The sequence below is a fragment of the Vitis vinifera genome, chromosome 14, assembly GCF_030704535.1.
Source record: "Vitis vinifera cultivar Pinot Noir 40024 chromosome 14, ASM3070453v1".
Taxonomy (NCBI): domain Eukaryota; kingdom Viridiplantae; phylum Streptophyta; class Magnoliopsida; order Vitales; family Vitaceae; genus Vitis; species Vitis vinifera.
Window position 1 is genome coordinate 17,176,982 of NC_081818.1, and position 60,948 is coordinate 17,237,929.

At 33.7% G+C, this 60,948-nt stretch overlaps 4 protein-coding genes across 5 annotated transcripts; 1 reads left to right on the top strand and 3 right to left on the bottom strand.

Annotated features, from left to right (window-relative positions):
* Nucleotides 1–10,944: 10,944 nt before the first annotated feature.
* LOC100262099 (GDP-L-galactose phosphorylase 1) lies at nt 10,945–14,587 on the top strand. Its single transcript, XM_003633655.4, has 5 exons — nt 10,945–11,394; nt 12,005–12,432; nt 12,554–12,739; nt 12,851–13,111; nt 13,982–14,587. Exons 1-5 carry the CDS (start codon nt 11,289–11,291, stop codon nt 14,300–14,302), a joined length of 1,302 nt encoding a protein of 433 aa, XP_003633703.2. The 5' UTR covers nt 10,945–11,288; the 3' UTR covers nt 14,303–14,587.
* Nucleotides 14,588–28,508: 13,921 nt separating this feature from the next.
* On the bottom strand, nt 28,509–47,912 carry LOC100267259 (protein FAR1-RELATED SEQUENCE 5). 2 transcript variants are annotated; one of them, XM_002273053.5, is made up of 4 exons: nt 47,655–47,912; nt 40,756–40,970; nt 38,158–38,200; nt 28,509–31,070 (listed from the first exon to the last, which is right to left on the bottom strand). In XM_002273053.5, the coding sequence occupies exons 3-4, from the start codon at nt 38,195–38,197 to the stop codon at nt 28,981–28,983; spliced, it is 2,130 nt and encodes a 709-aa protein (XP_002273089.3). In that variant the 5' UTR covers nt 38,198–38,200; nt 40,756–40,970; nt 47,655–47,912; the 3' UTR covers nt 28,509–28,980. The 2 variants fall into 2 exon arrangements, with proteins under 2 accessions (XP_002273089.3, XP_010660320.1); XM_010662018.3 differs by having other exon boundaries at nt 28,509–31,076.
* Nucleotides 38,967–40,811, bottom strand: LOC104881588 (putative pentatricopeptide repeat-containing protein At3g15130). Its single transcript, XM_010662163.1, has one exon. It carries the CDS (start codon nt 40,809–40,811, stop codon nt 38,967–38,969), a length of 1,845 nt encoding a protein of 614 aa, XP_010660465.1.
* Nucleotides 47,913–59,583: 11,671 nt separating the features above from the next.
* LOC100253496 (calcium-binding allergen Ole e 8-like) lies at nt 59,584–60,627 on the bottom strand. Its single transcript, XM_059742639.1, has 2 exons — nt 60,102–60,627; nt 59,584–60,012 (listed from the first exon to the last, which is right to left on the bottom strand). The coding sequence occupies exon 1, from the start codon at nt 60,579–60,581 to the stop codon at nt 60,129–60,131; it is 453 nt and encodes a 150-aa protein (XP_059598622.1). The 5' UTR covers nt 60,582–60,627; the 3' UTR covers nt 59,584–60,012; nt 60,102–60,128.
* Between the last annotated feature and the right edge of the window lie 321 nt (nt 60,628–60,948).

Here is a 60,948-nt window from a genome sequence, read left to right on the forward strand (position 1 = left end):
AGCCATCACTGTCATCTTGTTTAGGCTTCCAGAGCCTTTACTGTCATCTTGTTTAGGCTTCCAGAGCCATTACCGTCATCTTGCTTAGGCTTCCAGAGCCATTACCGTCATCTTGCTTAGGCTTCTAGAGCCATCACTATCATCTCGTTTAGGCTTCCAGAGCCATCACTGTCGTCTTATTTAGGCTTCCAGAGCTGTTATTTTCTAGTTTAGCGAGTTAGTTTTTGGTTAGGATTCCAGAGCTGTTACCTTCTAGTTTAGCTTTTAGAGTTTAGTTTTTGGTTAGGCTTCCAGAGCTGTTATTTTCTAGTTTAGCTTTTAGAGTTAGTTTTTGGTTTGGCTTCCAGAGCTGTTAGTTTCTAGTTTAGCTTTTAGAGTTAGTTTTTGGTTAGGCTTCCAGAGCTGTTATTTTCTAGTTTAGCTTTTAGAGTTAGTTTTTTTTTGTCAGGCTTCCAGAGTCATTACTGTCGTCTTGTTTAGGCTTCCAGAGCCATCACTGTCGTCTCGTTTAGGCTTCCAAAGCCATCACTGTCGTCTTGTTTAGGCTTCCAGAGCCATCATTGTCGTCTTGTTTAGGCTTCCAGAGCTGTTATTTTCTAGTTTAGCTTTTAGAGTTAGTTTTTGGTTTGGCTTCCAAAGCTGTTAGTTTCTAGTTTAGCTTTTAGAGTTAGTTTTTGGTTTGGCTTCCAGAGCTGTTATTTCCTAGTTTAGCTTTTAGGGTTAGTCTTTTGGTTTGGCTTCCAGAGCTTTTATTTTCTAGTTTAACGTTTAGAGTTAGCTTTTTGGCTTGGCTTCCAGAGTCGTCGTTTTTCTCAGTTTAGTGTTTACAGTCGGCCTTGTCATCCAGAGTCACAACTCCTGGCGTTCATATCCACTGGCTTGGCGCATCTTGCCTTCAGGGTTTTACATTGTCCCTCGGTTTTTCCTCACTCCGTTATCCTATGCTTATCGCCTATTCATCTCGTAGTCCACATAGGGTAGTCCCCTTTGGGCGCATTCTTTCTTGTACTCTAGGGTGGTTCGACCATTACTCATTTTTGATACGGTTTTTCGAGTCACTTTTGGAGACATTTTAGAGGGAGTTTGGATCCTTGGTGTGACTTCAGAGGCTCTTTGCTATGCTTTTCTTTTAGGGTTTTAGAGCCTTGTTGTTCATCTGTTGGCCTGAGTGAGTTCGTGTCTTACTATTGTCCCTATGGGGGTCTCCTTTGTTCTTCGGTAGAGTTCACTTCATTACACTCACTATTCACACTTTCTTTTCATTCCAGTATTCATATTCCTTGCACTCGTGAACTCTACCGAAAAGGGGCATATTTGTAGACCCCCCCCCCCCCCCCCCGAGGAGCTGGGAGCCTTTTTTATGAGTTTTTGCTGCTTTTCGGACGGCCTCTCAAGTGGGCTGCTTTCAGGCGGCTGAAGGGGACTGACGAGAGGGCAGAGAAGTGCGGCTAGATGGGACGGGGGATACGAACTTGGCTTGCAAAGGAAGACACGGAAAACAGGAGAGGAATAAAGAAAATGAGGTGAGATCGGCAGATGGGGGTTTTTCTGGAGGCAGGGGACGTCCGTGTGGGGGATATTCAGACGAGAGAGAGGGAGGAAAAACATTGATCTTTTTCAGTAGGCGAGAGAGCAGAGGAGGAGAGGCTGGTGTGGAGAGCTTCCGGGGGGAGGTTCTCTGAGTTAGAAGAGGAAGTTTCGGCTGGAAGCAGGGTAGTAGACTGATCTTCTGGAGTAAAACTTAGAGTCCTGTTGGTCTTTGCTGGAGAAGGACTTCCACAGGTATGATAGTTATAGGTTTATTGATGGTTTTCGGCTGTTTATCACTCTTCTATATCTCTTGTTGATGTTTGACTATCTGTTGGTTTTGCTTGGGGTGGATAATGAAGGCCACCTGATCTTTATTTCGTTAATCTTGAACTCATGTTTGCCATTGTTAATCTTGGTATGCCTTGTCTCTATTATGAAAATGTCCATAGTTGTAGTTGAGATGGTTTTTATCACCTAATCGGAGGGTTCACAGATGACTCATGAAGTAAAGCCTCCTTTGAGAACCTTTCTATTTGTTTTCTTCTATGCTCTGTTTTCATGCATTTTTCATTATTGAGGCCACCTCTGTTTCTGGATCTTGTTCGCTATACGGACTGTGAGAGAGGGAGTTGTTCGTTAGCATGAGGAGGGAGAGAAACAGAGGAGAGGAGAAACTCAGAAGCCTTCTTGTTCATTTCTGCTAGAGGGGAGCTCTCCCAGATCATCCGGAGGGCAAATGAGCTTGGAGAGAATTGTGGGTTTCTTGTTTGAAAGCGCCATGACTGAAGGCTCCAGGGGCAGAGTCCAATGCATCGAAGCACCTCAATAATGCTGTTTTGACTGGCTGGTTGCATCCTTGGATGAAAGTCCATCCAGAAAACCCACCTGTGAAGCAAGCCCCATGAACCCGTCACCACCTTTTCTCTCTCCCTAACCACCACATCCATTTCATACTTCCATGCATGAAGCCCCATGCACAAGGCCACCTCCACCCAGCTCCATTTTCAACCTCCATACCCATCTTACCCTCTTTCATGCCCACGGTACCCATTGTTGGCTGCCCATTCCACTCATCATGCCCGTTTCCTTCAATGATCATACCCGTTGCAGCACCTTCACCTCACCACCTTCCCTAACTGCACCACCAATTCCCTTTCTCTCTCTAAGTCTTCATCTCCCAACTCATTTTCTTACTGATAATGGAGACACATCCCTACACCAGCTTGAGAACCTTTGCATGCGCTACACCCAAAACGGAGCACCATGGTGTACGTTTGCTAAAATTCCACATTTCGGAAAGACATCATTGCTGGCATTGGTGGAATGTGTATTTTCAATGGGCTCATTGCAACTACCATTGCCTATGGCTTTGATAAGAAGGGTGAGAAGAATGCCACCAGCCACACGTTGATCTATATACAATAGGTTATATTTCTAGGTCAACCTATCATGCATTATTTTTTTATATATTGGTTTTCTAAGTGGGATTTTCCAAGGAAAGTTGTTGGGCAGCCCATACACGGCCACTTTTGCATGCCCATTTTCTTTTTCTTTTTCATTTTATTATTATTTTATCCTTCACGCCTACATGTGTTAACAATCTAGTTTCTTTCTCAATTAATTTAGCACTTTCTAATGGTCATATTCTCACTTCCATTCTCACATAATTTCCTAAAAACTTCCAATATCAAAATCTAATTCTTTAAGAAATCTCATTCCTCAAATATTTTTTTTTAGATTCTAATTTTCAAGTTCATTTTAAAATTCCATCTTTTAATAATCCTTCAAAATTCTAACTCCCAAATTTAATCTTCAATTTCAAATTTTTCACTATTCACGTTTATTTATTATTATTATTATTATTGTTATTAATATTATTATCATCATCATTTTAGTTATTTATCTTTAGAAAAATTCCACCTTCAAATAATTTCCAAAATTCCAATTTATGTAATTTAATTTTCATGATTTCTAATTCTTAAATAATTTCCAATTCTAATTTATTTCAAAATTTAATTTCTTTCAAAATTTAATTTCTAAAGTCCCAATTTTCATAATTTAACTTTCATAGTTTCTACTTCCCAAATAATTTTCAAAATTATGTTTTCATTCGAATTTAATCCCTAAAATTCTAATTCTTAAATTTAATTTCCAAAACTCCGATTTCCAAATAATTTTCGATACTCCAATTTTCAAACAAATTTCAAAACTCCAGTCTTCACTCCAACAGTTTTAATTTCACTCCGGTTCTCAAACCTTATGTTTTTCTTGGTTTTACATAAGCACGAATGCAATTTTCATAATTCCAGAATAATGGAATTTGTGAGATTAATTCGTGCAAGATCAATCGGGCTTTGGTGGGGGCCCCACATACATGATTTTATGATTGATTGATTTATTTATTGATTTGTTTGTCACGCGCGATTGATTTATTCCACTCTATGACATGCATATGATTATTCTGTGTTTAATTGCTAACATTCGCTTTCATTGAAATAAACCGGTTCATCACTCCGGTACATTCTTTGTCTCTCCTATTCATTCAGTTATTTTTGTTTTGAGTGATATTCATTTGGTATCCATGCTTGAAATTATTCTTTAATTGTGCACTAACCTCACTTTTTGATAAGCGCATTGTGGCTCGTCACCCAGGTACGTATCTATTCCCATTCCGGTATTTCCATATACATGTTTTGATTCTCCTATGTGCATGATAGTTTCGGGTATTCATTGTTTTCCTCATCAATTGCCATGATTGCTTCATTTTATTAGTAGAGACCCGACTTTAGGGGCTTAGAGGGGTGTTACGGTCTTTACCGTACCTTCCCGATGAGTAACCTGACCCCCGAACCCGATCCGGTTTTTCACAGACCACCTTTTCCAAAATAAGGAGTCACACTTAGGGTTTTTCTTTCTTATTTTGTTTACCCTTTAAAAATGAAACAAAAATAAGTGGCGACCCCAAGTCATTTTCTTAATAAATAAAAATCATAATTCTTCAAATTAAAATCGAGCTCGCCATCGAGTGGGAAACGCATTGAGCAGAAATGCGGGGTCCACAATAGGCCAAATAGGAATAATTTAAAGCTAAATTTAGCAAATTGACATCATGAATATATTGATATTGGAAATAATTAAACCTAAAAAATAGATAAAATTCTAAACAAGTAGGAATTGAATTGAATGTTTCATGAAACAAAATTGAAATGGGATGAATTAGTTTACCTTTTTCAAAACGTGAAGGCCACTCTCCACCAATAAGATTTTTTTAATTAAAAAAACAATTCCAAGGATGCATAGTGGATACCCATGCACAGCAAGTTCTCAAAGTGCCTTTTCAAAACATGAAGGCCACTTTCCACCAAGTAGGATTTTTTTATTTAAAAAAACAATTCCAAGGATGCATGGTGTGGTGGCTACCCATGCACTACAAGTCCTCAAAGTGTTGCGCGTTAATGGAGAGGAATTTCCCTTAAAAACCTGGTGTGGCTGTGGTGTTTAGGTGGCGGGACTGACAAGCTGGTACGGATCTCCAATGGCAATAGGGTGTTGTCGGAGATGCATGGGTACGACACAAAGTGTTGCGGCAGCACGGGTAATGGAAGATCATGCTTCGGAACCGGTCTGTAGCTATCAGGACAGAAGACTCTCTCTTTAAAATTCCGGTGCGGCTGTGGTGTCTTCGATGAGAGGAATTGGACCCAAAAGTGTCTCCGAAACCCAGCTTTATTTCCTTCCTTCACCGGTGCGGCTGTTCCGAAATTGCTCCCAATGGTGCGCCTATCTTTCGCATCCTTATATTCAACAAGGTAGGTATGTACTCATCTTCACCATCGCGGGGTGAATAGTCGGTGAATATCAACAAGCAGTTGCGTTTCTCCGTCCCAAAACAGCAGCCTCTAAAATCCTTTTAAAACATGGACCGTTCTTTGCAAACAGAAGCCCCTAAAAATCTTTGAAAAATGAACTGATTATTGCTCGAACAACGGCCCCTTAATCTCTTAAAAACGCCAACTGATTCTTGCTCAAACAGCAGCCCCAAAATATCTTTAAAATGTAGACTAATTCTTGCTCAAACAACAGCCCCAAAATATCTGAAAAACGCAAACTGATCTTTGCCCAAACAACAACCCCAAAATCTTTGAAAAACGCGGACTGATCTTTGCCTTAATAGCAGCCTCTAATCCCTTCAAAAAAATGTTCTCCTCTCCTCTCCTCTCCCACTTTCCGACTAAATCCTCACCCCAGAAAACTCCCTTTCTTTTTCAATAAAAATCTGAATATCACCTCTCAAAATCCGCGTATTGCCTTTCAAAACCTCCTGTATCTTTTCCGAAAGTCAAATTCATTCAGCCCACCAGAAAATGTTGTGTCAATCTTCCCCATGTCTGCTCCTCCTCGCCCAGAAAATCATCTTTCTTTCCCTCAATCATGCGGCTGCATTTTCTCTATCTTCCTTTAACGTAGACTCACTCTCCGTCTACATCATGACTTGAAAAAACATCTTCCTATCTTTCCATCACGGGCCTCTCTTTCCTTTCTTTATTTTTATTTTTTTTTCAAATGGGGACTGAATATCTCTCAATCACAACCTCCAAGTTTCCTTCCCTAATGAAGCCAAACTCTCCATTTGATAAATCTCCCTACAAAATTCCAAAATCAATAGGTTAAATTAAAAAAAAAAAAAAAAAACGTGTTTTAGGAACTCTCCATTTGATAAATCTCCCTACAAAATTCCAAAGTCAATAGGTTAAATTAAAAAAAAAAAAAAACGTGTTTTAGGAAATGAGTAAAAATTATTGAATTGACAAAAAATATAATATTTTATACAATTATTAGATTAACTAAAAGTATTTGATGAAATTATTAGATTAAATTAAACAAAAATATTGTACAAAATTATTAGATTACATTCGAAGTGTTTTATAAAATTATTAGATTAAAATAAATAAAAGTATTTTACAAAATTATCATATTGAATAAAAGTGTTTTATGAAATGATATAAAAAAAAATACACAAAGTAATATACAAAATGACTAAATAGATAATAATAAAAAGGAAAGTCATGCAAGTCATGCAAAAATGTGAGCCATGAAGCCATGCAACCATGCAAGATGTGCCTAAAAGGGAACCTAGGCAAGGCTGGTAAAACTAAGTGGGCTAGTCATGCCTAATGGATCATGTGTGCCTAAATGGGCTTAGGGTGCCTAAGTGGGCCTAAGGTGGTGCCTAATGGGCCTAGGGTGCCTAAGTGGGCCTAAGGTGGTGCCTAAGTGGGCCTAAGGCAATGCCTAATGGGCCTAAGGTGCCTAAGTGGGCCTAGGGTGGTGCCTAAGTGGGCCTAGGGTGGTGCCTAATGGGCCTAAGGTGCCTAATTGGGCCTAAGGTGGTGCCTAATGAGCCTAAGGTACCTAAGTGAGATTAGGGTGATGCCTAAGTGGGCCTAGAGTGCCTAAGTGATCCTAAGGTGCCTAAGTGATCCTAAGGTGCCTAAGTGGGCCTAATGTCACGAACTTAGTCGTTTACTAAGCTCGTGATGCACTTAGGCAAGTCAAGATACTTGATCTTGCTAAGTCAGCCTTATTCCCAATGCTTAGCTTGCTAGGCTAAGATGCTCACGACTCGGAAGCTTAAGAAGCTTAGTAGGCAATTCTTTAAAGAATGGAAGCTCTTACTAACTCAAGGAAACCTTTACAAGTTCTTGGAAGCTCACTTGCTTGGTTAGGAAGTGATTTGGGTGGTGCCTTGGCCAAATGAGGGCCTCACCTATTTATAGGCACCAATGGAACTATCTGGAACCTTGGAGGGTTCTTTACAAATCAAGAATATTCTAGAACATCCTACCCTATTCTATGTACAACCCTATGTACAAGAACATACAAGAGATTCACAAAAGTCTCTAGAAAGCCTTGGACTCCTCTCATGCCTTCCACCATAGTGTAGAGATGTGTGGACATCTCTAGGCATTTCTAGAACCTTCCACACTCTTCCCACCAATGGCTTAGTGTAGATGGCTCTAGGAGTCTCCAGAAGCTTCCCTCCTCCTATATAAGCCCATAGGGAGGGTCATTTGAAGCATCTTGTGACACTAAGGTGCCTAAGTGAGCCTAAGTCTAAATTAGGGCTACCAAGAGTCGCAATGGGGTTAGATAAATCCCTCAACCAAAGTCCCTAAGGTGGCTTAGAAAAGTAAGCTACACCAGCAGTAATGGGCCACTAGGGAATTGTTGTAAAGTATCGAACAAATACCTAATAGGACATGTGCTAGGGGGGAAAATGGAGGGTCTACACCAACCATCCCTCCAATTAGGAGGTAGTGCACTACAACCTCTAATGGGTTGCCTAAACCCATGAACCGATTATGAACAAGTCATCTATTTGCAAGGAACCTATGACTTAGATCTTCTGTGCAACTCCTAATATACCTATGTCACGTACAATGCAAAAGATGTAGACAGGAATGCTCATAAAGAATAATACATGGAATAAGGACAGATAAAAGTGAAACTAGAACATCGTTAAATAAATAACGAATTCCAAATTTATTACATCATGTTATGCTTTTAAGGGCTCTATCCTAACAACAATATCACTCAATTAATGATTTTCATGCATCCTAATATTCTCAAACTTAGTGGTAAGCTTTTTCAATTTAGAAACTTTAATAGCATATGTACCTTCATGAGTGACTTGAGGTATATCCCCTGCTTCCTTAGTATAAGTATAGTTTGTTAGGACATTGATACCATTTTTCATTTGTTATCCTATGAAACTCATCTAGACAAACTCCATTAAAGATACTAAACAAAGCCCTAGCATAGGCTTCATTCCTTTCATTATCTGCGTTGTCCCATTCTTGTTTAGGTTTTAATGATTTTCCACGGACATCAAGAATCAATGGGGGTCCTTATCCATATTCCATTGAATTTCATACCCATTCACCTAGCATTTTAAGAAAAATTTTGATTCGAGCTTTCCAGTAGGGTGGACTATTTAGAGGAGCCCCAATTTTTTATTGTTTCACACTAGACTTACAGAATTAGTAAAATATCTATTTTATCCTACAGGATTAATAAAAGTTCAATTTTTATCCCGCTTTGATACTAATAGAAAACCAAAGTTCAATAGGATAACACCCAAATGGGAGGTCAATGGGTGTAGTTAAAAAAAATTATAATAAAAAATATATTTTGTGTCCTATAAGATCATAAGAATAATCAAAATATCTAAGCAATCAATATAATAAAAAAAATATAGCAATGAAATCAAGAAATGTGCAATGGATACAAGATTTTTAAGTAAAAAATCCCTTACACTAATTATGGAGATAAAAAAAAAAACCACAAGGTCTAAGACTATTAATCTAAATCCACTATATGAGATCAAGTTACTCAATTTATCTGGTCGTTTTACCCTAAAGACTTACTCTCCAATACCTACGACTTAATCCATGCAGTAACCTCTTGTTGCTCTAGTGAATACATTTCAGCCTCATTGAAGGGATGCAAGTCTTCAACCCTAGATTCATGAATGAATCCTTTGAATAAGATATCAGGAATGGTGTAACTCATTAAGCTTTCTCTCAAGGAGACACCTTTGAAATCTCTCCAATCTCTTTTTAATCTCTAACCCTAAAAAGGTTATAATGTGGTATTTATACATAAATATGCCGAAGAGGTTCGGTTTCATAAGGTTTCCAAATACAATTTACGTAAAATTCTCGAAAATATCTTTCAAATCTCGGTGAAAAAGGCATGAGCACTCAAGCACACTTAACCACAACTTAAGCCGCTCAGGTGCTTGAGTGATGTCAAGCACTTAAGCCTTGTTGTCCGCTTGAGCGTTCCCTGCATTTTTACTTTTTTAATAAAATGCATTTTAATTCCAAAAAATATACCATTCCTCTCTATACCATATAAGAGTCTAACTTGCCATAAGTTAAATCTTCTTAAACGTACCTATGAATTTTTGGTTAGACGAACAGCAACCCTTGATTTTCAATGTAGAGTAAGTCACTTATCTAAAAAGATTTCTAAGGTCATAATTAACTTGGAACAAAATTGTCAATAACAAACAAGACTTAATGTCCTAACAACTACAACTTCAAATATATTGTCTAAGTCCATGAACTGATTTTGAACAACTCATCAACTTGTAAGGAACCTATGACTTGGTTCTTTTGTGCAACTCCTAATGCACCAATGTCATATACAATGCAAATGATGTAAACCTAAAGGCTCAAATACATCTTAATGTAATTAATGGATAGAATAGTGGAAAGTTAAATATATTTTTGTTACATCATGTCTTGGTTTTATAGATTTTATCCCAACGTATATGTTAATTGATCACAAAATAGGACTTGAGACACAAAGATGGTAGAGGTAATTTTGAGAAGTTGATATCTTCTACCTCATTAAATTATGAACACCAATTCATGGAAAGTTTGTATACAATGGATAGTAGGCTATGAACCCAAAAAATTGATTCAATTGGATTTCATCAATTTTTATCTTGATGCAATTTCATAGGGTATTGGAGTATGGTTAACCCTCTTTAGTATAATACTAAGTCAACTTTAGTTGAGCTATGAGGGAGTTAGTATTTTTTTTATGGGTCATATAGTAGTCATCCCTTGAGCTTACAATCTTTACTAGTATAAAAATTTAACATAAATTTAAGATTTAATCGTATGTGTGCATGAGGGTGTTTTGATAAAATTGCAAGGTTACACAAGAACTAATGATTGTTTATTTTGAGGTTTTATAAAGAATTGATTATTTATGTACATAAGAGAATTTTAGTAAAGGTGCAAGGTTGCATAATAATTAATGATTAATTATTTTGATTTTTCTAAATTGAGTTAATTAATTAATTAGAATCAAATAAACTTATTTAATTAATTAAGATCCAGCAAACTAGATTATATGACTTAAGCTCAAAGGGTAGAATTAGTCAACCCATCCATTCCATTCTTCTAAAGAGAGAGTCATAACCTTAATCTTTCTACCTCTTAAGTGTGTAGTCACTCTATATAGGTGCCAATACCAATTATCAAAGGCAGATTTATATGGTGGAAGGTTCGTGGGTTTCTAATACAAATATAGAAAAATTAAATTTAGTTATATTTTGTCTAAGTATTAGTAAAATTAGAGGAATTGATTAGTGGTTGTGGCTGGAACTTTGATTAATTAATTGCCATGAGTATTTCACGCAAAGTATGTTCCCCAAATTAATATACATGGAAATGTAAATTCAAATGAAAAGGAAAAATAAACACGTCCATCGAAATTTCTACGATTGATAAACAGGATAAAATGAGAAGATCCTAATCCTTGAGCGGAACGTTGTTATTCCAGCAGCCAAACAAAGCCGTCCACAATAGAAACCTATATATATGGTGTGTGGGAATGCGTAACGAACTGAAGCGACACAAAGAGCGAAGGAGAGAAAGAAGCGGAGGAACCACAAGACGATTCCAATTCAACTTCTACAACGGCTTTACTTGCAACCATTCGGTGGCTTTTCCAACACCAAAAACCCCAAACGGCCGCCGATAAGCGCCGAGCTCCATCACCTCACGGCGGCAGGGGTGCCCTTCCTTCTCAAGGCGGTTGCCCTTCCGACCTCCTCTTCCTTGCCGGTGGCGGTTCCCTTTGCTCTCTTCCACTCATTCCCTTCGCTTTTCTTTCTTTATTTTGTTCTATAAGGCAGATTAGCGCTATTCGCATTGTCGACTGGCGAGAAATTGAAGAGAATGTTGACCATCAAAAGAGTTCCGACCGTGGTCTCCAACTACCAGGAAGAAGCTTCAGAATCGCTCGGGTGTGGCCGCAACTGCCTTGGACACTGCTGCTTACCTGGTACCTTTTTCATTGCCTCCTTTTTTTTTTCCTTTTTTTTTTTTCTGTTTGTTTCCATTGAAGTTTGGAAAAAATTACTCCAGTAGTAAATATGGTATTCATGTAACAGAAGTTCTCTTCGGAGGGGAAAATTAACTTTAGGGATTTCTGTACAATCATGAAAAAGGACTTAGATAATTCTTGAATCCTGTATGGCTCAAAAACAGAACTGAAACCTTCATAAAGTAATTATATTGCTGAGAGAACCCAAAAAAAAAAAAACTGTAGATAGGGGAAGAAGAGTAATTGGAGATTTTGATTTTTATTCATGTGATAAGCATAATAAAATCTTCCATAACAAGTATATGTTAGAATCTGGGGTCATACTATCAGCTAGCTATTATAAATAGTCATTATGAGAAAGAGGACAAAAGTTTTATTTCTTATGGTCATGCACACATAAAGTGACGGAACAGAGTTTTTTTCCTTTCTTTTTCTGAAAATATTGATTGGAAATGCTTTTCTCTGGAAATTTCAAAAACTGTTGGAACAGATGACGCATGTCTGTTTTTCTTCTGTTAACTGTGTTCCTGACCATGTGTTGGTACATTGAATTGATTGTTGGTTTCAGTATCAAAACTTCCTTTGTATACATTCAAGAAAAATGTGAAGGATTCATCTGAAGCAAGGGTTGAGGTTTCATCTGAGGGACAACCTCCAGCAGCTTTCCTGGACAACCTGTTGCTTGGACAGTGGGAGGATCGGATGAGTCAAGGCCTGTTCCGGTATGATGTGACTTTATGTGAGACAAGGATTATGCCTGGGAACTATGGTTTTATCGCACAGCTGAATGAGGGAAGGCACATGAAGAAACGACCCACAGAGTTTCGGGTTGACCAAGTTCTTCAGCCCTTTGATGAGAATAAGTTCAATTTCACCAAAATTGGCCAAGAAGAAGTCCTTTTCAGGTTTGAGCAGAGCAATGACAACAATGCCCATTACTTCCCTGTCTCACCAGTCACTGCTGATTCAAACTCTTCGAGTGTTGTTGCCATAAATGTAAACCAATTCGATCTTTGTTCCTTAGATTTTCCTCCATTTTATCATGAGATAAGATAATAGACATTGTGTAAGATTTTGTTGTTCTGACTACTGAGTGTTCACAATTTTTTATTCTCAGGTCAGCCCGATCGAGTATGGACATGTGCTTCTAATACCCCATGTTCTTGATTGCTTGCCTCAGAGGATTGATCATGATAGCTTCTTGCTTGCCCTGCATATGGCTAAAGAAGCAGCAGATCCTTTCTTTAGATTAGGTTACAACAGTTTAGGTGCCTTTGCCACCATTAATCACCTCCACTTTCAGGTAATTAATTGATACCACATATTCTTTTTCCTTCTTCACTCTGCCATTTTTGTTATGCCCAATATTCATGTCTGTCACTAAATGATGGTTTAAATTTTTTACTTGCTCTAGGCATATTACTTGATGGCACCATTCCCAGTTGAGAAAGCTCCAACCGAGAGGATAATTAGGAGGGGGAAACTGCCTAATAGTGGGGTGATGATTTCAAAGATGTTAAATTATCCTGTGCAAGGCTTTGTTTTTGAGGGTGGAAATTTGATGCAGGATCTATCTGATACCGTTGCTAATTCTTGCATTTTCCTTCAAAATAACAACATCCCTTACAATGTCCTCATTTCTGATTGTGGGGGGAGAATATTTCTGTTTCCACAGGTGTTTTTTTTTTTTCAACTTACCAGAGGTTTGACTTGTTTACTGGTGGATTATTTAGTTATGCTTTTTATCCTACTCAGTTTTGGAGTTCATGGCCATAAACTTATATGCATGTTTACAATTCATCAGGCTTTCTTTGAGAAAAAGGCCAGACATAGCAGCCACAAATGAGTGGTCAGAACCTAAGTATTTGACACAGTATCTGTGAATTATGTCAGAAGATATGCCCAATGTGCACACTGGCATATGTTTTTATGTTGGTGACTGATTGCACCAGATCTAGGTATCTTTGTTTATAACATAGTTATGCAGGCTTTCTTGGTTGCAATCATCAAGACTCGAGAATTACCTGTGTTCTATTAAGCATGCAAAGCCCCCTCATACTCGATGTTTTCATAGTCAAATGGCTCCTAGTTCTTATATCTCCACCATGACTACTAATTTTTAAGGACCCTAATAGATTTGGGGATGTCTGAATGGGTGATACATTCATCAGTTCTGTAGTCTTAACTATATTTCTCATAACCCTGAAGCCCAGTGCTTTTGATTCTGACTCTTATCCTAGAAAGTAGGGACCCAACTGACCTAACCTAGAGATGGGATGTATCTAGTTGTGCTCTTTTGGCGAGGTTTCAATTCTGCAAACAAAAAGTTTGATCTGACAATTAAGCATTAAGTTCCACATACATACATACATGGGGCAAGGTTGGGCACAAGGAGAAGTCCAACTCACAGTTACGCCCACACAAGCACAAATGCACACTTCCTCACATGTATGCATGGAGTTATGTGACTTGGTGTTTTTTAGTGATGGCTTCTGTTGTTTTTATGAGACAAAAAGAAAACTGATTGCTTCTGGTGAATGTTCAGTGTTTTGCAGAGAAACAAGCACTTGGAGAAGTAAGCCAGGAGCTTCTTGACACACTAGTAAACCCAGCTGTATGGGAGATCAGTGGACATATGGTGCTGAAGAGAAGAGAGGATTATGAGAATGCATCAGAGGAGTATGCATGGAGACTTCTTGCTGAGGTTTCCCTCTCAGAGGAGAGGTTCCAGGAAGTGAAGGGTTATGTGTTGGAAGCATCAGGTTTGCAGGAGGCAGATATGGAGGAGATTCGGGAGAATGAGAGGGATCGGGAGGAAGATTTTAACAAGCCCCCTACTCCTCGAGCTACCCCCACATTTGCCTGAAGATTGCATGGTACTGCCTTGGAGGATTAGATTTTTGTTGGGCTTGTCACACGAGGTTACTTCTTTGACATGTGCGCATTATATTAGGCATATGAACAGGATTCTCAGTATTATGGTAGTTCTGCAAGAAATTGCTTTGCAATAGTATATGCCAACTTTCTAATTAACTGTTATCAGTTTCCAGGGAAAGGATATCCGTTTCCTTGTATACTCTCATTTTGCAGAAACACATATTTGTGTTATTTGCTTCCATAAGAAATAAAGATTTGTTACCTTTTCTCTGGATGGCAAAGCCTAATATCTTTGCCCTGGTATTCCTTACCAGGGGTTTTAGCTCTCATGGCTTCAAGTGGTCTCTTGAAATTTGATCTTTGACGCTGTGTTTGGTCCCAAGAAATATAAAGAATGAAAAATCATGTTTGGTTTTACTATAAAAGATATATATTAAAAAAATAAATGTAATTAAAACTTATTAAAAATTTATACATTTTCAATCTTTATACAAAAAAGTTCAAACAAATTAAATGAGTTTAAAGCAACACATAGAAAAAATGTATTAATTTTAAATCTCTTTTTATTTTTCTTAGCTATTTCTTTCCTCTTTTTATTTTTTTTATTTTTTATTTTTGGTTTCTATTTTCTTTTCCTAATATTTTTTCTTACATTTTTTTCATAATCAAATGTAGCCTCATAATTTACTTAGGCTATGTTTGGTTCCTGGAAAATGCTAAGGAAAGGAAAAAAAAAAATTATGTAAAAAATGATTTTCTTTAATTTGGGTAACATGCAAAATATGATGGAAAAAAATATGAAGGAAAATATTAAAGAAAATATCATAATATTTTCCCTACTATTTTCCTTAAAAAATAATGAGGAAAATAAGAGAAAAAGATAAGGGAAAAGTTGGGGGAAATTTTATCTGGCTCATGGTATCGTCTTCACCGAGTCTCTTGTTCACCTCTAACTTCCTCTTCACCAGTCGTTATGACTTCTCACCATAGTCAACCCTTTCAACGACCACCACTATCACTCTGACCACCTTCCAATGCCTCTGAAAACCTACCCTTTTCAGGCACCCGAGTTCCCATGGATGAAGTGCATTCTTCAAATCAAGTTTCCATGGATGAAATGAATTCTTCAAATCCAGTGAATGTATTTGGATCCATGTCTTTAGATCAGGTGTGAATTGAACTCCTTTCTCTTAACCTCACACCTTATGTTTTGTATATCTAGGTCTTTGAACTCTATTTTTTTTCTCATTTTTGGAAATCAAGAGACTCGGATTTTGCAAGTACAGAAAATTTGAAGCTACTCTTTGTAATTCGATTTTGATTTTTCTCTTGTGTTTTCATTTTTTATTTCTCTATGCTTCCATTTGATTTTGAAAGCTATAATTTAAATTTTTCATTTGCTACTGCACATGTTTGAGGAATTTTAATTCTAAAACCTGATATTAATGTGCTTCCATTTTAATTCTAGAACCCACTATTTTGTTTTTTTTTAATCCTTTTTTTTTACATCAGAGAAGTGGGTGATCTATTTTTTGAAGCCAAATTAGACATAGCTAGCTCAGGAATATTATCTGGGCTTGTGGCTTTCCATGTGGAGTTATTATACTTCTTGCCCATGATCTTTTAGGCTGGGCGTTTCCCCATTCTTTATCTATTTGGAATGGGATTTGTGAAATGGTATTCTATGAAGAAAGAAGAAAAAATGACAAGCACCTAATGAAGTGTTGTGTCATTAAAATTCTTTGAAAAGTTTGAAATAACCTTTGAGGCCTGGATATCACTGTTTTGGCACATTCATTAGTTTGAGGTGATTTTTGACCTTTTACAATCTATCTGCTCTATGCTAAGAATAACTTTGGCTTGAGCATGTCACTGCTGCCACTACTTCTGCTTCCTCTGCTGCTCCAACTCAACCCCCCCTTCCCACCCACATACACATAATTGCTCAAAAGAAACACATTAAAAATCATAAAACATGTTAAACGCACAACATACATGCAAATTTGGATCTCAGCCATGCTTTCTTTATTGGAGACTGGGTCTTAGTTTTTCCAGAAATTCTCATTCCTTTAAAGGAATCATAAATATTCAGCTTTCCACAAGAGCCTTATGGGTTCAAATTAATTAAAAAACATAAGAGTGAGAGATAGGATAATTTAATATATATATATATATATATATATATATATGAAGGCCAATAAGATGTATAAGTTTACTACTACTCCAAAAATTGCCGCAAAGGTTTAGGGCCTTGTGACAATGAAAAACCAATGGATGGCCCACGCCATGACTTTATAGTAACAAGGCCAATAGCTAATGATTCTCAAATCCTAGCATGAACAGTTTCTCATTCTAGGAATATTGATTCTCAAATATGTCTCCCTCTATTTAAGCATCCCAAACCAAGACCAACCCAAACCAAATAGATCTCAAGTAAAGTGGTCCACATATGCATTAACTCGGTTTTGGAGGGAAAAAATAGAGGAGAAAAAAGGAAAGAAAAAACTAAGGAAAGAGATGCAAAGACACAGCCTGAATGGCAGGACCAAATGTCCCAAATGGTTAGGATTGTATTGCTTAATGAAGCACTACTACTAATGCATATAACCTGTCAGTGAGGTATACATCCAACACAAAGTTCAGAAACTAAATTGAAAGAGAAGAGTTCTTTGTTTCCTTCTTTCAAGGTTTGAAAATAACCTTTTTCACATGGGTTTCGGTTTTTCACTACCCACAATTTTTGGTAACTATGATATTAATTCATGGCCCACAAGCCAATTATGCATTGATTTCCCTATAAAATATGTTAATATTTAAAAACATCTCAAGAAATAATTAATATTATGTAGTTGATAATATTTCAGATCTTCTTTATATTATTTTGAGGACCACTTGATTCTAGATTATTTTCCAAACATATATACAATATATACCTTGAGCCACTTAGCCACATCTCTAGCAGAAGATACATACACTTCAATCCTTGAAATTTTCCAAATTTAAAAGCTATAAAAAAAATGGGAAAAATAAAGATAAAAAGAAATTTTCCTTATCCTTAATTTTCATGCAATATTTTCTTCGAAATTTTCATAGATAGAAATCATGCTAATTTCTAAATGTCAAGGTCATGGTCATGACTACCAAAACTCAACAAAAACAATATTAAAATATCAAAAACCTTTCATGTCAATTTTCTTTGGCAACTCCAATCAAACTCATAAAAATAGGCTTGATTCCCACTTGCCCTTTAAGCTGCCATAAGGCAGAATATATTCCAACTATTGAGAACACACCATTACTTTATAGAAATTTGAATGTTAAATAGTTCGATCACCTTGAGTCTTTCGGAGGACTTCATTCTTGGTCAATATATTCTCTACAACTGTTGAGACCAAGCTACTGTAAGAAAGACTGAATCCAAATTATTTTGGTTGCAATAATACTAGAATCTCATGGCATTGTATATAGGAATTCCATTCTGCATGCACATGAAGTTCTAGCACAACCATTGTCACAGTCACACCCTTTTCAAGTTCTAGCACCTATTTCACAAATTTGCTCTCCTAAACCTTCATAGAAAAATGTTTTGGTTTCCATAAGCTTTCTTCCTAATCATAGTACTTCAGTTCCTCTTACTTTTCTTAATGACTTTACTAAATCATTCCTCTTACTTTGCTATCATGTAGACTTAGAATGAAGAGTGGCAAAGACTTAGAAGATGGGTTGCAACTTGTGTAGCTATGTATGTTGCATATGCGGCAATTCTTGTTTCAATTTATCATCGCTCAAACTATTTGAAGAGATCAATCTCTAATGAAGGAGATTATAAACAACATGCTTTGATGGAAAGACTTACACTAATGGATAATGAAGATTGTTATAATCAACTACGTATGGGAAAGGATGCATTCGCAAGACTAGTAAACATTCTTCGGGGAATAGGTCGTCTTAGAAATAGTGTACATAATAATGTAGAAGAACAAGTTGTCAAATTCCTTCACATTGTTGGTTATAATTTAAGGAATAGAACTATGAAATTTTATTTCAAGCGTTCTAGTGAAACTGTTAGTCATCACTTTCATCAAGTTCTTAGAGCTATAATATCTTTAGATGATGTCTTCTTAAAGCAGCCTGATGGATTAAAGTGCCCTCAAGAAATCAAGGACAATACCAAATTTTGGCCTTACTTTAAGGTAAACTTGCTTATCTAATAAACATCATTAGAATATTATTTATATTTCAAAATAAACTAATAATTTTGTTTCTTTATAGATTGCATAGGGGTAATTGATGGGTCACATTTTCGTGTAAAAGTGTCAAATGATGTTGTACAAAGGTATTGAGGGCGAAAGTACTATCCAACATAAAATGTTTTAGCAGCATGTTCCTTTGACTTGAAGTTCACATATGTTTTACCTAGTTGGGAAGAACCTGCATCAGACTCGAGAATCCTAGATAATGCATTAATGAGAGATTTTGATAAATTGATTGTTCTACAAGGTGATTATTGGTGATTAGATAATAACATAATTTATTAGCTCAAGTGACTATTATAATAACAAAGATCCTTTGTCTATGCTTCTTAGGTAAATATTATTTGGTTGATGTGGGTTTTCAGCTAAAAACTAGATTTCTTACCCCATATAGAAGCACTCGTTACCATTTAAAAGAGTATAGTGTTCATCAACCAGAAAATGCTCGAGAGGTTTTCAACCTTCGACACTCGTCCTTGAGAAATGCAATTGAAAGAGCATTTGGTGTTTTGAAGAAAAGGTTTCCAATAATAGCTAGTGGGATGGAGCCACATTACCCTATTAACACACAATTTGATAATATACTAGCATGTTGTATCCTCTATAACTATCTCATGGGTGTTGACCAGATGAAAGATTAATAGCAGAGGTCGATAGAGAGCTTTTTAGCGAAGAAACGGAGTTTGAATCAATGGTCTTGAGTTTAGCTAAAAAATGTAAGGAGAAATCTTAAGGGAGAAAATAGCCATGGATATGTGGAAAGATTACAATAGAAACCATTGATGAGTCCTTTTATTTTATGGTTCTTTTCTTGTATAGTTTTTTGTGTTTCATATTAAGTACGATGATTGTATTTAGAACTATAACTCCTCTAGTTAAAATCACACTTTGAATGAGTTACAATGAAGGTATTATTATATCTCCTCCTCTTGACTTTTCATTTTAAACATATATATATATATATATATATATATATTATTTTAGATGGAACATAGTGAAGGCTTTGAAGTACACAAAAGTGTAAGTGAAAAAAGAAACTTGACTTGGATTGATGAAATGGACAACTTTTTGGTTGATCAATTAATGGAGTAAATGCATAAAGGGTAAAAGATAGGAGAAGTCTTCACCAAGATAGCTTATGCAATAGTTGCTTGAGAAATTGGGGAAATTTTTGAATTGAGTTGTAACTCTGAGCACATAAAAAATAGAATGAAAACTTAAAAAAACAAACTTTTATGTTGCTCAAGAAGTTTTACAAAGTGGTAATGGATTTGGTTTCAATGAATCAACTCAAATGATCGAAGCTACCACGGAAGTATGGACTACCTACACTAAGGTGAGTTAATTATTATTTTTGAGTTATTAGAAATAAAAATTTTGCATGTAATGTAGAACTATAAATTTCTAATAAACATTATCACAATTGAACTTGAGTTTTGTTAATATTTGTTTTTTATGATGTTAAAAGGCACACCCAAGAGCATCTTAGCTCAGATACAAACCTATTAGAAATTATGATAAGTTGTCCATTCTTCTTGGAAAAGATCGAGCAACAAGAAGTCTTGCTATCTGTGCAAAAGAAAGACAACTTCGTTGGGCCCAAGAACAAAATTTGGATGGCACAATTCCATTAGGATCATCACAACATGGGATCAGAGATGAAACATTTGCTTATGTTGAAAATGAAGCAACAATTGAGACATCTTTCTCATTTGCAAATGCATCTGTTTCTGCACCAAAGTCAAACAAAGAAACAAAAAAGTGAAAAGTAAAATATGTTGATATTGTAAGTGAAGAATTAAGGTCAATTAGAGTTGGAATGGATGCAATTGTTGCAGTTCTTGATAGAAGCAACCTTCAAAATTATACAAAAGAGCAATTGTTTGAAGAGATTGCTAAGATTGGAGGCATGAGTGACGTATCTCATATGAAAACATATCAAGCTCTTACCAATGATGTGAGTGCAGCTCGAGCTTTCCTTGCTTGTCCAATTGATAGGCGTAAGCTTTGGTTGTCAGTTAAATTTGGACCTACTTTTTTTTATGCCTAATTTGAGATGGAGATTATTTTTATTTTTAGTTTTAGTTTTGTTTTAGGGCTATACGTGAAGTTTTGATATCAAAACTCATGGATGATAGTTGACTATTAGAAATTGATCTGTTATATTTTTAGACTTATGAAGACTTCTTTTATTCATTTGCTATAAGGGCTTCTTTTTATTTGCTTGTTATGAAGACTTCTTTTTATTCCTTTGTTATGGAAACTTTTTTTTATTTATTTATCTTTTCAACATGTTATTCAATTATCTTTCTAGGGTGAGTGGTGTAGATTTTGCTCACCCATTTTGCCATTGGATTAGTGTAGTTTGTGATTGGATTAATGGCATCTTGTGGATTAATGCAACAGTGAGGGCATAATAGATGTATGTTCCTTTAGCAAGGTAGGTGTATAGAGGTCCTACAGAAAGTATATAAATGTAGTGTTAATTTGCTAGAAATTTGATTGCTTGTGTGTGATTTCTAAGATTGTTGAATTTGGTTTATCTAAGCATTGATTTTCACATAAATTTCTATGAGTAAGGAGCAATGTTTTGAGTTAGGATGTGGGTTGGTTATATGTTTCTGCAATAGTTTTGCAAAACTGATTTTTAGAAAAATAAGAACACAAAATTTACTTTATTATTCAACAAATTGATAACCATCTAAGACAAAGTGTTGATTTTGTTTTTCTTAACTTTTTTTCGTGGTTAACCAAACAAAAGAAAATGAATTCTTTTTTTTTTCCCTTGAATTTTCCATGGATAACCAAACAAGTGAAAAAATAATATTCCTTTCCTTAGCTTTTTCTTTCCTTCCATTTTTTCTCCCAATTTTCTTTCTCTCACATTTTCCAAGAACCAAACATAGCCTTAAGGTTTGTTCAGCAATTATTTTATAAAGTTGTCTAGCCCTTCTAACAAAGATAAAAAATTCCAAGTGCTTGAAAGGTTATAAGTACTTCCTAAAATCAGTATCAAACATACTCTTAATAAAAGACTATTATCATTTTTTTTATTTTGACAACAAAAATGAAATTATTTTTGTATAGAAAATGTGCTTAGAACAATGTATGCATTTTAGAATTGTTTTAAAATCACTTCTTGGATAGAGGTTATTTATTAGGAACGATGGAAATTATATTTTTTTATTTAATTTTAAATATGACTATAGATATCAAAAATTTTAGTAAAATAAATTATCATTAAATTGGCCTTCAAAAAAAATGTGGTTCCCTAATTTAGGATCGATGAGTGATACGTCCTACACACATTTGACATGTGGCATATGTTAAAAATGTAACACGTGACATGTAATGACCTACTCCCAATCTTGTATGTCCGCTTTGGACCTAAAGCCCCCTCATGACTTTAATCATGTAAATTTAGTCTTTCAAATAAAATTTTTCAATTACAGTCAAAAGAGAATAAATAATAAATAAATATTCTCTTGTTAAAAAAAAAATTAATGAAAAAAAGCTTCACAAAGAAGAAAAAACTTTGCAAAATCTCTCTACAAGTCCAAGAAATGACAAAAGTGCTACACATGCAATCTTCATCCTTTCAATGAGTTCATTTGAGAACAAGTTATTTGTGGTCCTTGATTAATCTCTAAAATAAAATAAAAAATAAAAATAAAAAATAAAAAGTTTCACCGTTGTCTTCCAAATTATGGTCAAATTGAAAGAATCATATAGATGTATTATTTTGTAAAGAATATTACTACAAATATTGTACTTCACAATTTATTATTTTTAATAAAATATTTTATTTTTCTATTGTTTTGTTAATTTTGCCTCGCAAAATTTGTGCATACAACAACACTTTCGACAATTGAAAATGGCTTAAACTACAAGTTTTTTGACATATGCATATTCACTATTTTTGTTTTCGAAAACAAAACCAATTTTTTAAAATTATATTGTTTCCGGAAATAAGCAAATACGAAAATAATGCACCTTAGAGGTGATGGAATTTAATGATTCAAATTCTTGTATTTAGATAAGTGAAAGATTTTGGAATTAAGATATTTATTTCTATTGAAGTATTGTATTACCGCACAATTAAAAATAAAATAATAATTTATAATAATATTAGAGTGTTAATATTTACATCATTAAATATCTTTATACATCCTCTTAAATTTAAAAGAAAATTATGACAAAAACAACCTTCAATGAAACAACCAAAATACCTTTAAAATTAATACTATCCGTACACTTTCAAACATCCTTTAAGGGCACCCATAACTATACTTTCTCTATGTTAAGGGTGTCTGAAACTGTACTTTCAAACATGCTTTTAGGGTCCAGGTTTGGAAGTCTGAACACCATGAAATTGATTATTATTATTATTATTATTATTATTATTATTATTTCTCTTTAACCATTTTCTTTTTAGAATTTTAAGACTTGCAATGTTCAAAACTACACTTTTGAACATACTTTCATGGTTAACCTTGCAAGTCTGAACACCACAAAATAGGATTTCTATTTTTTCAGTTTTTTTCCAAAATTTCTCAATTCTAAAACACTTCTAAATTATTCATAACTATTTTTTAACTATCTTTATGAAAAAATTTCATCAAAATTCACATAATATTATAAACATGATATTAATGCATGAATTAAAATAACATATAAAAAGATTAAAATTAGCTTTAAACTTATCTTAAATGTGTTTTTTTTATTTTAAGAATGAATAAGAAATAGGAATCGAAGAGAATAACGATAACGGCATTTTAGGTATATAAAAAAATTTAAATAAATATATTATTAGGATTAAGGTTTGAAAGAGGAATTGTAGAATGATTAGGCGAATCCAAATATAAATTCACATAATATTATTTTAAGTCGATCTATCTAAATTTATAGCAAAAAGATCAGGAAAATTTGAGGCATGTTTGAAAACTGTTTTCTGTTCTCTGAACCAAAAACACAAGAAACATATTTGAAAATTAAAAATTATTTTTTATTTTCGATTCTTAACAATAGGAAACACAGGGTGTTGATAACATCTTTTAATTGTTTTCTTTTTTTTTTCACTAGGACTATTTTAAGAAATAATTATAGAACCATATAGAATAGAATAATTAAAAACAAAACATTATATATAAAAATTATTTTTAAAACATATTTAAAAATATTAAAGATAGGTTAAAAACATTTTAGGTTTTCAAACATACTTTTATTTTATAAAGATTTAAAAAACTGTTATCAAAACTATTTTTAAAAATAATTATTAAACAAATCCTTAGTAATTAAAAATTACTTTTTATTAACGAAAATTTTTATTTCATAAAAGTAAAATATCATATAAAAATCACTATTTCCTCGTCATCGACCCTTTCAAAAACTTCAGATGTGAATATATTCACCCTAATTTTGAATACCACATGGAACTTTGGGTCTTGTGATGATTCTTGTTGATTTCAACTCCACCCCTTCATGTCCAGACCACCTTCATGCTACCATCCTAAAGCGACTATTCAATTTTTTGATGACTTCAATTAAAAAAAATGTTACTATCATAAATTCCTATGATGACACGTTTTACTTCATTTTTTAAAAATAAAATGAAAACAAAAAGTTATTCTCATTCATTCCTTGGATTTTACCAAAAAGATAATTTTTAAATGAAAAAAATCGACGTAAGTAGACTAGAGGATAATGAAATTAAATAAAATATGAAAAATTTTATTTCTTATTAAAAATAAAATAAATTTTATTAATATCAAATAGTAGTTGAAAATAAATTAAATTCAATTTTAAGTTCTTATTTTTCTCTTAAAATTTTCACTAATCAAATAAAAAGATAGTTTTCTTTATCAAAAAGCCTTTCAAATAAATCAAATAACTATTATAAAATCACCAATCTTAAAAATATATGATGGGTTTCAAGAAAACATTAAGGGGTATTTGATAAAACTGATAACTTATTACTTAATAATTTAGGTTGTTTTAAGTTAAATTATATTTAAGTTATTAACTTAAAACATATTATTTAATTATTAATTTAAGGTTATTTGATAATATTAACTTAAAATTTATTCTAAATTATTAAATTAAAATATTTATTTTTATAAATTATAATTGGGGCAAAGTAAGTTGAGTAACAATAAAAGTCGTGGAATAACAAAAAAGATCGTGCAGGGAATTCTGATAAATGAGGATAAGAAAGTAAAATAAACATGTGTACTTAAAAATGAGTTAATTGGTTTTGTTTATTACTTAAAATTATTTTTGACTTTAAATCATATTATTTTACTAAATATATTAAATTTACTTAATAACTTAAATTAAGTTATTAGGTTGATTAATCAAATGTCTATTAAATCAAAATCAAAATAATTGAAAAAAAAATCAATAAATTCAAAATAAAAATTGAATATTATAAATCCTAAATCATCTCTCTCCTCTCTCCGTCGATTGGAAATTTGCAAAATCCCCAAATAAGAGTCATCCTCCTTCTCGTTCTCTGCTCGCCTCAAGACCCCGAACCATGGTACTCAAGTGCCCTGCTATTTTGCTTTCTTTTTTTTTTTTCATTTTTTTTTTTTTTTTTTTTTTTGTGTGGGTGTTGAAGTTTGGGATTTTATTGTAAATTTAGAATTTTGTTTTTTGAGATTCTCCCTTTTTCTTTGGGAGAATTGTAATTTGGGTCCAATTGGGCCCAAAAATTACCATTTGGTCCATATAACTTTCATAATTGATGGAAAGGATATGAGATGTTAAAAGACTAATATATCCTTCAAATTTCTATACATTACCTTTTAAGGATATAAAATAGTGATGGACTAAAATACCCAATGACCTTTCACATAAGCTTTTTTTTGTCTTTATTGCACCACTATTAATGCAACAATAATAATTCTATTTTAACAATTTGGATTTTTCATTATTTTTAATTTTTTTAATAAATAATTGAAAATCAGCATTATTTTCTATTTTAAATTATAAATAAAGAAAAAATATGTTCAAAAACTATTTTAAAAAATATTTTCTAAAAAATAGTAATATGATTTATATTTTTTATATTTTCTTTTTGAAAAAACATTTAATTAAAAAATGAAAACTATTTTTAAAAATAAAAATTGATAACCTACAATCATCATAATTTTTTACTAAGATTATCTTGAAAGTCAATAAAAAAAAATTAAATACCACTTTCAATAATTTTTAGATAAAATTCTATATAATATATTTTATTTGAAATTTAATTTCTAAAGTTTTACTAAAAAATTGTACTAACAATTTTCTTGTTATGAATCAAAATACTTTGCATTAATCTATCTAGATAAGAAAAATTATTAATATAATATTAGAATGTCATATTTTAGTTAATTTTTTTCAATAAATTTATCTTTATAAAAATTTTAAAATAAAAACATTAAAAATTAAAAAGCTAAAAGGATATATATATATATAATAGAGTGAAGTGATAGTCAATTTAATTTTTTTTTAAATATGGTTAATGTAGAAAATATAAAAAATAATTAAAACTAAGAGAAAAATATAAATGAAAGGGTAATATAAATTTAAAATAAAAAATAAAAAATTAAACTAAAAAATAAATACAAAAAAATAAAAAATATTTGGATGAAAAATCCCAAAATTTTTATCATTACTTATAATAAGAGCAAAAAGATTATTATATATATATATATATATAATAGAGTGAAGTGATAGTCAATTTAAATTTTTTTTTTTTTAAATATGGTTAATGTAGAAAATATAAAAGATAATTAAAAATAAGAGAAAAATATAAATGAAAGGGTAATATAAATTTAAAATAAAAAAATAAAAAATTAAACTAAAAGATAAATACAAAAAGATAAAAAATATTTGGATAAAAAATCCCAAAATTTTTATCATTGCTTATAATAAGAGTAAAAAGATTCAATATCTTTAAAAATGAAAAACAAAAAAACATTATTACTTTTTATTTGACATAAAATAGAAATATAGATTGGAAGAAAAAAAAAAGTTATAAATGAGTAATACTTAATAGGGAATATAAAAGGGAAAAAAAAACACAAAAAAATTGAAATTCATATTCACTTGTATCTATATAAGGGTTAAGGGTATTTTAGGGATTAATGAAGGACAATATCCTTCATCTTAATTTTCATACTTTGTTTAGGTCTTGGGCTTAAATATATATGATATATGGATCAAATGTTAATTTTTGGGCCCAGTTGGACCCAAAACACAATTCTCCCTTTTTTTTTTTTGGCAATCCAATTCTTTGTTTTTGAGAAATCGAATAGAATTTGGTTGAATTGGTGTTATGTTATGGGGTTCTTAGTATCAGTTTTAAGTTGAGAAATCAGATTTAATTTATGAATTGGTGTTAGTTCATGGAATTCTTTGTCGTAGTTTTGACTGTGGGATTGAATTTGAGATTTTAGTGAGCATTTGGGTTTTTTGTTTTGGAAAACCTCCTCTTTTTTCTCACTCTCATTTTCTTTTGGATCCCTCCAAGATGAGAACCTTAAAGTCAACTGATGCAGTTGTCTTAGGCTTGGTTTGGACCAAAAACATAAAAAAAAACAAACCTAGGTTCAAGAAAATCTGAAAAGTGAGAACAAGGTCATATAAATTATGAACTAATTATGAGCTCGATCCTTTCTTGGCTGCCAAACTGTAGTTTTATCTTCTAGATTTTATTATTTTTTCTTTCCCAATGTGAAATTTTAGGTTTTTGTTAAAATTTGAATGTGATTTTTTGGAAAATGAAAATGGGGTTTGGGGGGTTTTTGAATGAAAATGACTTTTTTGTCATCACTTAAACAAGTCACATAAAAAGCACATACACCTTCCTTCCATCCAATATTGGTGATACCGTCACTCCAAAAATGTGTATTACATGTAATTATAAAGTATGGAGAGCATATTACTCTATTTTAAACTCGATAGGATAATGTGCAAAACAAGGTATAGGTTGAGGAGTAAAGTATAATAAACAAAAAAAAAATGTTATGAAAATTGAGAAATTAAGAACTTATTTATGAACATTTTAAAAAACATTTTTGAGAATTGTTTTTAAAAAACAAATGAGAGTTTTGAGAATAATTTTTAAAAACAATTCTCACTTGTTTTCAAAAACAAAATTTTGTTTGAGAACTCAAATATAAAAAAATAATTTGGTTTTTATTTATTTATTCTAAGGATATATTTACATTTTAGAAGAAAATAAATAACTAATAACCAAAAAATAAATAACTTATTAACGAAAAGAATCAGTGAAATAGAAATAAACACCCATTCCTAAGCCCTTATTCCATGAACCAAATACTGGCCTAAAGGGAATCCATAAATGTAGGTTAAATGGGCTATTCCCATCAAACCGGCTTGATAGTCTTATCATCCCCATCTCAACAGCAATCCAAGATTTCTGCCGAGATGCAGAAGAAAATAATAACGAATGAAAAAAAATGAATAGACTGTGGGAATCAGTACCCTCAATTGAACGAAGCTAGCCCACTACTCAACCGTTCAAACCCTTTCTTTTTCTCCCTTCTTGCTTCTTTCTTCTGCTCCAGAGAGATGAGCTTATTCGAGTTTGAACTCTTCAGTAAACCCTGGCCATAATTGAAACTCAAAACCCTAAGTCTGAGCTCCACTGTGGCTTAAGGGCTTCTTCATAAAGTGTCCTAGAAGGAAGGATGTACAGTGGTAGATGAAAAAGATTATTCACACATGGAAAATAAGGTAACGGGAGAAATAGTTGATGAACTTTACAAACTTTAATTTATCCCTTTCAAGTGATCCCATGAGGCTACACCAAAGTCTTCATTTGGTTGAGATCTTGAGTTCAAGAGTTCAACTCTTGGAGTGATTAATAGAATTTCAAACTAGCAACCTTCCCAAATCTAATTCAGGAGCAGGAGAATATGAAATTCAACCTTAAGTCAAATTGTTGAATCTTTTCCAATGATTTCTGCAGTCATTCCATCACTAATAAAATCAGTTGATTATATCCATGTACAGTGCATCCCATTCTGAAGACCAACATAGAATTGGTCTATTATCAGCAATACAACAGTAAAAGTCAGCCTAAAAGCAAGTGTTTTTATCCAGTAATGAAGGAAAGCAAAACTGTACAATCCTGATGATAAGTGCAACAGCATTACGATGATGCAGTGTAAGGGACTAGACTTACAGGACCAATTGCTGGCCTCCAGAGTGATCCACCTTATGAAAACGTCCAGTGAGATCCACCTAATCAAATCCCTGAAGCCTTTCTCACTTTGTAAGAATTGTGAGCACTATTGGGATGTTGTTCATTCACAATGGACAGTCATCAGGCATTAAATGAGAGAGAACCATAAGCATAAGTGAAGAAGACAAAGGCTAATATGCAAATTTTATTCAATTATTATAGTCCCGATCTCCCATCATAGTTTGCATCTTCAATATTGTCATCATCTTCACTTTGGGAAGCATCTGTACAAATTTTATTGATTTCATGATATTTTTTCGAATATATCTTTTCCAACCCAAGCATGCTGTCTTTGAATATTCTATTCAGAAAGAGATACCCTTCCTCAGAGTCAGCTGCCCATGTTGACAGTCTAATAGCCTTTTGGGTCAAGTCTTTGTAGCGGCTCAACATTAACAACTTGGGGTCCTCTTTGGTAATGCATCCATCAAAATTTTCTATATTTTCAACCCTTGCATCCTTTGTCCACCTTTTCAAAATGTATTTTTCTGGAACAACTTTTATACTCCTAACACCAAGCACCTTCAAAGCATGGCTACAGAGAATTCCGGCATACTCAAACTTCATACAGCTGCACTCAACCGTTTCATCTGATGAGTTGAATGCAACAGTATGCTGACAAAGTTTCCCAAAACTACTTAGCTTGTACTCAGACAATGGTCCATTCTCATTGCATTGGTCAATAACAAGATCACAAGAGTCTTCAAATTCCTTTTGAAAAATTTCAAAAACTTCGGGAGAGTAGATGTCCCAAGCGTGCTTCAACACAACTGCACTTGTTTCCAGCATTGGGGCACGTTGGCTCACGATATTAGATTGCAATTCTTTGTCACGCAAGTCGACCACCATCCTCTCAAAATGGTTGAAAAACTGCAGTATGTCTACATCAGATTTCAAATATTTTCTCAAACAACTGTTAAAACCCTCACTTAGCCAAGTGCTCTTTAAGTCGCCACAAAACATTCGTCTCCCATATACCATAGCCCATTTCTCTTTTTCTTTGAATAGGTCTGCTAGCCATGCATTTCCCCGAAGACTATATTTGTCCAGTATAGCTTCCCATGACTGGAAAAATTCTTCTTCCTTCACAGGTTCACATATACAATTACGGAAATCTTTGCCAAACTCATCTTGATCCTCTAGAAGATGCCCTAGGTGTCGCATTGCATTTTGCCACATATTCCATATGCATATACGATGATATGTCGCAGGAAATACCAACCCAATTGCTTTTGCAATTGCCATATCCTGAACTGTGAGAATTGTTTTTGGTTTCCTTCCAGACATCGCCTGCATGAATGTTTGGAATAACCAGTGAAAAGATTCAGGGGCCTCATCATATAAAAGAGCAGCCCCGAACACTACCATTTCTTTGTGATGGTTCACTCCTATAAAAGCTGCCAATGGCCTACAAAGTTGATTTGTTCTGTAGGTTGTGTCAAAATAAACCACATCACCAAAATGACTATAATCAATCATCATCTTTGAGTCCGCCCAAAATATGTTTGTTATCTGCTCATCCATATCAAGCTGTACAGCATAGAAGAACATTGGGTTTCCAGTTTGTTGACTTTGAAAATAATATAGCAAACTTCCTGCCTCTCCCCTTTTCATATCTTTCGTCCGTCTAGCATGTAAATCAATTGGAAGATGAGCAACATTTTCCCGAATCCCATCTTCTTTACCCATCAACTTAAAGGTTAATTTCCTCTGAATACTAGACCTGTCCGCTAGGTCAGCTTCGATGGCTTGAGAAACGGTTAGTTTTCTATGTGATGGCAATGCATGAACATATTCAGGGCCTACAACTTCATGATTATGATTTGCTTCAAAGTGGATTACACGATATCTCCCATCAGATTGACGAGATATGGTCATTTGTGCCAGGCAACCTGTTCTGACCTCCTTGTGGGGTTTCTTCACATTCAGATTCCGTTTGTCTGGAAGCCGAAAACCCCGTTTAAAACAAACAAACCTTCGTGACATCACACTGCCATCTATCTTGCTTCTATTTTTAAAATCTTTCCGAACACTAAAGCCTACCAATCCAGCATATGCATTATAGAATCTGTATGCATGATCTTCTGATTCAAATTTCATACCTATTTTTGGCAACCCATCTGGTGACTCAACCTCAGAACTATGACACTGTTGCTCTGCATCAATATCCAATAGACTTGATGTTTGAATTTGGTCTTCCATTTTGCCTTCATGAAAGCTTTCTGACATATCAGTAGAATCAATGTCTGGACCTTAATTGAAAAGAAAGAAAATGAGAGAAGGCAATGAAGGCAAGGAAACAAAATATGAACAGCATCTCATTTTCTTCAAGAAAAGAATATAGAAGCACATACTTCAAGCTTCAAAGCAACTGTCTATAATGTATGGGTTATGTTTGGATGGTCAAACAACAAAACCTAATAAATTACACCCACTAAATCTTTGTGGTCTATATCCATCATTCATTAAATTTATATGGGTTCAACAACTACCATCACATGGATTGAATTTTAACAACAATCTTTTAAAAGTATGATAAAACACAACTTAGGTTGGGCATTGACAAGGAGATAAGGTGAAAAGTTTAATCTTTTAAAAGAAAAAAAAAGTATAAAAATAATAAAATTTATTCCTCCCATTAGAATGTAACCAAGTTCAGAAAGATATGGATTTAGAGATCTAGTTTAGTTTCAGAAGGCCTTCCAACTCCTTCAAAAGTCCCCCACTTCTATCAAAGATAATACTTGTTTCAAGACCCAAAAATGGAAGAAAAAAATCAACCAAAATTATGAACAAGGAACAAAACCTCAACATCAATTGAGAATTCAAGAGTCCAGAAGCATATAGACATGTAGGACATACTAAAACTCTCTTGATTTCACTAAGAAAAATAAGCGAAATTAGTACCAAAACTTGGAAATTTAAAATGAAGTTTTTAAATTGTTAACACGAGTTCAAAATATAAAGTCAAAATCCTATTCCATTTCTTGTCACTTTAGAAACTGGGAAGATGGCCTTGTCAGAGTAGTTCACTGGGATTTATGGCAAATTAAAGAGGAGGGAGAGGAGAGATGTGGGAGGAGGTAGCCTCAATTAGAGGGCTGTGGGAAGAGCCTTGGTATTTGGGTGGGGATCTTAATGTGGTGCCCTTTCCAGTTGAAAAAGGAATTACAGGCGGAAGTCCTTAGCCATAAGTGCATTTTCCAACCTTATAGAAGAGCTTGGGTTGGTAGACCCACCTCTAGTTGGTGACGAATTCACTAGGTGTGGAGGGTAGGAAGGTTCTCCAAAGCTTGGTTGGATGCTTTCTTTTCTTTGGTGATTGGGAGGAGCATTTTTGAGGAGTATCCAACAATTATTGCCAAGGACAATGTATGACCACTGTCCTATTTTCCTTAACAGAGGAGGAGAGATGAAAGGAAAAGGTCCATTTAGATTAAAAAATAAGTAGTCAAAACAGGAAGGAGTCAGGGAGCTAATCAAAGAATGGTGGCAAAAGTACAAGTTTGGGGGCAGTCCAAGCTTTGTGATTGTTAAGAAGCTACAAGCCTTGAAGGAAGACCTTAAAGGAATGGAATAGATAGGTGTTCAGCAAAGTATTAGTCAAAAAGAGAGCTGCTTTGTAGTTGATAAAATACTGGGACAATATAAAGGGTCAGACCTCTTTTAGAGGACAGGAGGAATCAAAAGTTAGCTAAGGATGAATACAACCATTTAGCCATCTTAAAAGAAACATCATGGAGGCAGAAATCGAGGATTCTTTAGCTAAAGGAAGATAACAACAAAAGATTCTTTCATTGTATGGCTAATACACACTTGAATGTCATTTTTTAATAGTAGTACAAATGTCAATAGGGTTTGGATTGCAAAAAAGGAGCTTAAGGGTGGAATTTTATCCTATTTTAAGTTTATGTTTGAAATCCCCAACTGTGGGACCTGACATGGCAGTGGACCTCTTTAGGTACATTGATAAATTGGATGGAGAGAGTCAAATTAAACGAATTTTTTTGCAAAAATTATCGAATCCAAAAGTTCAATAGAAAATTATCGAATCTAAATTAAAGAGCTCTTTTTTGGAGGAGGAGGTGTTAGCATTATCAGAGTTGGGAGGAGATACAGAACCAGGGCCAGATAGATTCTCAATGCCCTTTTAAAAGTTTTATTGGCCTATAATAGAAATGGGGGTGATGCAGCTATTCGAGGAATTTCACTCTAAGGATTTTGTTGAACATAGCCTAAATGCATATTTTTTGTTCTTATTCCTAGGAAGGGTGGAGCAATGATATTTAGGATTTTAAATCAATTAGTCTTGTGGGCAGCCTTTATAAACTTCTAGTGAAAGTTTTGGCAAATAGGCTGAAAAGGATGGTTAGAAAGGTTGTATCACAAGATCAGAATGCCTTTGTGGGGGGCTTAGCAGATCCTTGGTGTAGCTTTGATAGTAAATGAGGCCATTGATTGAAGGAAAAAAAAGGTTCCAAGGCGGGTTTGGTTTGTAAACTAGATATAGAAAAAACATACGACCATTTGATTTGAAAGTTTCTCCATTCAGTTTTGGAAAATGTGAGTTTTGGTCATAAATGGAGAAAGTGGGTACATTTATGTATATCCACTTTGAAGATGTTAGTCCTAGTTAATGGTACTCCCATAGACTTTTAGAGGCTTGCAAAAAGGGGATCTTCTTTCACCTTATCTATTTATGATAGTCATCAAAGCTATTAGTTGTCTAATATCAAAAGCAAAGTAGGGAGGATTCATCAGCAACTTTAAGGTAGAGAGTAAAGGGGGAGAAGGAATGTATGTTTCTCAGCTATTGTTTGCAGAATGATAGTCTTCTTCTCTATGAGGTCAACAAAGATCAATTGAGATAATAGAGATGGACTGTAAAATATGCTTTAAGCTCGTATCAAGTCTAAAAATAAACATGCAAAAAAGTGAACTTATACACATAGAGGAAGTGAAGGAAGTGGTTGGGTGCAAGGTGGGGAGACTCCCTGCTTCTTATCTTAGTCTACCTTTGGGATCATCTCATAAGTATTGTACTTTATGGGATATGGTAGAGAAGAGATTCACAAAGAGATTGGCCTCTTGGAAGAAGCAGTACATGTCTAAAGGAGGAAGATTAGTACTTATAAAGAGCACCCCATCAAGCTTTCCAACACATTTCATGTCTAATTTTGCAATTCTCAGAAAAGTGAGGATTAGATTAGAAGAAAATTTTGAGAGATTTTTGGTGGGGAAATCATTTGGAACGAAAAAAGATGCATCTAATGAGCTGGTCGATTGTTTACAAAGGTAAGAAGTATGGAGGTTAGGGAATTAGGAGATTAAAGATTCTAAATTGACTCTTACAAGGCAAGTGGTTATGGAAGTTCGCCCATGAGAATGATAGCTTGTGGAGGAAGGATCATTCTAGGAAAATTTAGGGAAATGGATGTGGGTGGAGCACCTAAGAGGTGAGGGAGACTTTTGGAACGAGTCTATGCAAAGACATTAGAAAAGGATGGCAAGACTTTAGACTCAAGCCAACTATCCAGGTCAAAAATTGTAGGTGAACTAAATTCTGGTAGGATAAATGAGCGGGGGACAATCAATTGAAAGAAACATTCCTTTTGCTATTCAAACTAGCTTCTTCCAAGGATGCTACAGTTGCAGATTTATGGGAAGAGGGAGGAAATGGAGGCCATTGGTTGGTGTACTACAAAAGACTCTTGCAAGATTGGGAAAGCTAGGTGATGTCTGATGACCCAATATATGGAACTTATTCATTCTATGAGTGTGCAAGAAGCAAGGGAAGACAATTTATTATGGAAAGAGGATACTAGAGGAAAATTCAATCTAAAGTCGCATGACAATTCTTTGTGTTGAGACTAAAGTTGTATAGAAATTTGGGGGCTCTCAAGCTCCTTTGAGAACACATTCTTTTTCTTAGGAAACAGTATGAAAAAAGATCTCGATCATAGATATTCTAATGAAGAAAGGGAGAATGATGATTAATAGACTTCTTTGTAAAGATATTGAAGAATCAGCTTATCACATCTTGATATATTGTGATAGGACAAAAAAGCTACGGATGTTTCTATTGGCAATCTCTGGTCCAAAATGGGTGTTTCCTGCTTTAGTGAGAAATCTCTTCCTTGGGTGGAAGTTTAAAGGGATAAGAGAATGATAGTAGTGCATGTCTCCCCCATGCTTGTTCTGATGCATCTAGAAAGAGCACAAAGAAGAACTTTCGGATCAAAGGTTGAAACTTCATTCAATCCTTATTGGAGTGATCTCACATTTCGATGGAAATGGACAATCACTCAATGTTAGATTTCTCAGCTAGCCTTAACTGTGGTTAGATTTGTTTTAATGAAGGCAGTTTTATATATATGCTTCTTGGTCTGCTCATTTTGAAGCTTTTTCTATACCACCTATATGCATAGGTTGCATCCCCTTTGTTTAGTGCTTTTTAATAGATGTTACGTTTGCTTATACATACATATATATATATGTGTGTGTGTGTGTGTGTGTGTGTCTGTGTGTGTACAGCAAAAGAGAGAGAGAGAGAGAGAGATAAATCAAATGTGAAAAGGACTCTTTTAACAAAGAGGGAGTATAATGTGAAAAGTACACTTTTGGGGAGGTATATTAGTAAATTATCTTTGCCAACTAGTTGTGCATTATTGTGAAATGAAAAGCATCTCATCCAAACACCACCATCACAATTCACACATGTTAAAACAAGGTACCACCAGTATCTACAACACATCCAAAAGCAACACCTAAGAACACCTTCTCATCTACTTTACAGAAGCAGAAATACATATGGGCACTCACAATGATGGAAGGAGAAACACAAAACTTCGCCCTCTTAAAAATCAAAGAATGGTCCATACCACCCAGCTACCTCTCTCTAAATCACCCCAACTGGATCAATATTTATGCAGAGACAAACAAAAAAGAATGGGAAGGTTTGAACTTGATGATAATGGCATAGAAAGGTTGTAGTAGACCCAAATAATTATTTGAATTATAAATTATGTACACAATTACATTGCACAGGTGCACAATAAGGTCAAGGTTAGTCTTCTAAAACCTGGATGAAAGTATAGCCAAGGGTCAAGAAAAACCACTAGTGATTTAAAAGAAAAGGAGAGAGAAAGGAAGGAAAAAGGAAGAAGAAAACTGAGATACAAGAAGTTTGATAAAAAGATTACTGAGAATTTATAGCTAAATTATTAGTGTGCAATTTTTGGTGTTGAATTTGTAGGAGTAAAACTCTTGTGACTATTGTCTAAAATAAGTACTAAATTGTATTAAATTATTTGGTACATGTTTTTTTGTTTTTTTTTTGGTGCTCTAAGGCCAAGCTCAAGTGGTAAATTCGGGTACAAATGAGTTGTGAGGAATTGTTCTATTCTACAAACTGCACATGGCCTTACCATTTCATGCGATATTTCTAATTAGTAGACATGAGCATCACATTTCTCCCCTTTTTAATGCAATTTCCATTATTTGTGTTCTCTGCCAAACTTTCTTTTTCAACTAGATCTCTTTCCATGGTGATAACTCCAAGATCTCATCAAAATCTTTGGTGACATTACCGAAATTTGCCACTTTTTATGACAGAAAGATGATAAAAAAGAACACAGATCTCATCAATCTCAAAGCAAAAATCTTATTAGTATTGTCTAAAATATGTACTAAATGGATTAAACTAATTGTTGAGTGTGAATTTTTTTTTCTACCTTCCAAGGCCTAGCTCCTATTAAGGGATTGGAGTAGAGACGGGGGAGGCTCTAGGTTTAATTTCTTGCAAAAATAAAAAATAAGGAACAAAAATTATTACCTAAAAGGAGGAAAAAAGAAAAGAAGTAAAAAACTGTGAAACTGTTTTATTTTTGCAGACTACACATGGCGAAATCATTACGTGCCACATATCTAATAAGTAGACATATAAGCATTACATTTCTTCCTTTTTTAAACATAATTTCTATTTATGTCATTTCTTGTAACGAGGAATCCACCCCAATAACAAGGAATTTATCCTAATTGCCAATGAAGCAAACCTTGGTCCATATGGGCCTGCTTCTCTACCAAACACCACCTTAAATACCAAGGAGGCTCAAGCTTGAAACTTCTGGTTGATTGCTAAAGGGCACTACAGCTGAGCTACACTCCAAGGGGCATGATTTCCATTATTGTTGTGCCTTGCTCAAGTCTCTTTCTCAACTAGATCTCTTTGCTTAGTAACAGCTCCAAGACCTCGTCAAAATCTTTGGTGACATTGCTGAAATCTACTGCTTTTTATTATAAAAAGAAGATTGAAAAGAAATGTAAATCTCTATAACATCTCAAAATCTCTCCAATGAGAAAAAGTTTGAGGTAAACTATAGCATGCTAAAATATCTTATCCTTGAAGAAGCAAGATTCTAGTCCTTGATTATGAGAGTTGGGATTGGTTCTAAACAAACAAAGAATAAGCTCTTCCAACTAATTTGAACTACAAGGCCTGATTCATATGTTTTTACATAACTCTGCCAAAGTAATTGCCAAACAAGCATAATAAATAAATTGCTTTACTCCAAAAATAAATCTTGGATTCCTTCAATTAGCACCCTGAAGAATTCACATACATTTAACCCACAAAATAACCTAATTTAATGCAACAGGAAGATTTTCATGCAAACAGGCATATCTTTTTGTTTTCTATTTCAAATATAGATAATTATAGGATTCATTATTTTCAGAATTTTTAAGGACTCAAGCACAATTTGTTCTCATTCAAACAAGGATGATTTAAACATTTACAAACTAGTGTAGGCTGCCCTATTATAAATATGTTTTGAAACTGAAAACTTTATATATTAGTAATTAAAAATATTTTCAGGCTATTTCCATATATCATCAAATATTAGTATTTTTATACAGATTAACATATCCACTTACGATTATAAGCTCATACTTCATAGGATAACACAATAATATCCTCTAAATAAAAACCAGAAAGGCTGAGTCTAGGAAAATGAACTTCCCAGATTTATTCAATCCATAATCATTGAATAATATCAATTAATAGCTTGCTTGCATGTGCCCATATAAAACACTATCATCTTTAATAGGACACTTTTTAAGACTACAAGTGCCTTTGGACTAGAATCATTTGGGTGGTATTTTAAAAGAATATATCACATACATATCCAAGGACATGGAATGGTAATTTTCTTGTTGTTTAATGGTAATATTCTCTAATACATAACAACTAACGTTCCACCATGATTATTCAGGGATTACTGCAAAGATGCTAACTTACAATGCTTCCAAGCTACGGTTCAGTAGAAAACTTACCCAATGTTAAGAGAGATGAAAAATAGCAAGCCAGCACCATACCCTGTAATGTGTAGAAATAGTAAATAAGATACATGGCAACATATTAACATCATGTTTTGAAAAATTTTAACAGTGGTAGAGAGGGTACATATGGACTATAACCCTGGCTTGAAAGAAGTGAACTACTCTGTCTGTGTTATGTTGAAGTAATAGAAAATTTATTGGACCCTTTTCATAGGATTTATGCATAAATAAAGATGAAGCTTCAAAATTATACTGGAGATAATTACCTCAGTGACAAAAGTTGCAAAGGTAGGGCAAAGCAGACCTTGGCAACATAGGGTGGACAACATTTGCAAACTTAGATGTCATATTGGTAGATAAGGAAGTTAAGTTTTATGAGACATGCGTTCTAGAGATGAAGACTGAAATGGGTAATTATGCAGTTCACTTCATGAAGCTTTTATATTTATTAATAGAATGAGTATTTGCAATTAATGGAACTCTTTTACATTGCAATTTCTGTACAAAGTGTGGAGCCACAAGGTTGCCCATGTCATTTAATTACTTAATGCATTATAAGAAAAGATGCCCTCTGCATTTCAGATGCTTCCAAGTTCCAACATAAATGAACTGAATTTTTTCATGCTTGTTATCAACATCTTCTAGGTTACAAAACCCTGCTTCACATCAAATCTATATTCACAAACTGAGAAATTCCAACAAACAAACTCAAACACAATCATGTGGCCAGCAATTTGGGATAAGAGAGATCAAAAATCAAAATACTTTGCCCCAGATTCCCTGTCACAAAAGCTGAATATCTTTTAGCATGACATCGTCTCCAATGCTACCCAGCTGCATCCAACCTGCTTTTTCAACCCATGACTGACCAGTTTCTCCCTCACCATCACTTTGTCTTCCCAAGATCCTCTTTCAGCATAGATATTGGCTAACAAAACATAAGGTCCATGCCTTCCTGGTTGTAGTTCCATAATCTTTTGGGCAGATTTCTCTCCCAATACCATCTCCCCGTGAACCCTACAAGCACCAAGTAACGTTTCCCATACCAAAACATCTGATTCAATCCCCATCTCATCAATAAAATTCTCTGCCTCATTTAACCTCCCGGCACGGCCTAACATGTCAACAACACAAGCGAAATGCTCCCTTTTAGGCTTGAGATTATGATCTTCAATCATTATTTTAAACACCCTTACACCTTCCTCAACAAGACCACCATGACTACATGCATAAAGGCAACCAAGAAATGTAACACCATCTGGAACCAATCCTTCACTTTTCATTTCAGCAAGAATTTCCAGAGCTTCTTTTCCCTTACCATGCTGGCCATAACTCATAATCATCGTTGTGCAAGATACAACATCATGTTTTCCCATTTTCATAAACACCAGGTGTGCATCTTCTAAGCTGCCGCACTTGGAATACATATCTATCAGGGCATTGTTCACTGATAGATCCAATCCAAACCATGATTTTATGATCCTGGCATGAATTTGCTTCCCTTGCTCAAGGTTTGCCAAATTACCATACACAGGAAGAATACTGGAAAAACTGAAATCATTTTCTCTTACACCTAATCTAAGCATTTCCTTAAATAACCCAATTGCTTCCTCATTCTGCTCATTTTGCATGAACCCAGAAATCATTGCGGTCCAGGAGATTATGTTGGGTTCTGAAATGCTCCCAAAAATTTTAACAGGAGATGCCACTCCTTTCTCACACTTTGAATACATTGTTATAAGGGCATTGTAAATTGGCGTTTCATGAGCCAAACCTAATTTTATTGCACTACCATGGAACTGCATCCCATGCTTCAAATCTCCAGGTTTTGAGCATGTCTTTATAATGCTTGTCAAAGTGAAGCCATCGACCCTCACATTTCCTTTAAGCATCTGAGAGAACATTCTCACAGCATGTTCTTTACTGTTGTTCCGTGCGCACCCATCAATCATAATATTCCATGAAACTAAATCCAATTCCATAATCTCATTGAAAGCTTTAATGGCATCTTCTAACTTCATTTGTTTTGCATAGCCATCAACCAATGAACTCCCCACAAATTCATTAGAGCTTAATCCACAACGAACTGTATGGGCATGAAATATCCCTCTTAATCTCAATGCAATCAACCCATCACAAGCACCAATTAACCCAGCAAACGTGATATGGTTGGGCTTAACATCTTCTTTTTTCATCTTGGAATAAAGACCGACTAAATCAAGAGCATCATAATTATTACGGACAGAAGCAGAAATCATTGTGTTAAAAGAAACAACATCTCTCCGAGGCATTGTATCAAACAGTTGATGAGCATGATGAATATGACCAAATTTAAGGTACAAACTAAGTAACTTGTTCCATATCAAGATAAACCCATTAATATTCAATTTTACGAGATAAGTGTGGACTGACATGCCAGTTCGGAGGTCACCAGCATCAGTGCATTCCTGTAAGATTTGGCTAAACTGGTGAAACTTGAAAGAATGATCATCAATGGTTTCAAGTTTTTCAAATGGGATTCCCTCAACTGGATTGGCTAAGCTGGAAATAGTTCTAAGACACCATAACAAAGAGCGGCAGCAATGATGATACCTGCAAGATTCTCTGATCAATTTGCAGATTTGCAGCTTTGCAAGAATTCTCAGCATTTTAACCAATTTTTGACACCAAATTCAGCAACACAACTGCAGAGATATGATCCTGCACCTTTGCATTGACAACCAACAAACTTCTTGTTTGAATTTTATTTTTCTTTTCCTCTTAATATGGACTCGTCAACATGTCAGTAGAATCATCATCCATGAACCCTAAAAATGAAGACAGAAATGAGAAAATACCCAAAAAAAAAAAAAAATCAAAATGAATCACAACAAACTTCAACAAAATCTCATTTTCTCAAGAAATAAAACACACACTTTAACCTTTTCCTTTATAAGAAGGCAAATACTTTAAGCTTACAAAGGACCAAATGTAGAATAGGCCTTCACTATACGTCTGGATGGTAGAGACAACAAAATCTAATAAATCATGTATGAAATTTGCTGACTGTTAAATTTATGTTGGTGCAGCAACTACCATGAAATATATAAGTTTTACAGATTTTATCAGATATATAATACTGCCAAGGCCAGACAACCACAGATATAGAAGATAAAACTTTAACTCTAGTAATCTTCTTTGAAGTAAATATAAAGAACATAAATCTTCTAACCATGTAAACATGAAAATTCAATCAAGTAAGGATCCATGGCCCAACGGTTTCAACAGATTGATTATTCATGCAGAAATATTAGGATTATTTGTTAAAATCTCTATTTTATTTTCCAATAAATTCGAACAGATTAAAACTGATCAGATTTGGAATTTCAGATAAGGTCGAAGTTGTTAGGCTGTTCAAGTTGTTAGGTCCTAGATTTGTGGTTTTTTGTTTCAGCTTATTTATTCCCATGTAATTTCAGACTGAAAAATAAGAAGAATATCCTTTTCTTTCTCTATTTTGCATACATGGTATCAAAGCTTGGCTCTGTATCAACAAAATCTTGATGACTAAAACAGCCATGACTGGAGCAAATAAAAGCTCTGTGTCTTCAACTGTTGCAAGAGGCACACCACCAGTATCTACTGTAAGTCTTAATGGATCTGCAAATCCATCTGTTCAATTAACAGTTCACAAATTGAATGGTAAAAACTATTTGGAGTGGGTACAATCAATCAAGCTTGTGATCAATGGCAAAAGGAAGCTCGGCCACTTAAATGGTGAGACAACAAAACCAGCCGATAACAATCCCATGCTGAAGACATGGAGGTCCAAAAACTCACTAGTTACTGCCTGGCTCATCAATTCCATGGATCCATCCATTGGAAAGAGGTATCTCTTCCTACCAACAGCTAGAGAAGTGTGGGAAGTAGTTCAAGAAACCTACTGGGATTTGGAAAATTCTGCCTCGATTTTTTAATTGAAAACCAAGTTGTGGCAGTCAAAACAAGGCGAGCAAGAGGTGACAAAGTACTATAAAGCCATGAAAGGGCTGTGGCAAGAATTGGATTTATGTTATGAAGAGGAATGGGATTGTCCAACTAAGAATGTGAGGCATATGAAGAGAATGGAGAATGATAAGAGAATTCGCATTCTTGGCAGGTCTTAATAAAAACCTGGATGAAGTTAGAGGCAAAATTTTGGGTAAGAAACCCTTGTCATCTCTCCATGAAGTATTTGATGAAGTTAGAAGGGAAGAAGGTTGAAGGAAGGTAATGATGGGAGAGAATAATCAATCCCTACCCAAGGTTTCTGCTTTGGTATCGAAGGCAAATTCATTTACTCATTCTGGACAGCCACGACAAAATAGAAGGAATGAGAAGGTCCAGTGTGAGCACTGCAATAAACTTTGGCATAAAAAAGAGACATGTTGGACTCTATATGGGAAGCTACAAAACTGGAAGCCGAGGTCATCCAACCAGACCAACCAACCCAACCGTTATTCACAAGCCTTCCAAGTTGAAGTTGAGGAGCAGAATGGTGCAGGAGGAACCACTAAGACACCTTCTTTCAGTAAGGAACAGTTAGATCAACTGTATAAGCTTTTCAAATCCATAAACTTCTCAAAAAATGTGTCTTCCTCTTGTTCTTTAGCCCAAAAAGGTAATTACCTTCAAGCCATTTCATTTAACATGTCCTCAGTTTCAAAGTATCCATGGATCATTGACTCTAGTACAATGGATCACATGATAGGGAATCCTAAATTATTTTCTTCCTGCGGTCTGTGTGCAAGGAATCAGAAAATCTAGACAATCAATGATTCTCTTTCAGCAATTGCTAGAAAAGGCTCAATAGCTATTTCAAAATTCCTTGTTCATCACAATGTCCTTCATGTTTCAAATCTTTCTTGCAATCTATTATCCATTAGGAAACTAACTCAAGACCTAAAGTATTGCGCTAAATTTCTTTCAACTCATTATGAATTCCAAGATGTGGACTCAAAGAGGATGATTAGAGATGCTAATGAAAATAATGGACTCTATTACTTTGAAGATGGTGGTAACCTATGTGGACTAGCTCAAATGACTAATCTCAAATCAATCTTTGTTTCTAGTGACAATGAAATAATGTTGTAGCATTATAAGTTAGGTCATCATAATTTTTAGTATTTGAAGTACTTATTTCCTAATTTGTTCAAGAATAAAAATCCATTTGTTCTTTAATGTGATATTTGTCAAATTGCAAAACATCATCGTGCGTGATTTCCAATGCAACCCTACAAGTCATCCAAACACTTTACTCTTATTCATAGTGATATTTGGGGGCCATATAAAATTCATACAATTTCTATAAAAAAAAAATGGTTTTTGACACTAATTGATGACCATACACGAATTTGTTGGGTTTATTTACTTAAAGAAAAATCAGAGGTTGAACATGTTTTCAAGTATTTTTATAATATGGTTGAAACACAGTTTCAAGAAAAAAATCCAAATGTTTAGGAGAAACAATGGAAAAGAATATTTCAAAAAGATCTTGGGAACATATTTTTTGGAAAAGGGAAGGATTCATCAAAGCTCTTGTAATGACACTCCACAATAGAATGGAGTAGCAAAAAGAAAAAATAAACACCTCCTTGAAGTAGCTAGGTTTTTAATGTTTACAACTAAAGTACCTAAATACTTATGGGGGGAAGCTATTCTTACGCCACTTATCTAATAAATAAAATGCCTTCAAGAATTTTGAATTTTTAGAGTCCATTAAAAATGTTTAAAGAATGTTTTCCAAAGTCACAGTTAATCTTTGATTTACCCCTAAAGCATTTAGTTGTGTTGCTTTTGTGCATGTGCATAATCATAGTTGTAGTAAATTGGATCCACGAGCATTAGAATGTGTTTTTCTTGGCTATTCACCAACACAAAAAGGGTACAAATGTTTTGATCCAAAAACCAAATATATATATATCTCTGTGTGTGTGTGTGGATGTCAGATTCTTTGAGTCTCAAAGCTTTCTTAACACTCCTCTTCAGGTGGAGAATGTATGTGAAAACTCGTTTGAAAATGAGAATAATGGCACAAGTTCTATTAAAAAACCAAGTTTGATAAACTTTGGTTTACCTTTGTTGGATTCGGGAACTTCAAATCTGGAAGTGGGACTACCTAATCCAATGCATACTTATAGACTCAAAATTGGAATAGATCATGACACAAGAACTAGAAAGGATAAATTATATGGGCTTGTCTACTCAAGAAACAAACAAACTCAAAGTAAGGATGACATTACAACCTTACAAGGCCAAAAGTCCAATCCAAGCCCAGATCAGAATGCAACAGATTCATTCAGTCCAAGTATTCCTCATGAAATATCAAGTTCTTTAAATTCTGATGGTCCTAAACCCGTATCCGGTCCAAGTATTCCTTCTGAAAAATTTCATGTTCTTTAAATTCTGATGGTCCTAAACCTATAGACGTTCCTATTTCTCTTAGGAAAGATATCAGAAATTGTACTAAGCATTCAATCTCTGATCATATGTCTTGCAAAAATCTATCACCTTCCTTCTCTATTTTTATCTCACAATTGTCTAGTGTGGATGTACCTAAGAATATATAAGAAGCTCTAAGTGTTCCAAAGTGGAAGGAGGCTATCTTTAAGGAGATGAAGGCTCTAGAGAAGAACAACACATGGGAAAAAGTAAATCTCCCTAAAGGAAAAACGTCGATGGGGTGTAAATGGGTATTCACAGTAAAGTTTAATTTAGATGGATCTCTAGAGCGATATAAAGTCAAGTTAGTAGCTAAAAGTTTTACACGGACATATGGGATAGACTATCAGGAGACCTTTTCAAAGTTGCCAAGTTAAATACAATCCGAGTACTACCTTCTGTAGCCATAAACTTGGAATGGTCCCCATACTAGTTGGATGTTAAGAGTGAGTTTCTTAATGGTGATTTAGAAGACGAAGTCTTCATGGATGCTCTACCAGGATTTAAGGAAAGATTTGGAACCAAAGTATGCAAGCTAAGTAAGTCTTTATATGGTATAAAATAGTCTCCAAGAGCATGGTTCAACAGATTTACAAGGTCGGTTAAGAATCAAGGCTGTAGTCAAGGAAAAACGGATCATACAATGTTCATGAAACATACTGGAGGAGGTAAGATAGCCATTTTGATCGTATATGTAGATGACATCATCCTTACTGGGAGTGATGAAGCCAAGATAGCAAGATTAAAGAAATGCCTTGCAGCTGAATTTGAGACTAAAGACTTGGGCCCCTTACAGTATTTTTTGGGAATGGAAGTCGCCAAATCAAAAAAGGGAGTTGTTGTCACACAAAGAAAGTATGTTGTAGACCTACTTGAAGAAACAACAATGAGTGGTTGTAGACCAAGCGACACCCTAATGGATCCAAACAAACTTAGAGAATTAACCAAGGGAGTGCCAATTGAAATCGGAAGGTATCAATGGCTTGTAGGGAAGTTAATTTACCTTTCCCACACAAGGCCTGACATAGCATTCACAGTGAGTGTTATGAACCAGTTTATGCACTCACCATACAAAAAACATCTTGAAACTGTATATAAGATCCTAAGATATTTAAAGAGTACACCTAGAATGAGGTCTATGTTCAAGAAAAGTGATCAGAGAAGTGTAGAAGTATTTATAGATGCAAACTAGGCAGGTTCAATCACAGATAGAAGATCAACTTCTGGTTATTGTGCCTTTCTTTGGGTCAATCTCGTTACATGGAGAAGCAAAGAGCAAAATGTGGTAGCACAAAGTAGTGCAGAGGTAGAGTTCAAGTATATGAAAAATGGAGTGTGTGAGATATTATGGTTGAAAAGAGTTCTTGAAAAGCTTAAGTTAAATTTAGAACCTCTCATGAAATTGTTCAATGATAACAAGGTAGTGATTAGCATAGCAAACAATCCTGTTCAACATGACCGCACAAAGCATGTCAAGATTGATAGCCATTTTATCAAAGAGAAACTTGAAAGTGACGTTATTTGTATGCCATTTGTCACCATTGGGAAATAGATAGCAGATGCTTCAATTAAGAGCCTTTAAAGACAAGGGTTCGAAACTCTAGTCAACAAGTTGGACATGATTAATATCTATACACCAACTTGAAGGGCGGTGTAGAAATATTAGGATCATATGTTAAAGTTTCTGTCTTATTTTCCAATAAATCCGAACTGATTAAAACTAATCAAATTTGGAATTGCATATAAGGTCAAAGTTGTTAGGCTGTTCAAGCTGCTAGGTTGTTCAAGTTGTTAGGTCCTAGATTTGTGGTTTTTTGTTTCACCCTATTTATTCCCATGTAACTTCAGAACTGAAAAATAAGAAGATTATCCTTTTTTCTTCTGTAGTCTGCATACATAAACAATCAGGCAAACTGAATATTAAAATAGTAATAAAAGGTAGGAAGGAACTTAGAAGCATAATCAACAAGAATGGGAATAAAACTGTCCAGCTCCTAGCTTTAAACATTCCAGTAAACAAGAATTTTCCCCTTCTCATCTCATGTGAGGCTGTAATTTTTGCCCTTGAGGTTCTGGCTCAGGAGGCAAGGGATTGGGTGAGTATGTGGGAGGTTCATGATTCAAGTCTCAAGGAAGGAGCCAGGAAAAAAAATAGGGAGGTTGAGAATTTCCTAAAAATTTTTCAGGGAAACAAAAATTGAACTCTTGGAGTAGATTGGTAGAAAGATATCAGTCTCATTCAACCCTCCCTCTAACTGTATTCAATGATACACACCACTATCTGTATTGTTCATTCTCCATCCATAGTTAGACTATTTGGATTAATAAAATTGAGAAAAAAAAAAAAAGAACAAATTTTCATGTCTAGCATGTTGAAAACATGTTGTAGAAACTAGTTACATTTAGCCACTGAAATTTCCATTGCAGCCCACACAGGCTGAAATTTAAACCATCACATTTCAGTCACAAACTTCCACAAATTTACCTTTTCTGCAACTTCAAGCTTTCAGTGCTACAAATTGGAAAAAGGTTTTTATTACCAAATTTTCAATTTCACGAAACAGAACAATAGACCAGAAAAATGGCCAGAAAATTGTAATTATTTACTGCCATCTCCACGCCATCAACCAAAAACGGCTAAAAAAATCAAAGGAGATTCTCAAAATCAACAAAAGGTTTCTTTAAGAAAGTAACAGAAACATTCACGAGAAGTCATATTATTAATCTAACACCCCACAAATTAGCCAACTATACAGAGTGCCACTCCACAACCCCATGATGCTATCTATACAAAACATATCACCTTAAGCACCTGAGGCAATCAAACTGAACACTGTTCTCTGTTCGGTAGCCGCAAAAACGTAGATAATCAGAAAAATTAATGAAAAAAGAAGTCCAGAATTTGAAATTCAATTTGTAAATTATCGAAAACTCGAGAAACAACAAGCTGGTCTGAACCGAAAAAGGCATAATTTCCTCCATTTTTCAGCTAACCAAACAGACGGCTAATAGAGAAGAAAGGAAAAACTTACATTAAAGGGGTCGCGCTACCAGACAGTGATAGGGTTTATTTTGGAGATGAAGCGTAGGGTCTGTGTTTTTTCCGGCTTTAGATTCATGAGCATTATATATGGTTGTTTCCTTCTTATTTCCGAATTATGACGAGGGAATCTCAAGATTCTCAACAGTCCAAAAAGCACAAAGAAATTGTCTTTAAGTGCTAAGAAATGCTACCTATCAGAACTCGATCCACCATGGAATGGAAAAAAATTTAGGCCATCAAAATTCGCTCAAACAATCAAGTCCTCGTATTAGTATGATATCGTAAACAAAAATAATAAAAAGAATTGAAAAATATTTCATTTTCTTTTATTTTTAGGATTTATTAGAGTGAGCCATGATACACATTACATTAATTATTAATTACTAAGATATAGTTAGAGTGTAGAACAAATTTTTATTTTAATATTTGTAACATTCCAATTGTTTCAGATGCTATTTGGTCATGTGATTTAAAAATTGTTTTCTATTTCTAAAAATAGAAAACTATTTTTAAAATTTTCTAATATTATTTTACCGTTATTCTCTAGAAATAATTTTTAAAAACAGAATGAAATAGAGAATAATATTTAAAGAATAAATAGGATTTGTTTTCACAAATTTTAAAAAATAAAAGGAAAACATGAGTTTAAAAATTATGGTCATATGACTCATATATTATATCATTCAATTATTTTCAAAATTATTATTTTATCTAACTTATATTATGTCAATGTTTATTATACGAATAAATATTTATATTTATTTTAAAATTTTAATAGATACAAATATGAGTCATAATTTACCACACAAAAGTTTAACCTAATAATAAGTTTTTATGTATTTTTCATACATCAAGCCTTGGATTTTCGGGTCACTCAATTCTCCATGGGTTCAATTGAAAATACAAATTGAATAGTCCTTTAATCAAATTATAAAGAATATAAATTGAACCAAGTAGAGATTTGATCTAAGATTAGATTGTTCAAAGATTTTTAAAACCTTGAAAAATAATGTTTTAAGAAATGAAATTAATGTGAAAAAAAAAAATCTACACAATGAAATAAGTTTATTTAATCATGTGATCACTTTTGATTTAAGCTATGTGAAAAATATAAAGAAAAGACAATAGAGAAAAAAAATAAAAGAAAAGAAAAAATGAAAAAATAATTTAAAATTAACAAATTATTTTATATGTTACTTCAAACATATTTTATTTTTTATTTTTTTCAATCTAAAAATTAAATAATTTAAAAATATAAAAATATCTAATTAATTTTAATTATACTTGATTTTCTTTTATACTATGTTAAAACCGTACATTAGAAGATAATTTTCTTTAATATTTGTTAGGAATCCAACATAACTTTATTGTCATCTAGCCATATCGAAGAGCATATCAAAAAGCAATTAACCACTTTGATGGGCTCTATTTGCCACTTCCTTAATAATATATATATAATGGTTTTTTGGTTTAAGAAAATCATTATAATAAATAGATTTTACTTTAGTTGTGACTTTTTTATGATACTAGGTTTGGTCCACGAGCAAGACATGTGAATGGTAGCTGTCAACCCCTTAGCCTCTTGACCCAATGATGGAGGAAAGGGTTTCATGGGAAGGCCTTGCACCCATGGGGATCCTAGGCGGAGAGTAGGGATAACTTGGAGGTTTGACGGTTCAAGCCCCGAAAAGCAAAAATGAGGAGACGAGCAAGACAGGCATAGGCTGCGTGTGCACTAGGCACGCACTAAACAAGCATCTCGCACGCACCAAGCAGTCTCGTGCCTGCATGCGCAACAATCCCGCACTCATGCACACACCACGTCACGCTCATGCCGCGCCCATGTGCTCACCAGGCCACACTCGCACGCACACTTAGTGCACATCATGCACATGTGAGGCTATGGAGATGGTGCAAATGAAGGGTGAGGTTTCTTATAGAATATAATTATTATTTATTTAAATATTCCATCGTCATGCACGCACCATGTTGCGCCCATGTGCACACCAAGCCACACCCATACGCACACTTAGCGCACATCATGCACATGTGGGGCCATGGAGATGGTGTAGATGAAGGGTGAGGTTTCTTATGAAATATAATTATTATTATTTATTTATTTAAATATTTCATTATGTCTCCTTAAAGGGGTCTAATGTCTCCTCCAAACATCTTGAGAATGACTCATAATGCTCTTTAAGAGGGGAGGGGAAGGGAGTAAGTGACTCAAGGGGGCACCAAGGCTAAGCCTTGGTTGCACCAAGAAGGCACCATGGCACGACCTTGGGCGTGCCTGGGACACACGGACAACACACAAGCACGCACATGGGTTCCACAACAAGTGTGGTGTGCACCCCGTGGCCGTAACAACATGAGGCCTATTACGGCCTACCTCCTCCTTGCACTGGCACGAGAGCGCCTAAAGACTTGTGTAGTGAGCCCACTAGAATAGCCATGGGTACAATGCCATGACTCGATGTTGTGAATCAGTGGCTAGACAGGAAGCTCTGAGGTAGTGGGAGAGATTGGTGGTGCATGGCAAGAGCAAGGCAATGATGGAGCCTTGACTAACCGGATGGAGCTTGACACATGCCCAGCCCATGGGCACCTTGGCATGGCATGGGCTTAGACATCAATGTGAGGAAGGCACACTAATGCACCAAACACACCTAGTCAACTGGTTAATGCATGTTGTTGATTCAAAGAGCCTTAGTCAGAGACATCTTAGTGAGCACCCATTCACAAGACGCACCTTACGGGGAGGAGGCAGCTTGTTAGGGGGACTTGTCAACTTCTCTAGAGTAAGGGCTTGAGGGAACAACAACTAGCTAGTGGCCACAAGTTGATCAGGGTAGCATAGGAAGTGGCAATAGCTAAGGCTCAACAATAGGGAACTAGCAGATAGTTGAGGAACTGGTGGTTGGTGCGAAGAGACACCTCAATTCAGAGGCGTGTCTCCAACTGGGTGGTTATGGGCGATTGCATAACCACCAGCAAGCTCCTTGATTTGAAATTTTGTTATTATTCTTTTATCAAAACATTATAATAGATTTTTTTATTATTTTAAAATTTTAATATGTAAATATGTAAATTACCTAAAAATACATAAATAAAGCACTTTTCCATTACAAATTCTAATATTTATCTTCTTACATTTTATTCTTATTTTTTCATGTTTTTGAAGTTTTTTTAAGGATAATTCCATGAAGTGAAGTGGAGATTAAAAAAATCCAAAATATTGTTCACTCTTCCAATTTTGTTATTTTTTTTACAACGAATAAAAAATATTTGTGCCTGATATAATAATTTTTTTATACTAAGAAATCTTTGGTTGTGTAATGCAAGTATTAATACTTACTAAATATATAGGATTTAGATATAAACTTTTTATAATATGAACTGTTATTTAAAATTCTAAAAGGAAAAATATATGTGACATAATAAAATTTGTTTACATAAATTTTGATTTATGAAATTAAAGAATAACACTAAAGGTGTTTTTCACTTACCTAGCTTGGAGATCCAAGGTCTATTTATTATATGAAAAAAATATTTTAAAATTTTAATACTTAGTTATTTTCTAATTATAGAAGTTAAAAATCTCATATAAATGGGATTATTATTTTAGTTTTTTAAAAGTTTAGGAAATATTGTGTTTAGGAAATTGTATTTAAATAAAATTAATAGTTTGTTTTTTTATTTCTTTAAATTTTTGGAAAAAAAAAATTTTAAATAAAAAATAAAATTACTTTTAATAGATGATTTCCTAAAAATATTTTCAGAGAAAAGACTTCTACTAAAAGCACTTCAAATAGAAATATTATGAGTTCATTTAATAGTGCTTTTTAAAAAACACTTTTGGCCTAAAAAGAGTTTTTGAAGAAAAATCAAGCATTTAATAAAATTTAAGAAACACTTTTAAAATTTTTAAAAATAATTTATAATATTTAAAATTAGTTATGATGTCTTTTTTTATCAAGAAAACTTGATAGATGATTTTCGTTAAAACTCTTTCAAAAAATCACTTAAAATTTTTTAATTATCTTTAAAAAATTTATCTCATATATGTAAAATATTATTCAAATATTTCGAAGTTGTTAAATAATTCAAATACCATTTTTACAGTAATAAGTATTTATTTGAAAATAATTATTCCTTGTAAAATAATACATTTTATAAAAAGATAAAAGATAATTGAACTCTATTTAAATTTCACTTAAAATAAAAAACAAATAAATAATATCTAAATATGTGCGATTTTGTGGTCTATTTTTAGGAATTTATCCCAAATGGAGTTTTGCTCATATAATAAAATTATTGCAATCCTCTATCACTATTACTTAGTCACAACCATTTCTCTGTCATTTTTTTTTTTTTTGTGTGTTTACCTTTTCCTATCCATTATAAGAGTATCTCTTCTCCTTTCCTTTTTTGATTTTTTTTTTTGACATTTTTTGTTGATATGAGAGATTTTTGTGGTTTGAAAGAGTAAGACTTTCATTTTTTTTTTTCCCCATAGTTTACCCATTGTTTTTAAGGATTAATTCTCCTTTCCTTTTTATGAAAAGTTTCTTAGTTTTGTTGTTGATATGAGAAAGATTTTTGTGATTTGAAGTGTTAATCCTTAAAAACAAAACAAAACAAATTATAGGTTGTTGTTCTTGCTTTTCTGGTGAAGAAAAATGGTAAGTCGTTTCGACAAGTTTTGTTGAGAGAAGTAAGGAGAAGTTGTTGTATAGGAAGGGTTACTCAAAGTTTGGGCTAAATAACAGAGATGGAAGCAAGACTAGTGTCACGAGATGCTTCAAATGACCCTCCCCTTAGGGGTTATATAGAGGTCAAGAAACTTATGGAGACTCCTACTCTTGGCCATTGGAGAGGAGTGTGGAAGGTTCTATAGATGCCTAGAGAAGTCCACACATCTCTACACTATGGTGGAAGACATGAGAGGAGTCCAAGGCTTTCTATAAAATTTGACATTAAATTTACCATGAAATTGCCAAAATTAATTTACAATCTCTCTCTTTAATTAAATTCTCTTCAAGCTTGGTTTATAAGCCTTATTTTAAAACTTACCAAAAGTCAATAGTTTAAAAAATATGATCACTTCTAAACTTTCCATTGTCATGGAATGGTCAATACATGTTTATAATCTCTCTAATCACATTTTTGTTCAAGCTTGTTTGCATTATATATACACTCACACACACACTTGACATTAATCAAGTTGGAATTGCTAGTATGCAACAACATTCTATCTCCAATTACATTCTCTTTAAGCTTGCTTACTCTTGGCATTAATCTTATTTTATTGGTTAGTCAAATTTCTAGTTTAAATAAAACAAAAGTAAATGATTTTTGCACTTTTATATTATAAAAAAAAACATTTAAATCAAATTTATCATTTAAACTTCTAGTTCTTGAACCAAAAATAAAATGAACTAGCAATTATATAGCGATTAAGTCATCTCCATAGGAAAATTTAGAGTAACAATTCTAAGGGTATCAGTTTTTTGGATATGAGTGTTGGTTGGAAGCTTAAAAAATATTTTCTAAAATGAGAGAGGGAGAGAACCCACAACAAACATTTGAAACTTTAGTGTATAGATATATTTCTATATATGTTGAATTATCTTATGGAGAACATGATAAAACAATTTCTATGACAACATTTAAATATATATATATATTATGTAAACTAGTTATTATTAATGATCAATGCATAGGATGTAGGAAAGCTTGAGGGAATCAACCACTTAGTAGGGTTGACATTAAACCAAAAAACAATGCTCCAACTTGTATCAACATTAGTAGAATGAAATCAAAGACAAGAACCATTGTAAGAAATTGCACACCATTAGACGTTGATAAGTGGGTTGATATATCATAAAGTGACAAAGTTTTCATGATGTACAAATTGTAGGTATGATGTTTGAAAATATCCATAACTCGATGTATAATTTTTTTTTTCATTTTATTAATGTTTTTACATGTAGATCACTAATAAAATGATAATTATATGTTATATATATATATATACCTATGCATGTATAAGAGTGAAAATTAATGGGGACCTTTTTTTATTTAAAGTTAGTAATGTTGAATAAGTGTCATACTAATTTAAAATTTGTGAGATTGCTAGTTGTTAAATATTCTTTGGTATTGATACCATATGGTGTATGCTTTATTATTATTACTCTCAATTAATGTTTATGTTTGATTATATTTTTTACAATTTTACTTGAAATTATCCCTACTTGCACATGTTAGCCATAAAATAAAGAGCTTTCTTTAATTTTTCTCTTCTTTTCATTTTTTAAGAAGCAATAACAAAAATTATAGGTTTTCTCACAAGTCTGATGTAAAGTCCTCAACTCAAAGATTAATTCATAGGCTTACTAAAGTTGATATATAGTTGAAAAAAGTTAACTAGTTGTTATAAGTGTTAATAGCTTTCCATTATTGTAGGTTCTCTATGCTTAAGGAATCTTTGTGGCATATCTACTCTCAAAATATTATAACTTAAGAAATAAGTAGTCCATTATTATAAAAAGAAACACTAATTTTCTCCTCTTCATTGTCTTGAACTCAATATCAAAGTCATTTAACTTGGATCTATGACTTCATTTGCAATAATGACAACATTGCTTCTTCATCGAGTACCTCTAGCACAAGTGGAGCATCTTTAATGACAACTTTCTCGTTGATGATCTTATCTACACTTCCTTTATTGCCTTTGAAATTGACAAGGAATAACTATGGATTCTAACACTCATAGGTTCTTACTATTGTGCAGGCTCTCAATCTTGAAGGTTATTTACTTGGCAAAACAATGTGTCCCCTTCGTTTTGATCAGATATGGAAACTCTTCAATAATCAATCTAGACTTTATGATCTAAACCATAACATATCAATTCATCTTGAGTTGGCTTCTTTATTGTCTTTCTAAGCTAATGTTTAACGATATTATTTGATGAAAATTTGTTGTAAATGTGTGGCATACTTTTAATTTTTTGTTCTTTCATGAATTTCATGTCTTGAGTGCGACATTCTTAATATTTCAAGAAGATTTGAAAGTCTCCTTGAGTATTATTAACTATTTTATGTGAATAAATGATATTTTTTATACTTTGTCCGCACTTGATGAGCCTATCACCAATGATCAATTGTTGATATATATCTTTGGTAGATTAAGTTATGAATTTGATGTCATAATTGTCAATCTTCAATTTAGGAAAAATTATATCCCTCTTAAAGAAGCTCAATTCCTTCTTCATAATTATGAGATGAGACTTTCAAAACTCAACTATGATTTAAATATTGATGGTCCTTCTACTAACTTTATTGCCAAACAATGTCACAAAAGAAACAACCACCAATTTTCTAAAGCTTCTAACAATAGTCCTTTTCATGGTGGTCATGAAGGTTGAGAAAAATGAAGACAAAACAAGTTCATTTGTTAACTATGTGGCAAAGTTGATTGTATTGCCATGAAATGTTATCATTGATTCAATATTAGCTGCATAGGAATACAACAATATGAAAATTCTACTCAATAAGGCACTCATTCACAAGACAATGCTCAAGCTTACTTTTCCATGACATCTATTATTAATGATCCCAATTGGTATATGGATACAAGATCCACAAATCATATTACAATTTGACTCTCTAGATAGGATACAAAGGCAAAGAAACACTTGTTAGTAATGGTAACTTTAAAATTATGTCATATTGGTTCTTTAACTATCCTCTAACTTTTCATTGTAGCCATTATAAATCAAAGGACGATATAGTTGTTGAACATGAGGAAGATTCTAATGCAAGGCAAGCTTAAAGGAAGGCTTTGCCAACTTGATGTTTCAGTTCCCTCAAAGAGCTGGAAATCTTTCTTGCATCAATTCTCCCACAATTTTAATGGGTCTTTGTATTAAGGCTTTGAACACTTGGCATAGTAGAGCTTGGTCATCCTCATGCTCAAGTTTTGATAATATACTTCAAATTTTAAATCTATATCTTAGAGTCAAGTCTTTTCAATTCTATGATGCTTGTCAGAATGATAAAGCATGTCAAACCAATTTTCTTAACGCTAAATAAAATTTCTACTCCTCTAGAGGTAGTGCACCCTAATATTTGGGAACCTACACCTATTTTGATAGTGAAAGGTTATCAATATTACATTCATTTTGTGGATGATTTCACTCACTACACTTGGATTTTTCCAATGAAGTTCAAAAATATCCAAATGCATCTTTTTGCAATTTCTAAGTATTGTGGAAAGACAATTTAATAGAAAATTTAAATTTTAAATGCCTTGAAACTAACTAGGATGGTGAATATAAGCCTTTTTTGTGTATTCTAACTCAACAAGTTATGGTTTTCAGAAATCCATGTCCCAAAAATCATCAGGAAAATGGGACATCAAAATAAAAACACAAACATATAGTTGAGGTGGGTTAACACTCTTGGCACAAGCACACATTCTTCTTTATTTCGTGTGGGACTATAGTATTCTTGATTAATTAACTAAATTCTCAAGTTCTTAATCATATCTCAACTTTTGTGTCTCTCTATCATAACATCAAATTATAAGTCTTGAGGGTCTTTGGTTGTGCTTGATTCCCTTTTCTAAGACCTTATAATAAACACAAGTTTGCCTTTCACATTACCAAGTGTCTTTCTTGGTTACAACTTAATTTGTAAAAGGTATTGCTATGTTAGTTCTTTAAGTCATATTTACATTGCTAAGAGGGTTCCATTTCATGAAAATTATTTTCCTTTTGTTGTTGGTTTTCAAGTAATGAAGTTTGGTTCTTCTAATTCTATTTCTACCACTATAAATGAATCAAACACCTTTTTTATGTGCCATGTTCCACACAAAATGATTCTCAAGCTTCTATTGCATTTCCTTCACCTCAAAAAATAGGTTCAACATATTTTATTGCTAGTGCACCTATTGAAAATGCAGTATTGTAGTTTGCTACAAATAAAAGTGCAACTCATTCTCTAACCTAACAAAGGATCATAGTATCTCATACTCTGAGAATCACGTCAACAATAATAACCAACTTGTTATATCATATTTCATCTTGCATTCATTAGAGTCCATTTCTCTGCCTATATAGAGTACTTATCTTATGCAAACTTTCAAAGTTTGGAATTTTTAAAACAAAAGTCTTCAATTTCTAAATAGAAAATATATGTTTTTGTTGTTGAACCTATAAATGTAAAGCAAGTAATATTGGATCCAAATTGGATGAAGGCAATGGATGATGAGTACAAAGCCCTTTTATCCAATGACACCTAGAGCTTAGAACATTATATAGAGGACATACAACTTGTTGATAACAAATAGGTTTTTCAAGTAAAATATAACCTAGATGGCTACATTTAGAGCTAAGGCATGACTTGTTGTAAAAGTACTTTTAGCAAATAGTGGAGCTTGATTACTTTGATACCTATAGTCTTGTCATTAAGTCCTCAACCATTCATGTAGTGCTTATTCTTACTATCACAAAATGCTAGAATATTTAATAGATTGACATCAATAATTCATTTTTAAGTGGAAATTTACAAGAAACTATGTACATGGCTCATTTAATTGTTTTTCTTAACCAACATGCTCCACACCATTTTTTGTAAGCTTCACAAGGCACTATATGGTTTAAAACACGCACCAAGGGCTTGCTTTGATAAGCTTAAAATTGTTTTATTACATTACGATTTTTTAAATTATAAATCTGACACTAGTCTCTTCACGTATAATTTGCAAGCAAATCATTGCTCTTGTTAGTATATGTAGATGATGATTACTAATGATAACATTAATTTAATTCAAAGAGCAGTGAAGGATTTGAATGAAAAATTTGGATTATGAATTATTTCCTTAGTTTTGAAACACAAAATCAATCATGTATTCACTTGACTCAAATAAAGTATACTTTAAAAACCACGATGGAAAGTTTGGCAACCCTATCATTTGGAATCAAGTTATACTTAAATGGTAACAAATTGTTTGAGCAACCATCTTCATATCAAAGTATCATTGGAATCAATATTTGACTACTCAACCTGAAATATCCTTTATTGTAAATAGACTTAGTCAATTCCCTCATGCACTTACAATCCAACATTGGTAGCCTTGTAAAAGAGTATTGAAGTATCTAAGAGGCACTTGGATATGGCTTAAAGTTTGAACTAGCAAAAGCTTTAATCTTGAAGGATTTACTCATGTAGATTGGGCTACTATCATTGATGACAAACTAGTGATCATTGTGTTTTTCTTAGAGCAAATTTGATCCAATGGAGTTCTGAAAACAAAAAGATGTAGCAAGGTCAAATATTAAGAGTGAGTATCAAGCTTTAGCTAAAGCTATTATTAAGATAGTTTAGTTGCAAAGTTTTTTTTGTTGAACTTAGGCTAAAACTTGCGAATAGTGCTATATTATGGTGTGACAATCCTTAGCTTCAAATCCTATTTTTCATGTTTGAACAAAATACATAGAGATTGGCATTCATTTTCTAAGAGGAAAGGCTATTGCAAAGGAGTTCGATGTGAGGTAAATAATAATTGAAGATCAAATTGCTAACTTAGTAACTACACCCTCGATTGCTACTTGGTTTAAACTTCTTTGTGACAAGCTCATTTTCATCAAGGCATAATATCGCTTTATGGGGTGAGTTGAAGCAAGTTGTTAATCAATTAGCAATCTATGTTTTTATTTGTTATTAGTGCTAACAACTTTCTATTATAGGAGGTTATTAATGCTTCTAGAATCTTTTGGTTGTATCAACTCTCAAAATAAGAAATCAATTTCACTCTTATGGAAATCAAATATCACTTTTCTTAGGATTTTGATTCGTCTCTTCTACATATATTATCATCCCCTTCTATTTATCATTTCACTTCCATTCCTATTGATTTTGATTCACCTCTTTTACATATGTTATCACTCTTTTCTATTTATCATTAAGTTGTTTGTGAGGGGAAGATAGTTTTTGCCAAACATTCTAATCATATTTTATGTTTTTAAAAATAAATTCTATTTACAATGTTTTGTTTTTAATCAAACTTCATATTTATATAATTATTTAAAAAAAAAACTGAAAACAATTAAAAGGTATTCTAACACCCCGTATTCTTTGTTTTTAAAAATAAAACAACAATTTTGTAATTACTATTTTTTTTTTCTGAAAAACAAAAAACTATTTTAAAAAACATTTTTAAATAGGACCTTAAGTTACCCTGTTTGGGATCCCAAATAGTTGAAATCAAACTAGCAAATTGAAAGGGCAAAAAATTAATTTTAAATAAAACCCTCAACCATCAAAATAAAGATTATTTAATTGGTCATACCAAAGTTTGGTGTATAGGGAAGTGCACCAGATCTCAAATCGTACGGGAATCCAGCTTGATTCACAAGTAATATCACATGGAGTGAATAAATATTATAAGATTTTTCACAATATCACAATATGAACTAACCTAACATGCAGACATACTCTTCAAAACAACTTAATTATTTAATTTTAAAATAATTAAGAATATTAATCTTAGAGGATCCTCATCTATAGTTTGTATTTTTTAACACCATTAAACCATGTGCTTAAGGAATACATTGGGAAATCATGTAGTGTGATGTTTTGGAATGACCATCCCAGAAGCCTGAAAATAAAATATCAACCATAATTTTCATCTATAAAATTCTAGATTCAACATCAGATAAAAGGATAAAACAAAAATCCCAAATTTAAAGCCTAAATTTGACTCGTTCAAACTCTTTAACATTTAAAGGCATAGTCATTATGCCAACTTTTATAACCTCCAACCAAATTCAATGGCACATTGAGACTTGTGGCTCCCATAGAACCCCCATACTACACTCATATATATATATAGAGGTCAAACATCTTAATCATGCCAATAAAGTTGGAGAGCTTTAAGAATGGAAAGGGGCCCCACATTACACTCTGATATATGTATATATAAGGGTCAACGTGGTCAAAGCACCTTTATCGTGCCAATAAAGTTGGAGCTCTAGGAATAGAAAGACGTGTTGACGAACAAAAGATATAAAAGATCCCAGGACGTTTAGTCTGATAGAAAAAGTAAACAGCATGATTTCGTGCATAGCGGAGCACGCGTAAAGCAAGTAACTGTCCTCCTCATCGCATTGCTTTTCCGTGAAGGCAGTTGACGACGTTGAATCGCGCAATTAATGACTTTTATAGTCAAAATCAACCAGTTTTTCACATTGTTATATCTAACCTAAACATAATTTCGTAACCCTAATTTTGCTAATACTTTTGCTGATTCCACCGATTCCTGGTGATTTTTTGAATGAAATCTGTGAAATAGCGAAAGAACGACTAATTGAGATAGCGAGATAAGAAATAGCGAGATGAGAAATAGTACCGTATTTACAAGGAAAACTACGTCAATGTTGTGAGATCCGAACACGGATTAAGAACGAGTCATCATCTTCTTGAACTCCTCGAAATTGACGCAACCATCGCCGTCGGCGTCGACGGAGCTGATCATTCGAGAGCAATCCTTGAGGGTGACCTTCTCGCCCAGGCTCTTGAACACCGCGTGCAACTCACTCGCGGATATCAGGCCGTTCTTGTCGCGATCGTACATGTCGAAGGCGTCACGGAGCTCCGTAAGGCCTCCGTTGCTGTCGGTAGCGCGGTGGAAGTCGGCGAACTCCTTGAGGTCAATGAAGCCGTCACCGTCGGTGTCGATCTCCGACATTATGCGCGTAAGCTCGTCCGGAGACGTGGTGGAGCCGAGTGCCTGGAGCACCTCGCCGAACTCTTCGGCTGAGATCTTGCCGTCGCCGTTCTTATCGAACCTGTTGAACACCCTCTCGACCTCCTCCATGGTTCCCAGAGAACCACACGAATTCTTTGCCATTGCCTAGAAGAGGAGAAACCTGTGTTATTTTTCCTTTTATATATATATATATATTTGCCTCTCTTGTCTTATAGTAAGTTGGATCACGCGGTTTTGAACGCGCTAAAGTGGCGGTTCGGTCGCCTGAAAACGCGGTTTCAAAACTACCACCCAAATTTTCACTTTTTGAGTTATTTTTTTAATTCTCAAATCTCAATGAATTTTTAAATAATATTATTGTGATGTTTTTTCCGAAATTATGATCTTGATCGATCAGAATAACGTGTCATATGAACTAAATTAAAAAAAAGAAAAAAAAAAAAAAAAAAAAAACAGAAGGCAATAAAGTTTCATATATTATATGATGTATTTGATAGGGATTTGACAC

What these genes read in the sequence shown, in the direction of transcription:
- LOC100262099 (XM_003633655.4), top strand. Translation starts at nt 11,289, where the DNA reads ATGTTGACCATCAAAAGAGTTCCGACCGTGGTCTCCAACTACCAGGAA. An exon ending in TGGACACTGCTGCTTACCTG is followed by an intron (nt 11,395 to 12,004) that starts GTACCTTTTTCA and finishes TGTTGGTTTCAG; the next exon opens with TATCAAAACTTCCTTTGTAT. An exon ending in GAATATTTCTGTTTCCACAG is followed by an intron (nt 13,112 to 13,981) that starts GTGTTTTTTTTT and finishes GTGAATGTTCAG; the next exon opens with TGTTTTGCAGAGAAACAAGC.
- LOC100267259 (XM_010662018.3), bottom strand. Translation starts at nt 38,197, where the DNA reads ATGGTGCTGGCTTGCTATTTTTCATCTCTCTTAACATTGG. An exon ending in TTCATCTCTCTTAACATTGG is followed by an intron (nt 31,077 to 38,157) that starts GTAAGTTTTCTA and finishes TTTTCAATTAAG; the next exon opens with GTCCAGACATTGATTCTACT.
- LOC104881588 (XM_010662163.1), bottom strand. Translation starts at nt 40,811, where the DNA reads ATGCTGAGAATTCTTGCAAAGCTGCAAATCTGCAAATTGATCAGAGAA.
- LOC100253496 (XM_059742639.1), bottom strand. Translation starts at nt 60,581, where the DNA reads ATGGCAAAGAATTCGTGTGGTTCTCTGGGAACCATGGAGGAGGTCGAG.